General features: G+C 40.6%; 1 protein-coding gene and 1 long non-coding RNA gene across 2 annotated transcripts in view; one reads left to right on the top strand and one right to left on the bottom strand.

The window, feature by feature from the left end:
- LOC131346958 (uncharacterized) overlaps window positions 1-567 on the bottom strand; it is a 2,046-nt gene extending 1,479 nt beyond the window's left edge. The window contains exon 1 of the long non-coding RNA XR_009203678.1: window positions 353-567. This is a non-coding gene — a long non-coding RNA (uncharacterized LOC131346958). The remainder of the gene's footprint in view (window positions 1-352) is intronic.
- Window positions 568-6,591: 6,024 nt separating this feature from the next.
- Window positions 6,592-26,308, top strand: LOC131346872 (complement C3-like). The gene is made up of 41 exons (XM_058380598.1): window positions 6,592-6,760; window positions 7,671-7,866; window positions 8,212-8,380; window positions 8,560-8,636; window positions 8,817-8,905; window positions 9,092-9,174; window positions 9,258-9,345; window positions 9,425-9,527; window positions 9,830-9,950; window positions 10,052-10,167; window positions 10,404-10,550; window positions 10,899-11,096; window positions 11,266-11,457; window positions 15,148-15,309; window positions 15,518-15,647; window positions 16,580-16,651; window positions 16,842-17,033; window positions 17,380-17,497; window positions 17,583-17,674; window positions 17,811-17,950; window positions 18,172-18,378; window positions 18,596-18,659; window positions 18,817-18,903; window positions 19,486-19,689; window positions 20,259-20,334; window positions 20,418-20,577; window positions 20,700-20,795; window positions 20,912-21,062; window positions 21,139-21,302; window positions 21,515-21,673; window positions 23,089-23,148; window positions 23,241-23,331; window positions 23,469-23,517; window positions 23,662-23,752; window positions 23,865-23,954; window positions 24,042-24,147; window positions 24,232-24,327; window positions 24,442-24,522; window positions 24,693-24,776; window positions 25,716-25,851; window positions 25,992-26,308. The coding sequence occupies exons 1-41, from the start codon at window positions 6,693-6,695 to the stop codon at window positions 26,131-26,133; spliced, it is 4,947 nt and encodes a 1,648-aa protein (XP_058236581.1). The 5' UTR covers window positions 6,592-6,692; the 3' UTR covers window positions 26,134-26,308.
- The last annotated feature ends 29,191 nt before the right edge of the window (window positions 26,309-55,499 follow it).

Here is a 55,499-nt window from a genome sequence, read left to right as displayed (position 1 = left end):
GCTCTCAATGGAAGTGGATAAATTTGTATATTGACAAATAATCATTCAACTTTTTTGCAGGATTTTTTTAAATGTGCAGCTTAAATCAGAAATAGTAATATGCTAATTTGTTTCTTGTTTGTTTGTTTGTTTAATCAGTCATTAAAAACAAATTAGTAAAAACTCCCAATATGGTAACACATGGTGTTAGAACTATGTTGATCGTCCTGTTTGGTGGCGTGTTCGCGTCACTTTAAAGCCAAAAAGTTTAATAAAAACACAGAGAGAGAGAGAGAGAGAGAGAGAGAGAGAGAGAGCGCTAGGTGGGAAAATGCCTTGTTGGCGAAAATTACCCAGGTTTATTTTCTCTCACCTGAACTGTCGATTAGCAGGTTTTTATGTGTCCTGAAACTGAAAAAATGCCGGTTTCTTGTAGGTAAAACATCCGACTCGATTTGCACCAAGACGCTCAGCCGAAAGCGTCGATTTTCTTTTTGTTATTAAAGCCGGCGACCTTCGCGCTTACTTGTTCCTCATGCAACTGAGCAGCGTCCACCTGTCCGACAGTCACGTGGTTCAGTGCGCGCGCGCCATCACAGAGCACACACCTCTCTTTTCTCGTTCCCTCGTATTTTATTATTAAATCTAGCAATTCTATCCTACGGACTGAAATGACTCAGATTATCTCCCCCTCCATCATTTGTAATGCATTAAATTATGAAGAATGTTTCCTATCCGTACCTATACCGTCCGATTTATGGACTGTTTCCACGTGTTTATTGGTTTTTTCCCCCATACCTGCTTCTGACCGTTTTCTAGAAAACAAACTGATGTTTATTTTTTATTAATTTTGTAGTTTTTCTTCCTTAAGAGAAAAATAGCATGAACAGAAATCTGAAGCGTTCAGGGTTAAGGGTCTGAACTAGCTCTGTTTCTCGGTCTGTGTACGTCTTTCTCTCTCAAACACACACACATAAACATACACAAACATACACAAACATACGCATGACCTATAATGTTTTTTTTTGTTGTTGTTGTTGTTTTTGCATATTATTGAGCCATAATCTATTCTGAATATACATTTTTTTACCTGTCTTCTCCATACACTGCAAATTGTTTTGTACATATATATAGAGTGCATATATCCCTATTTATAATACCTACTGCACCTCCTGTACATAATATATACACTCCCCTGTATATATCTACATCCATAGCTGTATATATTTATTTTTAATTCATTGTAAATATACCACTTATGCCCTTCTGATTAGATGCTAACTAGATTCAAGATTCAAGAAGCTTTATTGTCATTTCAACCACATATAGCTGGTGCAGTACATAGTGAAATGAAACAACGTTTCTCCAGGACCTGGTGCTACATAAACATACAACAACAAAGTTCAACATAAAAACAACACCACAGAGCTAGGACAGAAGATTGTCTTAGCCACGTAAAGTGCACAGTGTGCAGCTAGGTGCAGACAGAGCATAGACAAGACAGTGCAAAAGACAATAAATACAAGAAAGACGACACAAAAGAACACAGGACACTTAGCACCGAAAAGAAAGAAAAGAACATGTGTAATGGAATGTAAGTGAAATAAGATAAGATAAAGTGAAATGATGTAAAAAAAAGTATTGTGCAAAAAAAAAATTGTGCAAAAATACACAGCAGCGGTTGAGGTAGTGCAGTAAGTAATGAACAATATAAATTATGTGTGTGCGTGTTCACATAGTCAAGAGAGAGTATGTTTGTATCTGTGTGTGAGAGAGACAAAGAGTTGATATACAGTTCAGTCCTGAGTGAGAGTGTGTGTGTGTGTGCATGTGTGTGAGTTCAGTCCTGGGTGTTGAGGTGCCTGATGGCTTGAGGAAAGAAACTGTTACACAGTCTGGTTGTGAGGCCCGAATGCTCCGGTACCTCTCTCCAGATGGCAGGAGGGTGGAGAGAGTGTGTGAGGGCTGTGTGGGGTGTGTAAGAGTGTGTGTGTGTGTGGGGGGGGTCATCCACAATGCCGTTAGCTTTGCAGATGCAGCGTGCGGTGTAAATGTCTGTGATAGAGGGGAGGGAGACTCCAATGATCTTCTCAGCTGTCCTCACTATCCGCTGAAGGGTCTTGCGATCCGAGACGGTGCAGTTCCCAAACCAGGCAGTGATGCAGCTGCTCAGGATGCTCTCGATGGTCCCTCTGTAGAACACAGTCAGGATGGGGGAAGGGAGATGGGCTTTCCTCAGCCTCCTCAGGAAGTAGAGGCGCTGCTGGGCTTTCTTGGTGATGGAGCTGGTGTTGAGTGACCAGGTGAAGTTCTCCGCCAGATGGACACCAAGGAATTTGGTGCTCTTGATGATCTCCACCGAGGATCCGTCGATGGACAGCAGAGAGTGGTCACTCTTTGCTCTCCTGAAGTCAACAACCATCTCTTTAGTCTTGTCAACGTTCAGGGAGAGGTTGTTGGCTCTGCACTAGGCTGTTAGATGTTGCACCTCCTCTCTGTATGCTGACTCGTCGTTCTTTCTGATGAGACCCACCACGGTCGTGTCATCAGCGAACTTGACGATGTGGTTGGATCTGTGCATTGCTGCACAGTCGTGAGTCAGCAGAGTGAACAGCAATGGACTGAGCACACAGCCCTGAGGAGCTCCAGTGCTCAGTGTGGTGGTGCTGGAGATACTGATCCGGACTGACTGAGGTCTCCCAGTCAGGAAATCCAGGATCCAGTTGCAGAGAGAGGTGTTCAGGCCCAGGAGACTCAGCTTCTCAATCAGCTGCTGAGGGATGATTGTGTTGAATGCTGAACTGAAATCTATGAACAGCATTCGAACGTAGGGGTCTTTACAGTCCAGGTGTGTGAGGGCCAGATGGAGGGTTGTGGTGATGGCGTCGTCCGTGGAGCAGTTAGGACGATACGCAAACTGCAAGGGGTCCAGCGAGGGTGGTAGCTGTAAGTTGATGTGCCTCATGACGAGCCTCTTGAAGCATTTCATCACGATTGGTGCGAGTGCGACGGGACGATAGTCATTGAGGCAGGAAACCGTAGAATTCTTTGGCACAGGGACGATGGTCATTGTCTTGAGGCACGTAGGGATGATGGAGCTGCTCAGCGAGATGTTGAAGATGTCAGTGAAGACATCTGCTAGCTGCTCTGCACACTCCCTGAGAACTCTGCCAGGAATGTTGTCTGGTCCAGCAGACTTCCGTGGGTTAACTCTGCATAGAGTTCTCCTCACGTCAGCCGTGGTGAGACAGAGCACCTGGTCATTAGGAGGAGGGATGGTCTTTGTTACGACCCCGAAGTAGGCCTAGGGGAGACTCAGGGTCAGCAACCGGTGGTTTATCAAGCTGATAGTGGGTGAAAGAGTCCAACCGGGTCTAAACAATGACACACAGTGTAAACTGGCTGAATGGAAAAAAAAAACAAGGTTTCGCGACACAACCTGTAGTGCTGAATTAGTTTACTGTGCTGTAATTTACAGCAATTTACTTTGTAATTTACTGTACACGTATTTATAATATTTACAAATTTCACAAACAAGCCAAACACGGGGCTGGACAACGGCGGTGCTGAAGAAAAGAAAACCAAGTAAAAGAAAAAATGATACTTCCCTAACGCTGCTTTATTTTTAATACATCCTGGACTACAAACAAAAGTGAAACCAAAAACCTGCCTATACTGCGCTTCCCTTACAAACTTAAATACAGGGGGTGGCCCCGCCCCTTTCCTAAAGTGTCTAGACAGTGTGACGTCCTACGTGTTGCACAGTGTATGAGCGCGCTCTTTCTTACCTGTCCGAGCCCCGTCAGCACAACACTACACAAACACACACAGCTGTACATACACCTCAATACACCAAGTGCTTAGATAGACAAACAAACCACGCGATTGCACACACAAGCAGAAACAAAACGCGCCCGATGCGGTGTCAGTGTCTCGCTTTTATAGCCTGACTCTTCTTCCGGTTAATCACCCGGGGCGGCGATAGCGCGACTCGGCTCCTCCCGTCAGCGGCAGGTATATGGCATGCGGCCAACTGCATCACGTTCCTCCCAATCGGTTACGCTGTAAACAAAGCCATCATAATAACCAAAATACGTGTCGTGGCACGTAACAGTCTTCCTCGCTGTTGTGTTGTTCTGTGCCTCAAACCGAGCGTAGAAGTCGTTCAGCGCATCTGGAAGGGAGGCGTCACTGTCACACGCAGGTGAAGTTGTCCTGTAGTTGGTGATCGCCTGGATGCCCTGCCACATGCGCCGGGAGTCTCTGCTGTTCTGGAAGTGGCCGTGGATTCTCTGGGCCTGTGCACGCTTCGCCTCTCTGATGGCTCGGGACAGTTGCTATTTTTAAGACCGCCCTGTCCCCTGATCTGAAGGCAGAGTCTCTCGACTTCAGGAGAGCACACACTTTTGCAGTCATCCACGGCTTCTGGTTGGAGTGTGTTGTGATGGTCTTGGAGACGGTCACGTCATCGATGCACTTCCCGATGTAGCCGGACACAGATGCCGTGTATTCCTCCAAGTCAATAGAGTCGCCGTTGGTTGCAGCCTCCCTAAACATGTCCCAGTCAGTGCACTCAAAACAAACTGCATTTCATTGGCTTTGTACTATGTATTTTGCACAATGACAATAAAGTTTATTCTATTCTAATATTGTTACTAATTTGAAATTGTTAATATTGTTATGGAATGGAACTTGAAAATCAGTGTACAAATGTTTCTGCAAGGTGAAAAGCTTGATAATATTAATAATCCAAAAAAGCCTTTCACTTGTTGGCCCAGACGCAATCAATAACAGAATCCTAGTGGGGAGTTCCAAAGGTTCAGAGGTTAAATTGACACAAGAAGATGCCAGCAATTCTGCTGATTTACGGGAACTGTGCTGGATTAACCCTTCACATGCTTCTGTGCAGCAAAGGCATGAAGATCCCTTAGACCCAGGAACGGGTTGGTACAATCCTCCCTAAAGTAATATCAAACAGGTGTTATTCTCCTGGATATGTGACTGGCCAAAGGCCTATGAGGTTTGAGTAAATGTTTTGGGTGAGAGGGGTGGGGTGGCCTGTATCACAGTCTAATCAAACAGATTTCAGAAAATAGTTAATAGAGAAATATGTTTATCAAAATGACATTAATAAATGATTTACAAACAGAAAAATGTATTAAAATCTGCTACTGCAGCTACCGAATGTGAAGGGCTGAACTGTTGCTTACACTGCATCACACACAGGAGCTCATGAGCTAGGGCCGCTATGATTGACAGGTGAGAGAAAATAGGCCACTCCCACCCAGAGAGCATGGACAATTTTGCTCGCATGACTTGGATGGCTGTGTCATTGTCAGATTTCAAACTCACAATCTCCTGCTGAAAGAATGAACTTCTGTGTTGCACCACTTGGGAGTCAGATATTCTATGTTTGATCTAGATTCTAAGCAAAAGAACCATGATCTCCTATGAAGTTAACAAATAAAACCTCTGCTGTTTGTCTCTGGTACTTTCATTATTTTTGTAGCCTCTTTGTATAAAGTTGGAAACAGCATGAATTTAAATCTAAGTAGATCAGGTTTGAAGGTCTGACTTAGTCAAAGAGTATACATGGTTTTGCCTGGATTTGTCTCTTTCTGGCTCTCTCTCTCTCCTTCTCTCTCTCTCTCTCTCTCTGTCTGTACACACACACACACTCTCTCTCTCTCATACACACACACAGCATGTAAATGAATTTTAAATTTGGCAGCAAGCTAAAATCAGTGTATAATGCGTCTGTCAGGTGGAAATATTCATCTTTCACACAGTTTTAAATAAAGATTTCCTGTTTCAAATGATCAAAGGTTAAATTGACACAACAAGATGCCTGCAGTTCAGCCAATTTACAGGAACTGTGCTGGATTAACCCTTCACATGCCTCTGTGCAGCAAAGCCATAGCAGAAAGATACTTCAGACCCAGGAACGGGTACAATCCTGCAGAAAATAATAGCAAACAAGAGTTAATATAGTGGATACGTGACTAGGCAAAGGCATATGAGGTTCCTGTTAATGTCTTGGGTGAGAGGGGTGGGGTGGCCTGTATCACAGTCTGATCAAACAGATTTCAGAAAAATGCAGTAAATAAATAACATAGTTAACATAGAAATTTATTTCTAGAAAAAACAGCGCTTTAATGCAAGTTTTACAAAAAGAAAAATATATTAATATTAAAAAACTGCATCGTAAAAGTTTTATGAACAGAAAGAAAAATCTTAGCGATTTTAACTGATTTTATCGATTTAGTAAAATTTCAAGAAAAATAAATATATATTCACCTTAAATGTATCTAAGAAAGATTTAGGCAATAAAGCCTGCAATCTGCAATAATTTATAAAGAGGAAACACTACATTAATAAATAATTTAGAAACAAATATATCCAGTATAAGATAAGGAAATAGACCATGTACTTTTAAATTCAAGAATTATAATTAGTTTGGTGAAATGTTCAGATTCGTGCAAATCTCTTTAAAAGTATAAATGTTCTTCACAGATCTTTTTACGTCAGCACATTTGCGTGTGTGTATGTGTGTGTGTTCTGTTGAATGGAAAACTAACTCCCCAATGTCAGTGTTTCATAATCACAGAGAGGGAGAGGTGTTCTGTAGCTGGTGTGTATAAGGTTGGTATAAAAGCTGTGATACTGCTTGATAACACACACATCCTCAGACTGAGCTCGGACCAGCAGGCAGGATGCATGTAGACCGGGTGTGGCTGACGGCTGTGCTTCTATCTTTTCCCTTGCTCACACTATGTGACCTGTGAGTATACATACACACACACACACACACACACACACAGACTAACATTAACTTAGCAGTGCACCGACTCTTATTGTTTCACACAGTTTTTCACATTTTGTTATTTCATATTATTCATACGTATGATTTTTCTCATTTTGTTTCATGTGTAGTACATGTGCTTTTATTTTTCACACCTGATCAAATTGTTTACATTGTTAAATGATCTCATGTCTTTACCTGACCGTAGACAATAACATTTTGTACATTTACATTCTTTTCACACAGATATTTGATACTTATCTTGAAAGTATTTTATTGATTATAGTTCAAGATAAAGTTATAAAAGCTGTAATTATAGCGCACAAGGAAAAATCCTGGTTTTGAGAAATTTAGCCTTACGTTTGGTTGGGTGTTTTTCCCATTTTTTTCTCCATTTTTTCCCTATTTTAGTCACCTGCCAAATCCCACCCACTATCTAACTGTCCACCCATATTATGTAACAGCTACCAAATGTGGAGGGCTGAACTATAGATTCTGCTGAATCACACACTTGGAGGAAAGCGCTGTCCATCCTCTTCTGTGCACATGAGCTCTTGAGCTAGTGTTGCTGTGAGTGACAGATGAGAGAGAGAATAGGCCCCTCCCACAATGAAAGCATGTCCAATTAAGCTCTACTGATGTCAGAACTCCAAATCTACTTATGAAATTGAAGAGCACTTTCCTGGTGCACCACTCAGATGTCAGACGTGTTTTAAAGTGATTTATGTGAAACATACACATAGGTTGATAATGAAGTAAATATATCTGTGTATAAAATGTCTTTTATCTTTACCTAATGTTTTGTAAAGTAATACATGGAATCACTCTAAATATCACATTCTAATATACTTTTACTCTACAGTAAAACTTTTCCTTAATGTCATAACAGCAATGTCATGGTGGCCCCGAACCTGCTGAGGGTGGGCACACCTGAGAAAGTGTTTGTAGAAGCTCAGGATTATAGTGGAAATCACTTCAATGTGAGGATCAGTGTGAAGAATCACCCAAAGAAAACTTCAGAACTGACAACTGCATCAGTCGACCTCACTGCTGCTAACAACTACCAGGGAATTGTAGACATAAAGGTGGGTTCTCCAAGTGTTTTTGTTTCGTTTTGTTTTGCTATTCATATTCTCCTGCTCCTGGAAATTAGTTTGTTTTGTTCACTTTTGTGCAATTAAAATAAAAAATTTACACATTCACCTTCATTTTGTGACGAGCAGTCCATGCGTCACATTAATAGCTACTGTTTTAAATTCTTTCTTGTGTCAAAACAACAAAAAATAAATAAAATAAAATTTTATATATATAAAAACATAAAAATGTTTCAGAAATTTAGTCTGAAACAGAATGCATTTTAGGTGGTGTGTAGTAGATTATTCATCTGTATATTTATTGAGAATTAAGTGTGTAATTTTCCTTTGGTTCAGATTCCTGACAATAAGGGCTTCTTTAATGATGACCCACTGGAGAAGCAGTATGTGTATCTGCAGGCTGAGTTTCCTTCTAAAGTGCTCGAGAAAGTGGTCCTAGTATCGTTTCAGTCTGGCTACATGTTCGTTCAGACAGACAAGAGCATCTACACACCGGGAACAACAGGTAAAACAGTAACATATATATTTCTTTAAATATATATCAATATCAACATCATAAAATATATAGTTTTCCTTTCTTTCTTTCTTTAATTAAGCTTTCATCAGAGTCAAAAGATTTTTTGGCCGAAATCATGTTCAGTGTGGGTGTTCTAATACAAGACGAATGAATCATCTTTGTCCCAGTTTTTTACAGAATCTTCCCAATGACTCCTGATCTGCAGCCTGTTGACACGAGTGTAGGAATCTATGTGGAAATCATAGTAAGTGCTCAAACAGCTCAGCTGGGGTTTTATCCACTCAATAGTTTCTAATTGTTTCTATTATTTCATCCTGAGGTACAAATACTGTATATTCTGATCTGCTTATCTCTCCATTATGTATTTTCTGTAAGATATTTGAATGATATCACAATTATTTTTTATTTTTATTTTTTCCCCAAGAATCCTCAAGGTATCACAATTAACAGGGACACAATCTTTCCTAAGGAAGGAACCATAAAAGGGTCATACAGCATCCCTGAAGTTGCAAAGTTAGTCCACTGCATTAATATTTCTGATATGAAGTGTTAGAAAACAGTCATTATACTGGATTATGTTTATATGTAATAATGTTTGCACTATTATATTATTATTATTATTATTATTATTATTATTATTATTATTATTATTATTATTATTATTATTATTATACTATATTATATCCTTTTTTTTAACAGATCTGGAATATGGACTATAGCTACACGGTACAAAAACACCCCACAGAAGAACTTCACTGCTGAATTTGAAGTTAAAGAATATGGTAAGATTTATAATTTGACTACAAAACCACCCTACTTTTGTTTTGTCTACGTGTGTGTTTACATGTTGCTTTTCACTTTGCAGTGTTACCGAGCTTTGAGGTAGCATTAAAACCATCCAAACCTTTTTTCTATGTGGATGATGAGGAACTCAGTGTTGATATAACTGCCAAGTAAGTAGAACATGACAAAGACAATAAATTACTCTAATCCAATTCTGTGCATCATCTAACATTTGGGAATTACATGAAGGTACCTGTTTGGAAAAGATGTGACTGGTGTTGCGTTTGTGGTGTTTGGCGTTAAGACTGATGACACTAAAACCACTCTGCCTGCCTCTTTAAAAAGAGTACAGGTAAGTTCCATAGCTTTCTAATATTTCAATTTAGAACATCTGTGAGAAAATAATCACTGATTCATTCAGTCACTTCTGTTTGGTTAATTTCTTGAATTCAGATTTAAACCCAAAGTAGGCCAGGCCTAAACCTTGTAAATTATTAATTTCTTCATATTACACAGAAAGAAAACCTACCTGTGCAACTTTTGATCCCAGGTCTGATTTACATCTATAGTCTCTACCAGAGAACCTGTGACTCTTGTGACAGAGACAATTGTATATTACTACTACTTATGTGTAGTATTTTATGTTGCATATAGATTCTTAATGGAGAGGGACAAGCCAAGCTCACTAAAGATATGATCCAGCGTTCCTTCCCTAATATTCAGAAGCTGGTCGGAAGCTCTTTGTACATTTCAGTCAGTGTTTTAACTGAGACTGGTAAGACCCCAGAAAGTGTGTGTGTATTCATTTTTATCGACATTCCCACATAACATAATGCAATCTGACTCCTTCGTTATTTATCATTAATATTATTTCAGGTAGTGAAATTGTTGAAGCAGAGAAGGGCGGCATTCAAATTGTAACATCACCCTACACCATCCAGTTCAAGAGAACCCCAAAATTCTTCCATCCTGGAATGTCTTTCGATGTCACGGTATGCATACCTTTATAGCTCCTTATAATCTTGACAAGACTGACAAGTGACTTAATAATTTGCTGGGGAACTTGATAATATGTTTAAAAAATTAGAGTTGATGTGTTACTGTTATTAAATGTAATAAATGTCCATGATATTATATATAGCATTTTATTAGATGTATCATTTAAATCTCATTAAAAACTATTTGAATTACACCAATTACAATTTATGTCTGATCTGGGTATGAAAAGGTTTATGTGACCAATCCGGACCAGTCACCTGCTGAAAACGTGGATGTGCTGATCAAACCTGGTGACGTTAAGGCTGTAACCAAGAGTAACGGCATGGCCAAGGCCACACTGAACACCCAGGAAGGAAATAATCCTCTACAAATCACTGTGAGTCATATACAGTAGGGTTTTAACTTGTATTTATGGAATAAAAAATAATTACACAGGAATAGTACTTATAAGCAAACATAAAAGTCCCAGCTCATAAAAAATCATAGGCCAAGCTGGTTGAACAGGTAAACCATCTTTTTCAGATGCTAAGTTATTTTCCAGGTTGCTTGTTAATTGACTAAGCTGATCAGTACATGTTTGCCTTACAGTAGCATTATTATTTGCTGGTGTTTTGGAAGCTGGTAGCTGGATCAAGATATCTTTTTCTGCAGTGGTGTATTTCAATAGCAGTAAAGCATTCTGTAAATTTCAGACCTAACTAAAATGGTTTTGCTATGTAACCAGGCAAGAACTGCAGCCCAAGGCATACCAGATGAAAGACAAGCTGAAAACAAGATGACTGCCCAACCTTACACCACCAAAGGAGGCTCTGGCAATTACCTACATTTAAGTGTTGATGCTGCAGAATTAAAAATCGGTGCTCAGTTGAACATCAATGTGAACTTCAAAAGCACTGTCTCCAATCAAGATTTAACTTATGTGGTTGGTATCTCTTACATATACATTTAAAGATCTTGGTGATATTGTAAAGTATTTTTACTGGCTTGTGTAATAATAATGCAAAACCTTTTCCTAACCTTAAAACCTACACTGAACTTTGGTAACTTTGTTTTTTATTATATAAATTAACTGGGGCTTCTCTTTGTGTCAGATCCTTAGTAAAGGACAGATTGTAAAAGGCTACAGGTTTAAAAGAAGAGGGAACTCGCTGGCAACTCTGTCTCTACCTGTCACCAAGGACCTGGTTCCTTCTTTTCGAGTGGTTGCGTATTATCACATAGGATCCTTAGAAGTTGTGTCTGACTCCATCTGGGTTGATGTGAAGGACACATGCATGGGAACGGTAGGCAATCTGATTTAAAAATATAAAAATATTATACTGAATAGTATTAAGTTCATCAGCATTGTAGGGAGTCTACATATGGAAACACACACATCTATCTATCTATCTATCTATCTATCTATCTATCTATCTATCTATCTATCTATCTATCTATCTATCTATCTATATATGTATATATATACAAATATATATATATATATATATATATATATATATATATATATATATATATATATATATATATATATATATATATATATATATAGATAGATAGATAGATATTATATCATGAAAGTAGGGCATTTAAGTAGAAGCATGCAATGATGATTTCCTTATCTCAAACAATTTATTGAAACAAAAGCCAACAACAGTGGTGGGTATACCACAACAAAAAATGTCAATGTCTCAATAATTTGTCATGTGCCCTTGACCATCAATTACAGCTTGACAACGACGTCTCATGCTGTTCACAAGTCGACTTATTGTCTGCTGAGGCATGGCATTCCACTCTTCTTGAAGGGCGGCCATCAGGTCATTGAGGTTCTGGGGTGCAGGGTTACGAGCCTCTACACGGCGACTCAGCTGATCCCATAGGTTTTCTATGGGCTTCAGGTCTGGAGAAAGTGCAGGCCACTCCATTTGAGGTACCCCAGCCTCCAGCAGCCATTCCCTAATGATGCGACCTCGTTGAGCTGGAGCATTGTCATCCATGAAGATGAAATTAGGCCTGTGTTGTTCATGCAGGGGCACAATGACTGTATTAATGATGTTATTCAGGTAGTATTGGCTTGTCACTGTACCATTCACAAGATGTAGGGCAGCTCTGTATTGAGACACACCTGCCCAGACTGTAACACCACCACAACAGTGGCTGATGCATAGCGCTCTCCTTGACATCTCCAACATAGTTGGCAGCCATCATTTCTGCTCACTGTGAATCGACTTTCATCAGAGAACAGCACTGAGGCCCACTGGTCCCTCGTCCAGCGTAAATGCTCCCTGGCCCAATGCCTGTGCCTGGTGGTAAACGGTTTTGAATGGTCTGACATGACACTTGGGTGCCTCTCACCTCCCTTAAATGTGCCTGGAGTTGAGTGGCAGTCATCATCCGGTTCCACAGGGCACTGTTCACAATGAAGCAGCCATCAATGTGGGATGTGGCCAAAGGATGTCCACTTCTATGCCATTCTGTGACTCTTCCAGTCTCTCTGTATCTCTGTCCCAACCTGCTGATGACACTCTGTGACACTCTAAGCTCACTGGCCACTTCCCTCTGAGAACATCTTGTTTGAAGCCTCGCAATGGCGAGGTACTGTTGATCAATTGCTAGGTGTCGTCTTGATCTCATGATGTTAATATGTGAACAGCATGATGAAGAGGACTGTTTAAATACCAATTCTAATTGAACCAGAAAATTTATTGGTGGATTCATGATCAAACACCAGTTGTGAATTTTGCCGTTAAGCACCTTGTTAGAGAACAGCAAGTTATGCAAAAAGTACTGAAACACTGAACAGTTGGACATGTGCATTGAAAAGTGTAGAGAAGGTCAAATTAAGTTCACCTGTAAAGGTGCATTTTAGGTGCATCCTGAAATTTCAAACGAAAGCCGAATATCCTTAACTTTTTGTGAGTAGTGTGTATATATATATATATATATATATATATATATATATATATACACACACATTATGCATATATATGCAAAGATGCATAATGAAGAGAAAGTAAACAGATTAACAGTGCAGTGGGAGCGTGGGCGTGATTCCCAGCAAGTCTGAAGTCTACAGCGTCCTCCTTTGTTTTCCTGGTGTTAAGTTACAGGTTATTGTCCCTACACCATGCAGCTAGGTGCTTAATCTCCTCAGTATAAGCCATCTCAGCTTTACTGATCAGGCCCATCACCGTGGTGTCATCTGCAAACTTGATTGCAAGTTGATTGGAGGCATACACAGGTATGTACTCGTAGGTAAGAGGGAGTGTAAGAGAAGAGACAATACACTTCCCTGGGGTTTGTCCAGGGTCCTGTTGCAGAGAGGAGTATTGATGCCAAGCTGTTTAATCTTCAAGATTAACTTGGTCAGGTTGACTGTGTTGAATCCTGGAATAGGTGTTGTCCAGGGGATGTCCAGGTGAGTCAGAACAGAATAAAGCATTGTGGAGATGGCATCCTCTGTTGACCTGTTGGGGCCATAAGCAAACCGGTGTGGATCCAGAGTGGGAGGCAGACAGGCTTTGAGGTTGGTGAGGACCAGTCTTTCAAAGCACTTAACTATGACAGGGGTGAGTGCAACAGGAAGAAAGTCACTGATTGACATTGCATTAGAGTGCTTGAAGACCTCCACTAGGCCCAGGCTCTAAACCCTCTGCCAGGGATGCCATCAGGGCCAACTGCTTTCCACACATTCATCCTGCTTAGAGTAGTATATACTTTAGAGGTGGAGAGTGTGAGTGTCTGCTCTTTTCAAAACAAGAATGGAAGCAATTGAGCTTGTCTGGGAGTGAGGCAGAGCTGGTTGGACGTTGGAGTGAAGCAAGAGATGTTGTCTACAAAAATGCACAAGACCCCACCTTTGTTTTTACCTGTGGCTGGTGTTTCTCTATCAGCCCTGAAGATAGTGTGCCCTTCTATCTCCAGCACACTGTTTCCGATGCCAAGTTTCAGAGAAAACCATTATGTTGCAGTTCGTTATCAGTCTCTGAATGAGTGTCCAAATTCTGAGATCGTTCACTTTATTCACAAGGGAGCACACATTGGTGTGAAAAACACTCTACATGCTGGTTGGTGTAGATTTAACCTTAGCTTAGCCCACAGCTCCCTGCATCTCCCCTGTCTTTGTTTTTTGGCCTCTCTGCTGGCATCAGAACAAAAGGCTTCGGTGGTAGCTGGTCAAACTCAAAAACATAAAAAAAAACATAGTTTGAAACAGAGTTTGTGTGCACGTAATTGATATTAAGTATCGACTGTCTGTCATATGTTAAAATAACCACTAATATGATAAATCTGGAGAAACGCTGAGCCTCGCAATGTATATGTGCCATCATCTTGGTGATGAGAATATCTAAATGGACAAATGTCTATAGCCATAATCAAGAAGAGTGAAGATTATCACTCTTCTACTCACTCACTACTAAGGCAGAGGTAGCTCAAGAGGTAGCTCAAGAGGTAGCTCAAGCACAAGGCCCATAACCTTCCTTGCTTTGGGGCAATGCATTATGTCTGACCCCAACTTCCAAAGCTGGGATGTGTGAAAGAAGAATTTCACTGTGCTCTAATGTATATGAGAAAAATAAAGGCTTTTTCCTGAATGGAATGTTCGACAATCACATTTGGGGGTGATATACAATTGCTAGGCAGTCTTGAATAATATTTGCACATGCAATAAAAGAATAACCTCAGTTTTTTCATTGCCAAAATTTGCACCACGTTCCAGTGAGTTTCCCAAACACACTTTGCTACATGAAATACTTTTAGACACCACTTTCCCAGGAATTTATGAACTCATTTTCCATTCGTCAGCACTTAACTAGCTGACTAGCTTGCCATAAGCTAGTACATTGTTTGCTACCATGTTTTGCCCTTTTCAGTTTCCAGGGCTATCAGAGCATTTGTGGGTCAGATATAGAATTTGTTCACTCATGACATATTTTTTGTTTCTCTTTATCCTTTCTTTATGTTATGTAATTTAGCTGAAAGTGGATGTAAAGGAGAGTTTAAATGTCAAGAGGGCATTTGAGCCTGGTGATGGCTTTCATTTAATAGTTACTGGAGATCCAAAAGCCAAGGTTGGTCTGGTAGCTGTGGATAAAGCTGTCTTCATCCTCAACAAGAACAGACTCACACAGAACAAGGTGAGTAATACCTGGCAAGGTTTTAAATTCTCTTATTCATGTTGTTTTATGTTTGGGTAATTCAGGAATTAGGTAAAGTGTTCAAAACAGCGTCCCCAGATTGGTAGTGAGACCCAGCTAGTCTAACTTTGCTATAGAAAATATATACTGAACATATTTACAGTAACAATATTTCTTTTTCTAATCTTTTTTTTTATTCTGTTAATAGATCTGGGACATTATTGAGAAGCATGACACTGGCTGTACAGCAGGCAGTGGTAAAGACAGTATGGGGGTTTTCTATGATGCAGGTCTATTGTTTGAGTCTGACAAATTAGGAGGAACCAATGAAAGAACAGGTAAAGCATATATTTAATTATAAATGAAACATTTATAGCATCATGCTATAATAGATAAGTAATACATCCCCAAGAGTTTCATTCTGCTAATACAACAGCAATTTCCCAACAATTAGAATTAATACTTAAGAATCACAATGCATATTTTTTAACCCATTTACAGTTAAACTTATCCCTATGTTAAACTGTTATAGCAGCTGTAAGCATGTTCTCTCACCAGCCTCTCTTTTACATAGTAAAGAATTTAGAATCACAAAACTTAATTACATCTTTACTTGTAAAGTCTGTTTTAAAGTGTTGACACAAGAGGCTCCTTCTATGTTAAACACCTCCTCAATGAAAAATTCACCATATCAGTAATTACATCATATGGCCAAAAGTTTGTGGATACTTGAACATCATGCCTATTTGTGGTTCTTTTGTTGAAAAAGAAGGAATCATGTAGTTCTTTAGAATGTCTTTGTGTGCAGTTGTATTATAATTTCCCTGAAATGGATCTAAGTAGCCAAAACCACAACCACCCTCTCTGGTATTAACTAGAATGCCAACTGCAGTCTTTTCATCAAACACAAGTGTCTGACCTCAGTCTTCACAAAGTTCTTGTGGCTGAATGGATAAATCCCCACAGCCATGTTCCGAAATCTAATGAAAACCCTTCCCAGAATAGTGAAGGTATTTAGAACAGCAAAAAAGGTTTAAATCTGGAATGGCATGTACAACAAGCACTTATAGTGTGATGATAAAGGTGTCCATAAATATTTGGCCATTTAATATTTGGTTTTCGCTGTTAAATGACAGGGATAGATTATGTGGACTATATCTGTTAACTTTTAATGTATTACATATGTACAACAAAAATATGGGCGAAAAACTACAGGTCTATACTTCAGCTACAAGCCATTTTATTTTAAGAATTTTCCTTCTTTTCATAGCTCCTGAGTGTCCAACCCCACTGAAGAGAAAACGGAGAGCAGAGACTCTACTCCAGGTTACCCAAACGCTGAGTAAGAAACTAAGACTTTTTATTCACCAATTTTGTTCAGTTGTCATTAATTTCAATCTTGCCACATATTTTCTGTAAATAAAAGGGAGTTAGAGAGGCAGGCAGGCATAGACAGATAGATTTATGGTGAAGGGGTTAAGGGTGGATCCTCAGAGCATCACTAATGATTACCATTTATAATTTTTCTCAAGTTTCTAAATACAAAAATGAACAGAAGAGATGCTGTGCAGACGGTCTGAGGCAGAACAGGCTGGGCTACACATGTGAACGGAGAGCTTCATTTATTTTGGATGGTGCAGAGTGTGTCCAGGCCTTCCTGGACTGTTGTAAGGAGGTCCAAAAACGCAAGGATGAGCAGAAAGACTTGTTGCATTTGGCTCGCAGTATGTACCCACTTTGTCATTTACTTTTATTACAGTTGTTAAAGGTTTCTAAAAAATAATAAAAAATAAAATAATTATTGGCTTTACAGCAAAAACTGTCCATGAATGCTTTGATTGGCCTAAATGATTAGGTTAAATGTGGTCATAACATAGTTGGCCAGTCCAGTACTTCAATACAGAGTAAATTTAGCCATAGCCATAGTTTATCCATAGTCTTTATCATACCTATGCCTGTTAGAAAATCTTATTTGATCAACTGCATGAAAAATAAAGGTGATGAATTGTTAAATCGATAAGTGAATATTTGCCTCTTCTCCAAGGCATGATTTAATATCAATTTGTTCAGGTGAAGATGATGATGACGATTTCGTAGGCTCTGAAGAAATTGTTACTCGAACACAGTTCCCTGAGAGTTGGCTGTGGGAGGACATAGAACTGCCAGACTGCCAAAGAAACACTCACTGGTAAATGCAATAATCTGAGATTCTTCTTTGCAAAGCATTCTGGAAGTAAATGGTATAACTGTTCTGTTTTTCCGTTTCACTGAAGCCATACAACAAGCCGCACGTTGGAAAAAAACTTTCTAAAAGACTCTATTACTACTTGGCAAATCCTAGCCATCAGTCTGTCTAAGACCCATGGTCAGTGTCACATCCTCTTTATAGATCTAAGATATCTTGATTTTATCAATGATCATATGTTAAAAATCTGAAATATATGCCTGCAAGGACTGGCATATGATGGCAAATATTAAAACACATTGCTTTTTCCATGTAGGCATCTGTGTGGCTGAGCCCTATGAAATAACAGTGGAAAAAGATTTCTTTGTGGATCTCAAGTTACCTTACTCAGCAGTCCGCAATGAACAACTAGAAGTCAAGGCTATTTTACATAACTTCTCCAATAGGAAACAGAAGGTATTTTAATTTTTTTCCACAGTTCAACATATTTTTTTCCTCAAAATATGTTTTAGTAAATTTAGCAGGTTTTTGCAGAATTTTCGGTTGCTGTCTCAAGGGTTCTCACTTCGATCCTGAGCTCAGATTAATGTCCAGTAGAATTTCTGTTTATGTTCTCCAACTGGATTTTATGCATTGCTCACATTGAAGACATTTGTCTCACTTCCTTTTCCCACCAGGTGCGTGTGGAGTTCTTAGAGACAGAGCATATTTGTAGCGTAGCCAGCAAGAAGAAGAAATACCGTTCCATAGTTAATGTTGAAGCTGATTCCACAATTTCCATCCCATATGTGATTATTCCCATGGAACTAGGGGAGTATCACATAGAGGTTCTGGCTGCTAGTTCATCACTTCATGATGGAGTACGGAAAACCCTGAAGGTGGTGGTGAGTATGAGTGATTTTCCAAGACATAATTAGTTAAAGCTCTTAACTGGAAATGGGCTGAATTTTAAAGGAATAGTTACATGTTGCTGAAGAAAACAGAAATGCATGAACTGTCTTACAGATGTGAGAAAAATGTATACAAAAATAATTATATGATACTATGATGCAATCAAATGCACTGCTTTGATAAACATAAGGTCTTTTTTCCCTTGCTCAGTCAGAAGGTGTGCTAACTGAACTCCCTGAACAAAATTTGGAATTAAATCCCTCTAAAGTGCCTGGTGAGATCTTCTAAATTTTATAATTAAGCAACAGCAAACACTTCATGTTATTGTGTTACGTATTTGTCAGCATTTATCCTGCACATACTGATTTTCCATTTTTGCATGCAAAAATAAGTTTTAATTTTTTTTGCTCTTTCTATGTGTTTTGGAATAGGTGGTGTACAATTTGTGCCGTTGAAGACTGAAATACCACCTGGGCAGGTTCCAAACACTCCTGCACAAACTTACATCACTGTGGCTGGTAAGAACAAACTCAAACACATAAATATAGGCCCATATGGACCAATTCAGGTTTGGGTCCATTTTCATTATCATCATCATATAGTCATACATAGTGGGATAGCTTCATCTCTTTAAGAGGACAAAGTTGTTACTAGCTTGGCAGTTATGGACTAGACCCTGCAGTACAATGTTTTTTTCAAGAAATAAGTAATATCTAAGAAGTTTTTACAGGGAGGTGTCTGAGCTATTTTATTTAGTTTGAAATGCATGGTAGACATGAAACCAGAAAAACTGTTCTCCATGACGTGCAAAAATGACAACTATACTGTGTGCTTTCGAGTCCCACTGCTTACTGCACTACACACAGTCCAAGGTGCAATCTTGCTGAAGGATGAAAAGTTTCAAAAAGCTTTTTTATATATGATGAAACCAAAGCTGAGAGTAGGTGGAAACACTCATAGTCCACCTCCCATATTATTTTGCAATTATATTGTCCTTTTTAGACAATCATTAGACAGTATAATACATAATAATGTCTGCCACAAAGAGGGTTGTCTGTTTATACATTTTAACAACAATCTTTCTATTCATATATTTGCAGGTCAGGAGGTGAGTCAGACAATTGAACAGGCCATCAGTGGAGATTTTATGGGGCGCTTGATTGTACAACCACATGGCTGTGGAGAGCAAAACATGATCTTCATGACATTGCCTCTAATTGCCACACACTACTTAGATACCACCAACCAGTGGGAAAGGGTTGGCCTGCAGAGACGTAGTGAGGCTATAAAGCACATCCAGACAGGTGAGAAAACTCTTTCCTTACACTATACAGCAAACATAAAGGTCTGCTTTGCAATATTTGCCAAATGAATATTGCATACTTCTTTTCTTTTTAATACAGAATTCTTTCTGGTATCTAAATAAGCCTAAAAAGACCATAGACCATAAGCTATAGAAAATTACATTAAATCATTCTTACTTTATTCTTGTCAGAGTCATGGTCAATCCTAAACCTGTGAGGCATTAACACCACCTGCTATGCCACAGCATCATGCTAGAAGATTGGGGTTTAGCTTTATTTTATTGGGCTGATAGTGTTTTTGGTGCTTAGAATGTACGTATGTACGAGAATGTCAGTATTGTCTGGATCCACAGTTTGGAGATATTAAATGTTACTGCCTTTAGTTTATATGTTTTTGAGGTGCTATTAATAAAATGGCTCACAGTTGTATTTTATTTTATTTTATTTTTTATTTTTTTGGAAGACATTAGATGGTTTGGTGCTTGTATCAGGGCATGTGTATGCGAAAGTCTTCCGTATTTGCACTGCTTTGACTAAGAATATTAACCTTCCTTCTCACATACTTTTAGGATATGAACGAGAACTTACATTCCGTAAACCTGATGGTTCTTATGCTGCATGGATTCATACACCTAGCAGCACATGGTAAGAGACCAATCAAATTTTGGATAATTCTTCCATTTTTCAATCCTAGGTGATATGCTGACTGCTTGTTTTCTGTGTTAAAGGTTGACTGCATACGTGGCCAAAGTCTTTGCTCTGGCCAGTGACCTCATTAGCATGAATGAAGAAATTGTTTGCAGCGCTCTCAAGTGGGTAAATCTGAATGCACAGATGCCAGATGGCTCATTTAAAGAAAATGCCCCAGTTAGTTCTGCATCGATGGTTGTAAGTAGAGCTTATAGTTGTTTTGTCTTAAATTAGTGCCATGTATAAAAACCCTCAGCAACCATTTTTGAGAAATCTTGTATACTTATGTATACTGTTAAGAATTTTCTGTGCTATTCCAGGGTGGTGTACGAGGGCAAGATGCTGATGCATCTCTGACAGCATTTGTCTTGATTGCCCTGCAAGAAGGAAACCATCTTTGTGCTAAATCAGTTGGAGTATGTCAACTTATATCACACCATATATCTGCATATCTAATAGTCCAAAACAATCAAGCACACTGACCAGTTTTTGTTGAATTCTGTCTATAATTCTACCTATTTTGGTCATTTAGAGTCTTCCAGAGTCTTCCAGGAAGGCCACTGAGTATTTGCAAAACAGACTTCCTTCTTTGACCAATCCATATGCAATTGCAATGTCTTCCTATGCCTTGGCCAATGCTGGCAGGTTTAACAAACAGCGCCTGCTGCAAGCTTCCTCTGGAGGTCAGTAAATCTTAATATCATATTAGTTCAGTCCTGAAGAAAGCACAATTTAATTTCATTCATATCTTATGCACAGATGGTGCTTACTGGAATGTTGCTGGAGGACATCACTTCTCCCTGGAGGCAACAGCGTATGCCTTGCTGGCTCTGGTAAAAGCCAAGGAGTTTGATGCAGCAGGAAAAGCTGTTCATTGGCTCAATAGGCAGAGCAGTCATTATGGCGGTCATGGCACCACCCAGGTAGATTGACAGGTTTTTCTGTTTTTCCTTCCAGTTGGAAACTTACTGAGTATGCTAAACAGATGGATTTTTTGTTTATCAAGAATTTATGTTACCAGCTGTTTATGAAGGACAATAAATTAGTTTTGTTTGATGGAATCACTTTAAGCAAACGATAGAGATTTTTAATCTGAGATTGTACTGAATCCTCTTTGCTTTTACATGTCAACTAGGCAACCATAATGGTGTTCCAAGCAGTGGCTGAGTATTATAAACAAGTAAGAGATCATCAGAATGCAGACCTTGATGTGGAAGTGAGCGTGAGTGGACGAAGTCGTCCCATCAAATGGAAATTCAGCAAGGACAGCGCACATCTTACACGCTCAGACAAGGTTATTTTCAGTTATAACAAAGCAAATTTACTGTTTATTATGCTAGTGTTTTATGGAGCAGATATTAAAGACAATTGTTTTGAGGAAAACAGAGAATTGAAGCTAGAGAGCATAGCAATTTGTTAAATATATATATATATATATATATATATATATACAGTGTATATATGTATTGCTTGCTACTACTAGTTTGTGCTATGTTCTCATCTGATATGGATAATACAGTGGATATTAGAAATCAACACACCCCTGGCAGGTTTTTGTGATGTAAAGGTGTCCAAAGCATTTGACATCATGGGACACTGTAAAAAAAATCAACAAGTATAGAAACTATGGCATAAGAATGGCATTACTAAGAATAGGATGTCCCTCCAAAACTAATTAGAAGCCTAGTAGAAATTTGTTTAGGGAAGCTGCCAAGGGGCCTACAGCAACAGTAAGCAACAGCAGCAATTTCTGCCGAGTGTTGGGTTGCTCCTACATGTGACAATTTCCTGAATTTTTCATATATCTTGGTTATGGGGTAGGGATGCAAGATGGAAAGCTTTTTTTTATATATCCAAAGAAAAATATTCAAGCTGTCATCTTGGCAAAAAGTCAAGTTTAAGCTGTCAAAAATATATCTAAATATATCTAATATATCTAAAAATAATAATGTGGGACAAAAGTTTTGTTTAAAATAAAACCACAGCACCTCAACAAAAGATCACAATCCTCAAAGTGAGGCAAGGAGGTGGCAGCATCATGCTTTGAGATTGCTTTTGTTCAGCTGAAACTGATGATATAATCAGGGAGGACAGAATAATTAATAGCTCCAAATACCAGTCAATTCTGGGACTAAACCTTAAGGTTGCTGCTTAACACCTATAAGGAATTTCAGCATGATGGCACCCAAATCTAATCTGGGGTGTCTGACAGGAGATAGATGGACAACTTATCTGTCAGAGTTCATATAAGGAAGAGTAACAAAAAATTGCTAACTTAGGATGTGCCAAACTGATCAAATCTAACAATGCTTAAACCAAGTATTAGTATAGGGATGTACACGCTTATGCAACCAGGTTATTGTGCATTATTTATTTTAAAATTTCTCCCCCAAAATGATTCTTATTGTTTTTAGTAAGTTGCAATTTCAAAAGGGATGTGTAGAATCCAATATATATATTTCACACTTTAGGCCACATTCTAAACAATGTCACCACACTAATTACACCAATTGTCTAAGTTGCCTCCCAGAGTCAGCAGTTACTCTCACACCTTTACAAAATCTTCTTCCACCTGTTTTGCGAAATAGCGTTTTGTACCAGAGAGGGCAAAATTTCGATACCTCTCACCCTGCAACTTTTTAGATCTCTGTCGTTTATTATGGTAAAATGAAGACTAATTAGAATGTTTCTGTATCTGGACTTTTACAGGTTCAGCTCAGGCAAGAGTTTAATGTTACAGCTAAAGGAACTGGTGCTGGAGTTCTCAAAGTGAGTTTCCATTTCAAGAAAATCCTTTGTTTTGTGTTTGTAGTTGATTTATTACAAAACAATAATTTGTCCCTAATTCCTCTCTTTCATAGGTAATGACACTTTATTATGCTAGACCCACAGAAAAGAAAAGTGACTGCAAAAAGTATGAGCTTTCAGTTGAAATGAGAAAAGAAGCAGAGGGTAAGTTTTACCTCATGTTTAAATCCCTGCATTCAACTCTATTTCCATTTGTGATGCCAAAATATATTGTAATCATTTCTGAAATATTTAAAATATCCATGCTATAATGTTTTGCTGCTCTATAATTTCTCTCTCAGTATCATACCCAGGTGCAGAAGAAAGTTATGAGGTCGGCATTGACATTCTGTAAGCAAAAGAGCATGTAGTTCTACACATTCATTAGTTGATTTCCATTATTATTTATATCATTTCACATTTTTTATTTAAATATTAAAACTTAATGCACTGTCCATTTAGAATGTGAAATTAACCTTTCTTCCATCATTTCAGATTTAAGGATCCAGAAAGAGATGCCACTATGACTATTTTGGATATCGGCATCCTAACAGGATTCGTGGTGGATGAAAATGATCTTGCAGATGTAAGCAGAAATCTGAAATATACTCAGATAATTCCGATCATTTCTGTACAATAAGCATGAGAAATCTTTTCATAGAAGGCAATGTCTGACTTTTTGACACTCATAATCTTAGCTAACCACTGGGGCAGACAAATACATACAGAAGTTTGAGATGGACAGACAGCTTTCAGAACGAGGCTCCCTCATCATGTATTTAGACAAGGTATATTGAAGGGGTGTTTTTTCAGTATTTGAATTATTACAAAACTGTAAAAGCTCCTCTGTTGAAGCTGATTTGCTCTCTTGTCAGGTATCACACAAATTGCCAGACAGGATTGTTTTCAGAGTGCACAAGATAAATAACGCCGCTTTGCTTCAACCTGCTGCTGTCAGTGTGTACGAGTACTACTCTCCAGGTAAATAATGTGCACACAAAGCCACACACAGGCATGCACAAACACACACATATACATTCAAGAAAACCTTTGTGTTCTTCTTAGGGGAACGCTGTGTTAAGTTCTTCCATCCTACAAAGAAAGATGGAACCCTGAACAGATTGTGCAGTGACCAGAAGGATCTGTGCCAGTGTGCTGAAGGTACACACATTTACAGCTGACAAAGATAATCAATATAAACTAAATTAATCAGATATAATAAAGATATATTTTGTCCAATTGTGTAAGAGAGAAATGGTCTATATTCCCTGACAGAAAACTGCAGTATACAGAAAAAAAGGAATATTGCTGAGGGAGATCGAGAGAACACAGCTTGTGAAGCCGGCATGGATTACGGTAAACATCGACAATTATTTAAACACCAGATTCAAAAATACATGCTATCTGCACACATTGCTCACTCAAGTCAAGCTTTAATATATAATAAGACAAGTATAATAGCAAATAAAATAATGTTTAAATAAATAATATAAATAACATAAATTAATAAATATTGTATTTTTCAGTTTATAAAGTGAAATTCATAAGAGTGGACCAGAGACCAAACACAGATTATTATGAAATGAAGATTGAAGATGTCCTGAAAGAAGGTAAGTTTTATTTATCTGTATGACAGTAGATCACAGTAATGTATCTGTAATGTAGAACAGTGCATCACTCACATCAAAAACTACACAATTAAAACCAAACTCAGGGTTATGCTTGTTTTTAGCAATACATAGTGTGATGTAGTGATAAAGAGAGACTGGTGTTGGAACACATATGAAATAACAGGAACTAACATATTTCATAGACATTTCACAAAATTGGGCATCATTCATCCATTGTTTAGAGAAGTTCTGCATAAATGTTTGTGGAACTCAAACAAAACAAAATTTCTGCCAAATTTACAAAAATGATGGAAATGCTGAATTTATTCTTAATGTCTATGTTATACCTATATACACCAGTCATGGTTGGATTTGATTCACAATACTTCATGATGATGCTTCATGATTTTGATTTAAATAATTAAAATCTTAAAATTTTATGAGCAAAATTTGAATGATGAAAAATGATGACTGAAAAAACTTTTTATTTCTGAATCATAAAAACAATGGCCATGTTGTCTGTATGAAAGTAAATAATTTAAAAAAGTATTATTATTATTATTATTATTATTATTATTATTATTATTATTATAAGACCCTGTGCAACTGGATCTTAGGCTTCCTGTCATCAGGTGGTCAGTACGTACCCAGAGTAAACCCACACAGGCACAGGAAGATCATGCAAACGCCACACAGAAAGGCCCCTGTCTTATCAAAGGCTACAAACTACATAATTAGAATTTATGGATATTTACATGCCATGAAAGTTGGAGTCCATAACACATTTTAATGTTATCTGGTCTGGAGATTCTATAAACGTTGCCAACGCTCATGACAGACACTGTGACAGTGTTTTATTTGACTCTCTATATCAATATCAATCTAACAAAGGATCCAGTGTTTCCATACAAATGCATGTGTTTGGGTTTTATTCTACAGGTACTGACCATGATGTACATGACAAAATGAGGACCTTCATGGGTCATGCTAATTGCAGAGAGTCTTTTGGATTTGTGGAAGGCAAGAGCTACCTCATCATGGGCCACAGTGTTGACCTACCAAGGATAGATGACAAGTATGTTTACCACAGTCATCATGGGCTGAATCTAAAGTAGTTAAAGAGGGAAAACAGAAATCTCTGTAGTTTTCAGATAAGTTTGTTAATAATGTTATCTGTGTGAATGAGCTCACATTTGTATCATTTGTTCTTGTCAGGCTGCAGTACATCTTGGGCGAGCAGACTTGGATTGAATACTGGCCCACGGACCAGGAAGGTCAAACTGCAGCATACAGATCGCAACACATCGGCATCACTGCACTGTCTCAAATGCTTAAAGACTTTGGATGCACTACATGAACATATATTTTGTTTTTTCTATACAACTTTCAAAACTTCTTTTCTATTACTGTGATGGTGAATTTATTGCCATTACACACCTAAGCAACTATTCATCATAACCTTTATCCTGTCCTCTCTCACGCTTTCTGTAATATCTAAAAGTAGAACACTGAATAAAATGTCTTTCTTTGAATCTGTTACATGTTCATCATTTGTTAAATCAGCTGTACAACCGATTGTACATTCTTCGTAGTTGGGCAATTTTTAATAGTGGCTTACATCAAACTAAAGCAGCTATAAGAACTAAAGGTTTGTAGATCTGGTCCCATTTGTAACTGTTACCACAATATGCTTTCTGTTTTAGCCACTATTTAAATGAAAGTCATGCCCATATTAGACCAATTTATCTGTCATCAGTTTCCATTTTAATTGCTTATTTAACAGTCCTGATTTGTGTTAACTATGACAATATGCAGTCTGGATCAGGATGAAGGGTATTAATTATCTTAATGTGGCGATACCAAATAGAGTCTGGGCTTAGATAACCCAATAACCTTTCTCCCTACACTTACATCTGAACCATGACTCAAGATAACAGACTACGCCACCACGGGGGCCTATTACTGGGGACTCACCCTCCACTTAAGTTCACCGGACACACAGGTTTAGTTACGGCTGAGTCATGTATCAGACCAGAGTTGACCACACAAGTTTTATTATAAATAGCAATTAAAAGCAGTACACATAAAACAACCAAACAATCACCAGTTTTACCTCTCCAGAATTGGATACTGGCCTCCCTAAGCCAGAGGACACCAAACTCATGTGCACCCCAACACCACAGCACATACACAACACCACCGTGAGCACTGCAGTTGTCAGATACACCCCCACCAACACGCAGAAAGGGCACACACTCTGTCTATCGCTGGCTGCCCCAAACTCTGAGGGAAAAATAGCACATTGCAAGTTTCAAACAATCACACGCACACACACACGCACACCATTCATTCTCAAACAAAAGAAAACAAGATTTACAATTATCAGCACGACCTATCATGAAGAGAAAGAAAGAAAAAAAAATAAGGAAAACAAAAAAACAATAGCAACCTCATGAATATTAATAAAAAAAAACCCAGAACACATTAAGCAGATACACTTATCAATAAGAAATAAATCAAATCAGGAACAGCACTGTTTAAGGAAAATACAAAGGAAAACAAGCAAAAGAAAATGAGGAAAGAGAAAACGAAACAGAAACTTAACCGACAACACGAAATGGTGACGTCATGTGTGTGAGCCAAACTCCACTACAGACACCACTTCCGGCTATGATTTAACGTTGTACCTTCAGCCATTCAACGTGGAGGATTATACAACAATAAACATCAATATTGGACTGCCCAGTTCTCCAACATTGCGAGCTAGAGTGGAAGAAAAGGATTACAAGGAACCCAAGGTGCAGACCCAGCAGCAACTCTCCAAGATTCTGCCGCACCGATGGCTTGGTCCAGTAGTTTAACCCCACCAGCCATGATCGCGGTGTCCGGATGATCGGTTACGACGATAAGGTAAATATTTTTACAAAATAGTCCGGCATCTTAATGGTCACACAAGCGACTGCAGAATCAACTCTCTCTGACGGTCATATGAACATGAAAGTCAAAAGCCTGCTGCACCGTTGCTTAGCCAACCATTAGCTGCATAGCTGATAATCGTCAGTTTAACCCACATGAGGATTCCCTCTAACGATGAATACAAGCTTCCAGTTCGGCTCCTCAGTCCACACTCACAGGCATTCACACGGAACTCCGGACATGAGGCAATGCTAGGTAGGGGTGCTTCCCAATGATGTCACTACTGCTCATTTTATATCCTCAGAACAAAAGCCCAATCAAGTCCCAGCCTGATCACTCTTAAAGTGACAGTACTGCTATATTAATATTAATTAACACACACACACACACACAGCTGTCAAAATGTCTGCGGTGCTCCTGCAAGTTCACATTATCAAAACAAAACCTCAGAAATCCTCTGTACAATTGACAGCACAAGCATTTAAATGACCTAACAAAAAGACAAGAACTTTAGCCAGCATAACAGAAATGAGTGCATGAATCAGTGATTATTATTATTTCCCCAAAGATGGTAGTATGGACAAAGATCTGTGGTTTGAAAAGATGATGAAGAAGAGACAAGAAACCTTGTGTTTAAAAATTTAAACACTTTTAACTCAGGTGGTGAGACAGAGACTGTGATGTGGGTGATGCTGATGATCTAGCTCATTCACAATATAAACATAAAATTCTTTAAAACTGTAACGGGGCAAGTCGAATCCGTACACCAGAGGGAGCCCTAGACTGAGTATTAACATCTGGGACTTATTTCAGGTTTTTAGGCTATTTAAACAGCTCGCTTTCCTTTGTTATTTGTTCTCATTAAGTACGTTCCAAGCCCTTGATTGTTAAGTCTGGATTGCTACAGTGTATGATCTCTGCCTGTTATAGTTCTACTATGAGTTTTCGGATTTTGATTTCGTTTGAAAGTATATTTGTTTTCACGGTTTCTGACTTTTCCACCTGCCTTATCGTTCTTGATTACTGCCTGCCGTTTCTGTTTAATAAAAGATCTGCATCATGGATTCTGCTGCATCTGCCTCGAGTGATATGTCACAGGACACTTCACCTCCCAAGAATCCAGCAGATCTTCGTGCCACCATCGTCCGCCTAGGACAGATGGTCCGCGCTTACCAGGATCAGGTGGCTGAGCTCCAAACCCCCCAATGCCCAGCTCCAACAGCAACCTCCTGCAGCCTCTCCCACGCCACCACCACGCAAAGAGGTACTCCGGTTCGCGCTGCCAGAGAAGCTCGATGGATCCGCCAACCACTGCCGAGGCTTTCTCCGCTAGTGCAACAACTTCGTGCAACAACCAGAAGTCTACGGAAGCGAAACCGTCAGGTGTGCATTCATGCTCTCTCTCTTAATGGGTAAAGCATTGGACTGGGCTTCAGCCATTTGGGACTCGGATCCCCAGGTTAGGATGTCTGTGGATTACTTCACTAATTTGATCAAGGAGGTCTTCGAGTACCCGGCGGAGGGTAAGGATATATTGGTTCAGCTGCTGGAATTACACCAAGGGTCGGATACTCCAGCTGATTTTGCGATTAAGTTCCGCACACTGGCGGCACAGTCGGGGTGGAATGAGCCCGCGCTCGTGGCAGTGTTTCATGAAGGGCTCAATCCAGAACTGAAAGCTGAGATGGCATGCCGTGAGACAGACGTTTCACTGTCTCAATACATCTCTACAGCCATCTGTCTAGACAATCTCCGCCGTCAGCACCGATCTCCACCCACCTCGCTTCGTTCCATGTCCTGCTGGATGACGGAATTCCCCATTTCCCGAGATGAGCCTGCTGAACCCATGCAACTGCGGAGGTCTCACGTCATGGAGGAAGAACGCGAGCAATGCACCCAACTGCAGCTGTGCTACTACTGTGGGAAACTGGGTCATCGGGTATTTCACTGCCCTGCTAAGCCAACCACATCCCAGGTAGAAGTTGTAAAAATGGCTTCTAAAGTTTCTTTTCCGGCTCTTTTCCTCCACAATGACTCTTGCTTTTCTGCCATAGCATTAATTGACTCTGGGTCTGCGGTTAACCTGATGGACATCAGCATGGTGCAAGAAAACAACATCCCCACCATTCCATGCACGCCACCACTATGGGTGACCACCATCAATGACCAGCCAATCGGGGAGGGCCTTCTAACTCATCACACACCTCTGCTGGACATACAGATTGGATTATTCCACTGTGAGAAGTTTCTTCATCATTTCCTCACCATCCAATCCGGTTTTCCTGTGCCTCCCCTGGCTCCAGCTTCATGATCCTGACATTTTTTGGAAGGAGGAGGAATTGAGAAGGTGGTCTACTTTCTGCAGAGAGAGCTGTTTTCATGGTCACAGAACCCGCTCATGCTTCGCCACATCCATTGAAAGCCCGGAATCATCTCTCCAAGTTAATCTGCCCAGAGAATATCAAGTTTCAAGAGGTTTTCAGCAAAGAAAAGGCGACTCAGTTACCCCTACATCAACCATGGGACTGTACTACTGATCTTCTTCCTAACACAACACCACCTAAGAGCCGCATTTACCCCGTCACTCCCCAAAAAAAGTGCCATGGAGTAGAATATCAAAGAAGCCCTTGCAGCCGGATTTATCAACCCGTCTACATTGCCAGCCACAGCGGGGATTTTCTTCGTAGAAAAGAAGGATGGGGGCCTCCAGCCATGCATTGACTTTAGGGGACTGAATGCTATTACCGTTCCTTACACATATCCTCTTCCATTGGTTCCTGCCACTCTCGAACAGTTACAGGGGTCGAGGAACTTCATGAAGCTGGACTTACATAGTGCATATAACCTCATCCGCATCAGAGAGGGCGATGAATGGAAAACTGCTTTTCACACGACACATGGACATTATGAATACCATGTGATGCCATAAGGACTCACTAACGCTCCTACAGTCTTCCAATCTCTGATCAGTGAAGTTTTTCGTGACATGCTGAACAAGTTCGTCATCACTTACATTGATGATATTCAGATCTACTCATCCAATCTCCAGGAACATATATCACATGTCCGTACCATTCTTCAACGCCTAACTGCACACCATCTGTATGTCAAGCTGGAAAAGTGTGAATTCCATCACCCCTCCATCACCTTTCTAGGCTGTGTCATCTCACATCGAGGAGTAGAAATGGACCAAAACAAAGTTTCTGCTATCAGATCCTGGCCTGAACCCACTACAATCAAGGAATTACAACGTTTCTTAGGATTCACGAACTTTTATCGACGCTTTATCAGAAATTACAGTTCTATAGCCAGCCCACTGACATCACTGCCGAAGGGCATGCCCAAGAGAGTAAAGTGGACAGAGCAAGCTAAAATGGCATTTCAGAGACTTAAAAAGAGTTTGTCTTCTGCTCCAATCCTCTGCTATCCTAATCCCGAGCTACTGTTTATATTGGAAGTGGATGCCTCAAACTGTGGCATTGGGACCATGCTTTCCCAGCGACAACCAGACACTGGAAAACTTCATCCGTGCGCCTTTTTTCCCATAAACTCACACCTGCGAAGTGGGGAATCGGGAATTGCTGTCAATAAAGGCTGCACTGGAGGAATGGCAACATTGGTTAGAAGGGTGCCACCACCCGTTCCTAGTTCTCACTGACCACAGAAACCTGGCGTACCTCTGAGACGCAAAATGTCTAAACCCTCATCAAGCCAGATGGGCTCTCTTCTTCACTAAGTTTAAGTTTTCGGTCTCCTACCAACCAGGTTCAAAAAATGGGAAAGCAGATGCCTTGTCCCGGATCCACGATACCATTGACCCACCACAGTGCCCAGAACCGATCCTTCCATCCGGTGTACAGATCCCCTGTATAGTGGAACTTAATGGCGGAGATTGAACAGACCCACTCTACTAAAGCTCCTCCCGCAACCTGTCCACCAGAGAAGGTGTATGTTCCCACTAGTCTGCAACAGAGAGTACTGCAGTGGACACACGACATTGATGGACATCGATGGCTCCCTCGCCTATCAGGTACACTTGATTCTCAACTCCCGTCGTCAAAGGGGCCGTCTCCAGTTCCTGGTGGATTTGGAAGGATATGGCCCGGAGGAACGCTGCTGGGTCAGTGCCCAAGACGAAGAAGAAAAGATGATGAAGAAGAGACAAGAAACCTTGTGTTTAAAAGTTTAAACACTTTTAACTCAGGTGGTGAGACAGAGACTGTGATGTGGGTGATGCTGATGATCTAGCTCATTCTCAATATAAACATAAAATTCTTTAAAACTGTAACGGGGCAAGTAGAATCCGTACATCAGAGGGAGCCCTCGCCTGAGTATTAACATCTGGGATTTATTTCCGGTTTTTAGGCTATTTAAACAGCTGGCTTTCCTTTGTTCTTTGCAAAGCCTCCTTTCTCATTGAGTACATGCCAAGCCCTTGATTGTTAAGTCTGGATTGCTACTGTGTATGATCTCTGCCTGTTATAGTTCTACTATGAGTTTTCGGATTTCGGTTTCGTTTGAAAGTATATTTGTTTTCACGGTTTCTGACTTTTCCGCCTGCCTTATCATTCTTGATTATTGCCATTTCTGTTTAATAAAAGATCTGCATCATGGATTCTGCTGCATCTGCCTCGAGTGATTGATTGTAAAGAAAGAGATTAAAAGGCTTATATTGGAAAAACTGGTGGAGTTGCATCTGTTAGGTCCTTCAGTTGACCCTGAAGTTGTTGTTGGCTTAAGTACTCCTGTTGAGGCTGTTGAACGGGAGTCTACATTGCACCTCCCCAAGACTAAGGCAACTTTACCTAGGTTAGAACCATTTTCTCCACAGACCTCTGGGTCCCGAGAGGGTGCCCGTGTAAAGGTGCGCGTAAGGCGCTTGGAACTGGAAAAGGAGGAGCGTGCGGAGCAAAGGGGGGCTGAATATGAATTAAAGCTCGCGATCCGTCGTATGGAGCTGGATTTGGAGAGGGAAATTCGGTTCAGGGAATTAGATCTGAGGGTAAAGGAGTTTACTCCCATGTCTTCTACCCAGCCGAGTCTGCCTTCTCTCTCCGTTCCTAAGCCTGAGCCTCCAGCTCCCCCTCCAGTTGTACCCGTTCCAGAAGGAGTTGTGGATTCGAGCCCTTCTTTTGCCATTACAAAACACATTGCACTCGTGCCGCCTTTTAGAGAGACTGAAATTGACACATACTTTAGTGTGTTTGAGAGAATTGCTAATTCTCTAAAGTGGCCAAAAGAGTTGTGGACATTATTACTCCAATGTAAGCTGGTTGGAAAAGCTCAGGAGGTCTGTTCTTCACTGTCTGTACCCGATAGTATGGATTATGACATGGTAAAAGCTGAAATTCTTCGAGCATATGAGCTTGTACCTGAAGCTTATCGTCAGAGGTTTCGGAACTTCAGAAAGACACAGACACAAACTTATGTGGAGTTTGCTAGGGAGAAAGCTCTCCTTTTTGATAAGTGGACTACAGCAAGTAAGGTTAACAGTCAGGAGACAATGAGGGAACTAATGCTTCTAGAGGATTTTAAAAATTGTCTGCCTGAACGGGTTTCAGTTTATTTGTATGAGTGCAAGGTTAACACTCTGTCCCAAGCTGCTGTGTTGGCTGATGAATTTATCCTAACACACAAAACATTGTTCTTATCTAAACCTAAGCAACCAATTCCAGGTGAACAGAAGCCAAAACCAGAACAGCCAGGACCAGTGAGTTCCCCTGGTCGCAACAGGACAAGATCATTAAATGTTGATTGTTTTTATTGTCACAGGCCTGGTCATGTGGCTGCTGATTGTTTTGCCTTGAAACGAAAGCAGGAGAGACAGGAAAAGAGTTCTGGTCTTGATGTCAAACAACCAAAAGGTGTGGGGTTTGTGAAAACCATTTCTCAACAGTCTGTGGTAAGTGCAGATGAATGCTACAAACCATTTCTTTCTCGTGGTAGTGTGTCTATTTTAGAAGGTAAGGAACAAGAGATTGTAATTCTACGTGACACTGGAGCAGCTCAGTCTTTTATTCATGAAGGCTTACTTGCCCTATCAGAACACACATTTACTGGATCTTATGCTCTTTGCCAGGGCTTAGAGATGGGGTATGTTTGTGTTCCCTTGCATTATGTGTCTTTGAAATCTGGTGTTGTGACTGGTACTGTTAAAGTTGGAGTTCGGCCGGTTTTACCAGTTACTGGTGTAGATTTTATTCTAGGTAATGACCTAGCCGGTGGGAAAGTTGTTCCAGTAGTGGAAGTGTCTGAGGTTTGTGCTGATTGCCAATCTGATGATCTGGCAGAGAAACTTCCAGAGGTTTTTTCTTCATGTGTGGTAACACGGTCCCAAGCAAAATATTCTGGTGATGTTTTGGATCTTTCTGACTCATTTTTCACACAAGAAAAGTCTGGGGAATTAGTTCAGCCAGATGTTAAAACCCAGCTGCTTACAGGCCCCTTGTCTAGTAAAAGTGTTACTAGAAATGAATTAATTTCGGAACAACATTGTGATGAAAGTTTACACTCCTTCTTTACTGCAATACCTGACATTAATGATGTGGACAAGAAACAAGTGGCTTTCTTTCTAGATGACGGTTTGTTGATGCGCAAGTGGACTTCTAGAGTAGATGAAACTAAAGATGCTGTTTTTCAGATTGTGGTTCCTTTAAAGTATCGACACTTGGTTTTGAGTGTAGCCCATGATCATCCCTGGTCTGGACATTTGGGGGTTACCAAGACATACAACCGAGTGTTGAAACATTTTTTCTGGCCACGGCTACGCCAAGACGTAGTTAAGTATTGTGCTTTATGTGAGACATGTCAGAAGGTAGGAAAACCAAACCAGGTGATTCCTCCTGCTCCCTTGCACCCTATTCCTGTGATGGGAGAACCTTTCGAAAAGGTGTTGGTTGACTGTGTAGGTCCTTTGCCCAAAACAAAAGCAGGAAATCAGTTTTTACTCACTATTATGTGTACTGCTACAAGATTTCCAGAGGCAATTCCACTACGCCGAATTACAGCACAGACTGTAGTTAAAGCACTTACAAAGTTCTTTACTACATTTGGCCTTCCAAGGGTAGTGCAGACAGACAGAGGAACTAACTTTACGTCCACTTTGTTTTCACAGATCATTCAAATGCTAGGGGTACAACATCAAATGTCAAGTCCGTACCATCCAGAGTCACAAGGCGCATTAGAACGATTTCATCAGTCCTTAAAATCTATGTTGAGGAAGTTTTGCATGGACAGTGGAAAAGACTGGGACGAGGGTGTGCCGTTGGTTTTGTTTGCTGCTCGAGGGGCAGTTCAGGAATCTTTGGGGTTCAGTCCAGTGGAACTAGTTTTTGGACATTCTGTAAGAGGCCCATTGAAGGTATTAAAAGAGACATTCATGTCTAATAAAGTAGAGCCATGCAAGAATGTTTTGGATTATACCAGTGCTTTTCGTGAACGGTGGCACAGAGCTTGTCAGCTAGCAAAGAAAATGCTAGATAAGTCGCAGGCTAAGATGAAGCGGTGTTTTGACCAAAGATCAGTATCCCGTGAATTTAAAACGGGTGACAAAGTGCTGGTTCTTTTACCCATTCTTGGGTCTGCACTGTCTTCAAAGTTTCTAGGGCCATATATAATCAAGGAGAAGTTAAGTCAAACTGATTATGTCATTGATACGCCAGATCGGAAACGTAAGAGTCGAGTGTGTCATATAAATATGTTGAAGCCATTTCTAGATCGGGAAATGCCTGTGGAGGGTCTTCCGGTTCCTGAACTTGTGCAAGGTGGACAGAAAGCTGCTGTAGCAGTAGTGCCTATTGCTGCGTCTTGGGAGTCTGATGAGCACTTAGTCAAGCAGTCTTCAACCCAGTTGGGGGCTAGACTCATGAACTCCCAGATTTTAAAAACTCTTCAGTCTGATAGTCTCTTGCTGGTTGCTCATTTACCTGACCTTCAGCGTAGGGATATTGTGGCTTTAATTAAGGAGTTTCCCCTCCATATTTAGTGACGTGCCCACACAGACATCTGTCTTACAACATGACATTAAAGTGATAAAAGAATACAATTTGGAGATGAGACACAAAAAGGGTGTTGAAAATAAAATAGCTGATGCTCTTTCTAGAGTGTAAAATATCCTAGTAGGATAATTTTTTTTGAGGAGGGGCGTGTTACGTGCCACGGCACGTATTTCGGTTATTTTTATTTTCGGTTATTCGGTTATTATGATGGCTTTGTTTACAGCGTAACCGATTGGGAGGAACGTGATGCAGTTGGCCGCATGCCATCTACCTGCCGCTGACGGGAGGAGCCGAGTCGCGCTATCGCCGCCCCGGGTGATTAACCGGAAGAAGAGTCAGGCTATAAAAGCGAGACACTGACACCGCATCGGGCGCGGCGTTTTGTTTCTGCTTGTGTGTGCAATCGCGTGGTTTGTTTGTCTATCTAAGCACTTGGTGTATTGAGGTGTATGTACAGCTGTGTGTGTTTGTGTAGTGTTGTGCTGACGGGGCTCGGACAGGTAAGAAAGAGCGCGCTCATACACTGTGCAACACGTAGGACGTCACACTGTCTAGACACTTTAGGAAAGGGGCGGGGCCACCCCCTGTATTTAAGTTTGTAAGGGAAGCGCAGTATAGGCAGGTTTTTGGTTTCACTTTTGTTTGTAGTCCAGGATGTATTAAAAATAAAGCAGCGTTAGGGAAGTATCATTTTTTTCTTTTACTTGGTTTTCTTTTCTTCAGCACCGCCGTTGTCCAGCCCCGTGTTTGGCTTGTTTGTGAAATTTGTAAATATTGTAAATACGTGTTTTCTGTTGTACAGCACAGTAAACTGATTAAGCACTACAGGTTGTGTCGCGAAACCTTGTTTTTTTTTATTCAGCCAGTCTACACTGTGTCATTGTTTAGACCCGGTTTGGACTCTTTCACCCACTATCGGCTTGATAAACCACCGGTTGCTGACCCTGAGTCTCCCCTAGGCCTACTTCGGGGTCGTAACAGTGATATATCACAAAAACTGTCACTAACCTCTTTACTAATGCTAGATTGGGCTATAAATGTAAAGGAAAGTGGTGCATGTTTCAAGGTACTAGCGAGCTAACTCTGTCATGACCATTAACATTCGCTGTATCAGATGTGCAGTGGCTTCAGAGCTGGAGCTGGTAGCTGCACTTGTTATCCAAATCTGTCAACAAAAAAAGTTATAATTAGTATAACATTCATATTTCTTTTTATACACATTTAAATCTCCATAGATGGCTAAGCTAGCTGGCTTAAGTTACAGGGCAAGTGTGAGTTTTTTATCTCGGCAGCAAGTATTGCTAACATTAGCAAAACCTGATATCACCTTACCCTCACTCCTCACTACAAATGTTTACCATTTTAAGTGATTAACAGATAAGGATTGACAGTTTGTGGACCTCACAACATATTTCACCAACTTTGTTGATATTTCCCTTTTTCTCTTCAAAAGTAGGCTAATTTTTGGGGTGCATGAACAGCTATTTTTTTTAAGCTTTATGCAACTATTTAAGTGAATTATTCCACTTTTAAATATTAGCCATCGTGTTGACTGATGACATCAAACAGATCTTAAAGGGCTACACATCCTTTTTCATTAAAAAAACATCACCAACTTCAGCATAATTATAACCGTTATCATGTGTCCAGACCTAAACCCTATGGTGGGTGAGCGCAAGGTCTCTGACATCCACCAGGTCTGTGATGTCATCATGGAGGAGTGGAAGAGGACTCCAGTGGCAACCTGTAAAGCTCTGGTGAACTCCATGCCCAAGAGGATTAAGGCAGTGCTGAAAAATAATGGTGGCCACACAAAATATTGACACTTTGGGCCCAATTTGGACATTTCCACTTGGGGGTGCACTCACTTTTGTTGCCAACAGTTTAGACATTAATGGCTGTGTGTTGAGCTATATTGAAGGGACAGCAAATTTAGTTATACAGGCTGTACACTCACTACTTTACATTGTAGCAGAGTGTCATTTCTTCAGTGTTGTCACATGAAAAAATATAATAAAATATTTACAAAAATGTGAGGGGTGTACTCACTTTTGTGAGATACTGTATATCTGTGTATACAATGTCTTACCTTTTCCTACTTTTCTTAAAACTTTACTTACTTTACCTAATTCTTACCTACTTTCTCATTTTAATCTACTTTTACTCTACAGCTAGTAAACATAAATTTACATTATTACAAACAAAAAATTGAAAAGAACTTTTTCCTTAATGTCATAACAGCAATGTCATGGTGGCTCCGAACATGCTGTGGGTGGGCACATCTGAGAAAGTGTTTGTGGAAGCTCAGGATTATAGTGGAAATAACATCCCAGTGAGGATCAGTGTGAAGAATCACCCAATGAAAACTTCAGAACTGACATCTGAATCAGTCATCCTTGCTGCTGCTAACAACTACCAGGGAATTGTAGACATAAACGTGGGTTCTCTGAGATTACCAAATGAACATTATCCATGCATGTCTGGGCCTTTAACATATTTTTAAATAAGGGATTCCCTATATCAGTATTTACTTTTCCACTTTAAGGAGCAGAAAATTAAATATAGTGTAACACACTGTACAATACGAACTGAGCTATATTTTGAACAGGGGTTCCCAAAGAGGTTCTTTTTGCTCCCCCTTTCAGTGCAAATTATTAATAATAATTATTACTTTAATGATGCAATTTGTGATTTCCTTCACAATGTGATTACAATAATAATAGTAAATAAAACTTAATTTTCCTTTGATTCAGATTCCTGACAATATGGACTTCTTTAGTGATGACCCACTGGAGAAGCAGTATGTGTATCTGCAGGCTGAGTTTCCTTCCAAAGTGCTCGAGAAAGTGGTCCTAGTATCGTTTCAGTCTGGCTACATGTTCATTCAGACAGACAAGAGCATCTACACACCTGGAACAACAGGAAAAACAGTCAACATATATATTTCTTCAAAATAAATAGATCAATACATAATTTCATGAAATAATGTTCAGTCTGGGTATCCTAATGTAAAGCAAATTAATCATCTTTGTCCCAGTTATTTACAGAATATTCTCACTGACTCCTGATCTGCAGCCTGTTGACAAGAGTGGAGGAGTCATAGTGGAAATCATAGTAAGTGCTCAAACAGCTGAGCTGGGGGTTCTTTATGCACTCAACAATTTCTAACAGTTTCTCTTATTTCATCCTAAGCTGAAACAATGTATATTCTGCTTTTTCTGATCCACTTAATTCATTGTTTATTTGCTGAAAGACATAAGAATATCACTATTTTTTTTTTTCTTTTTCCCCAAGAATCCTCAAGGAATTAACGTAAATATCAAGGACTCAGTCTCACCTGAAGAAGGGACCATAACAGGGTCATACAGCATCCCTGATGTTGCCAAGTTAGTCCACTGCATTAGTGCTTTTTATTATGAATTATGTTTGCACTAATTATCACTTGTTGTACTTGGAGAGAACATTAACATTTTTTTTATTATTTGAAATGCTCTCTCCTTTATACAGACCTGGAATATGGACTATAGTAACACAGTACAAAAACACCCCACAGAAGAACTTCACTGTTGAATCTGAAGTAAATATGGTAAGATTTATAATTTGACTACAAAACCACCCTACTTTTGGTTTGTCTACATGTGTGTTTACATGTTGCTTTTCACTTTGCAGTGCTACTGAGCTTTGAGGTAGCATTAAAACCATCCAAAGCTTTTTTCTATGTGGATGATGAGGATCTCAGTGTTGATATAACTGCCACGTAAGTAGAACATGAAAATTATATTTAAGTTATATAATAATTTTGCAAGTACAGTTCCAGTGAGGGCCTAAAATAAGTGTGGGACACAACACTTAGTTACTGCTTTAGTAAAATTCTAACTTACAGTTACTAGTTGGATTTGGTTGAATTTAGTTGAATTTTCTAAGTTGATTTTGGAGAAACAGACTGTAGAAAGATTTAATTCCAAAATGACATTTAGACATTAACATAAACTCCACTGTAAAAGTCCCATAGATAGATAGATAGATAGATAGATAGATAGATAGATAGATAGATAGATAGATAGATACTTTATTCATCCCAAAGGGAAATTCACAAAGCTATTACTGTAAGGTCTGGGACCCCCGCCCTATGCGGGGCTCGACCCCAGACGCCCGTGGTGTGTGTGCGCGCACGCCAGCACACGGTGTAATGAGACCCATGCGCAGGATTCAGCGAAGCACTGCTTTTATTACATTTAAGACGCAACATAGGGAAACAAACGTAACACTAGACATGGCGTGGTTAACTAAACAAAACAAAACCTAGACCTTAGCTTGGACATGGAACCTAGCAAACAAAACCCCAACAGAAACCACGGTACAGATAACAATCATGGACAAGGACACAAACACAAGGATCCCTATTTATAGGGGTAGACATTAGGGCTAATGGGATACAGGTGACACAATCAGGATAGGAACAATAGGAAGGGCGTAACAAAAGACACACAAAGAAGCAGGCTTCCAAGGTTCACCTGCTAGCGCCCTCTCTGGGCCTGGCAGGAAACTGTCCAGCTGTTCCTGACAATTACTTTAGAAATGTTAAGGTATTATTACAAGCACAGTAATATAAACCTGTAAATTGCAGCTGTACAGCTGTCAGAGTCACTGTTATAGAAAATAAATCATTAGTCCTGCTTATGCTTATTGTTTGAACCAGTCCACCAAAAAATAAGCAAATTGGATTCAACAACGTATAAGCTGCCTTAATGCATGTTAAAAAGGCTTAAATTCTATTGTAAATAATAATATTTAAATATTAATATTTTTTAACTGGGCCAACTCAGTTTATGATCTAACTTTTGTGAATTATATGAAGTTGTGAATGCTATTGCGTTTGTGGTATTTGGCATTAAGACTGATGACAAACACTCTGCCAGCCTCTATAAGCAGAGTACAGTAAGTTCCACAGCTTCCTAATATTCACATTATACCATCTTAGAGAAAATAATCACTGATTCATTCATTCACTTCTGTTTGGTTAATTTCTTGTATTCAGATTTAAACCCAAAGTAGGCAGGGCCTATTCTTCTTTTGGCTTTTCTCTTCAGGGGTGGCCACAGCAAATCATCTTTCTCCAACTATCCCTTTCTTCTGCACCCTCAACACTTGCACCCTCTAGCTTCATATCCTCATTTGTTACATCCATATACCTCCTCTTTGGCGTTCCTCTTTGCCTCCTGCCTGACAGCTCCATGTCCAATCTTCTCCTACCAATATACTCACTCTCCCTCCTCTGGACATGTCCAAACCATCTTAATCTGTCCTCCCTAACTTTGTCCCCCAAACATCCAACATGAACTGTCCCTCTGATGTACTCGCTCCTAATCCTGTCCAACCATGTCACTCCCAAAGAAAACCTCAACATCTTCAGCTCTGCTACCTCCAGCTCTGACTCCTGTCTCTTCCTCAGTGACACTGTCTCTAAACCATACAGCATGGCTGGTCTCACCACTGTCCTGTACACCTTCCCCTTGATTCTCGCTGATATTTTTCTATCACACAGAACTCCCGACACCTTTCTCCACCCATTCCAACCTGCCTGCACTCACTTCTTTACCTCTTTACTTTATGCCCCTATAGTTGCTGCATGTCACCCTTATTCTTAAAGATCGGCACTAATACACTTCTCCATTCCACACTTCCAGACCTCCACTGGGATGTCATCAGGACCAACTGCCTTTCCACTTTTCATCCTCTTCAAAGCCTTCCTGACTTCATTTTCTAATCTTATCTACTTTCTGTTCCACAGAGTTCACCCCTTCTACTCTTTTTTCCCTCTTATTTTCCTCATTCATCAGCTCTTCAAAGTTCTCCTTCCATCTCCTCTGTACACTCTCCTCACTTGTGAGCACCTTTCCATCTCTATCCTTAATAACTCTAACTTGCTGCACATCCTTCCCATCTCGATCCCTCTGCCTAGCTAACCTGTACAAGTCCTTCTCTCCTTCTCTAGTGTCTAACCTAGTGTACAACTCATCATACGCCTTCTGCTTGGCCTCAGACACCTCCCACTTCACTCTGTGCTGTAACTCCTTGTATTCGTGTCTATTCTCTTCAGTCCTGTCCATGTCCCAGTTCTTCTTGGCTAACCTCTTCCTCTGAATACTATCCTGAACTTCCTCATTCCACCACCAAATCTCATTATCTTCCTTCCTCCTTCCAGATGACACACCCAGCACCTTTCTTCCTGTCTCCCTGATTGCTTCTGTTGTAGTTTCCCATTCATCTGGCAGCACTTCCTGACCTCCCAGATCCTGCCTCAACATCTGTCTAAATTCCTCACAACATTCCTCCTTTGTCAGCTTCCACCACTTGGTTTTCTTCTCTACCTTTGACCTCTTCTTCTTACAGACCATCAAAGTCATCCTACACACCACCATCCTATGCTGTCTGGCTACACTCTCTCCCACTACCACTTTACAGTCACTAATCTCTTTCAGATTGCCTCTTCTACATAGGATGTAGTCTACCTGTGTGCTCCTACCTCCACTCTTGTAAGTCACTCTATGGTCCTCCCTCTTCTGAAAATAAGTGTTAACCACAGCCATGTCCATCCTCTTAGCAAAGTCTACTACCCTCCATCCTTCAAGGTTTCTTTCCTTAACTACAAACTTGCCCATCACCTCCTCATCACCTGTGTTCCCCTCACTAACATGTCCATCAAAATCTGCTCCAATCACCACTCTCTCACCCCTGGGAATACTCTCTACCTCTACTTCTTCTTTCGGCTTTACCCTTCAGGGGTCGCCATAGCGAATCATCTCTCTCCACCTATCCCTATCTTCTGCATCCTCAACACCCACTAGCTTCATATTCTCATTTATTACATCCATATCCCTCCTCTTTGGCCTTCCTCTTTTCCTCCTGCCTGGCAGCTCCATGTCCAACATTCTACTACCAATATACTCACTCTCCCTCCTCTGGACATGTCCAAACCATCTTAACCCGTCCTCTCTAACTTTGTCCCCCAAGTGTCCAACATGAGCTGTCCCTCTGATGGACTCGTTCCTAATCCTGTCCAACCGTGTCACTCCCAAAGAAAACCTCAACATCTTCAGCTCTGCTACCTCCAGCTCTGACTCCTGTCTCTGTGTCAGTGCCACTGCCTCTAAACCATACAGCATGGCCGGTCTCACCACTGTCCTGTACACCTTCCCCTTGATTCTCGCTGAAATTTTTCTATCACACAGAACTCCCGACACCTTTCTCCACCCATTCCAACCTGACGGCACTCGCTTCTTCACCTCTTTCCCACACTCTCCATTACTCTGGACTGTTGACCCCCAGTACTTAAACTCCTGTACCTTCTTCACCTTTTCACCCTGTAATCTTACTGTTCCACTTCCCTCCCTGTCATTCACACATGTACTCAGTCTTACTACGACTGACTTTCATTCCTCTTCTCTCCAGCGCAAACCTCCACCTCTCCAGGTTTTCCTCCACCTGCTCCCTGCTCTCACTACAGATCACAATGTCATCTGCAAACATCATTGTCCAAGGAAACTCCTGTCTGACCTCCTCTGACAACTGGTCCATCACCATAGCAAACAGGAAGGGGCTCAGAGCCGATCCCTGATGCAGTCCCACCTCCACTTTGAACTCCTCTGTCTGACCTACAGCACACCTCACCACTGTCCTGCTCCTCTCATACATGTCCTGCACCACTCTGACATACTTCTCTGCTACTCCTGACTTCCTCATACAGTACCACAGCTCTTCTCTTGGCACCCTGTCATACACGTTCTCCAAGTCTACAAACACACAGTGCAACTCTCTCTGACCATCCCTATACTTCTCCATCAACATTCTCAGAGCGAAAATTGCACCTGTTGTGCTCTTTCTGGGCATGAAGCCATACTGCTGCTCACAAATTTCCACTACTTTCCTTAACCTAGCTTCCACTACTCTTTCCCATTGCTTCATTGTATGGCTCATCAAATTAATCCCCTTATAGTTGCTGCACCTCTGCACATCACGCTTATTCTTAAAGATCGGCACTAATACACTTCTCCATTCCCCAGGAATCTTCTCACTCTCTAACACCCTGTTAAACACTCTCTACCACCTCATCTAATTCACTCCAGAATCTTTCTTTCTCTTCTAATTCACAAACTACTTGTGGGGCATAACCACTAACAGCATTCAACATCACCCCTTCAATCTCTTACTTCAGACTCATCACCCTGTGTGACCCTCATCACCCTGTGTGACACTCTCTTCACCTCCAGAACATTCCTCATGAACTCCTCCTTCAGGACCACACCTACCCCATTCCTCTTAATATCAACCATCATATAACAGCTTGAATCCTGCTCCTATACTACAAGCCTTGCTACCCTTGCACCTGGTCTCCTGTACACACAGTATATCCACCTTCCTTCTCTCCATCATATCAGCCAGCTCTCTACCTTTCCCTGTCATAGTACCAACATTCTCAGTCCTAGATTAAAGTAGGCAGGGCCTAAACCTTGTAAATTATTCATTTATTTTCAAAATCAAGGATTTTGATGTGAATTCTTTCTCTGACAGGTTGTCTGCCTCAGTTCCATCACTCCAGTTCATAATTAGTCTTAACATGATATGTCTGTGGGACTGTTTTTAATCCAACCTTTGCCAAAAAAAAAAAAAAAACTATTATCCAAGAAATAAATAAAATGGTAATGTAACTTAGATTACTGTGACATACATGCTCTGTTTTGGTCCTGTGAGCTTCATATCTGACATATATATTCATATAGCTTCATATATGACATAAAACTCCTAGTTGTGCAACCTTTGTGTCCAACAGTATCCTGGGTCTGAAGTACACTTCAAGTCTCTGGAAAACAAAGAAAAATGTTTTAATTTATGTATTACAAATAAGGCTACAACATTTTATACAACATTTTGGTTACCAGTTTCAAGTTTAAGTTTGTCATGTGTGCAAAATTTCAAGGACAATTGCACATTACAACAAGTATTTCAATGTAATATTTTATGTTGCATATAGATCATTAATGGGAAGGGATGTGCCAAGCTCACTAAAGAAATTGGCAACCGCCAAACCCAGACTCGTCCATCAGATTGCCAGATGGAGAAGCGCAATTCATCACTCCAGAGAACGCGTCTCCACTGCTTTAGAGTCCAGTGGCGGCGTGCTTTACACCACTGCATCCGACGCTTTGCATTGCACTTGCTGATGTATGGCTTGGATGCAGCTGCTCGGCCATGGAAACCCATTCCATGATGCTCTCTGCGCACTGTTCTTGAGCTAATCTCAAGGCCACATGAAGTTTGGAGGTCTGTAGCGATTGACTCTGCAGAAAGTTGGTGACCTCTTTGCACTATGCGCCTCAGCATCCGCTGACCCTGCTCCGTCAGTTTACATGGCCAACCACTTTGTGGCTGAGTTGCTGTCTTTCCCAAACACTTCCACGTTCTTATAATACAGCTGACAGTTGACTGTGGAATATTTAGGAGCGAGGAAATTTCACGACTGGATTTGTTGCACAGGTGGCATCCTATCACAGTTCCACGCTGGAATTCACTGAGCTCCTGAGAGCGACCCATTCTTTCACAAATGTTTGTAAAAACAGTCTGCATGCCTAGGTGCTTGATTTTGTACACCTGTGGCCATGGAAGTGATTGGAACACCTGATTCTGATTATTTGGATGGGTGAGCGAATACTTTTGGCAATATAGTGTATATTAATCTACACTGCCACATTATATAATGCAACCTGACTCCTTTGTCATTTATCATTAATATTATTTCAGGTAGTGAAATTGTTGAAGCAGAGAAGGGTGGCATTCAAATTGTGACATCACCCTACACCATCCAGTTCAAGAGAACCCCAAAATTCTTCCATCCTGGAATGTCTTTCAATGTCACGGTATGCATGCCTTTATAGTTCCTTACCAACTTACTCACAAATGATTTAATAATTTGCTGTAGCACTAGATAATAAGTATAAATAATTAGAATTGGTGTGTTACTATTATTAAATTCATCCTCTGCAAATAATTCAAAATGCAGGTCAGCTGCATGACTTGTTTTTAACCTGTCTAAGTTCTCACACACCACCCCACTGCTTTGCTTGCTCCACTGGCTTCCAGTAGCCGCACGCATCAGATTCAAAACACTCACTTGCCTACAAAGCCAAGAATGGACCAGCACACTCTTACCTCAAAGCTCTTATTACTTTTCGCACTGCACATCGCCCCCTCAGATCTACTAGCATTGCTCGACTGGTATGTCAATCTCTCAGGTTACATAGGTATACATTAAGACTTTTCTGTTCTGGTAGTGGATTGAACTTCCCCTAGATGTCTGAACAGCTAAGTCACTAGCTGTCTTCATATAATGGGTGAAGATCCACCTCTTTCAGAAGCACTTAAACTATCTCTTATTTTCCCTGTTTGTTTTATTTATTTATTTTTAATAAAAAGTGCTATATTCCTTCCCAACAGAGGTTTTAGGCTGATCATATTCTAAGTCTGTGACCTAGTGAACCAGTGTTTATGTATTCATTGTTAGAGACTTGAAAGCACTTTTTTTCATCACTCTGGATAAGGGCATCTGCCAAATGCTGTAAATGTAAATTTGATAAATGTCCATGATCAAAATTTCTGTACTTTTGTGATATGTAGCATTTCAATCTTATTAACAACAATTTGAATTACACCAATTACAATGTATATCTGATCTGGATTTAAAAAGGTTTATGTGACCAATCCTGACCATTCACCTGCTGAAAATGTGGAGGTGCTGGTCAAACCTGGTGATGTCAGTGCATGAACCAAAAGTAACGGCATGGCCAAGGTCACATTGAACCCCAAGGGTGGAGATACTACTCCACAAATAATTGTGAGTCATATACAGTAGGGTTTTGACCAATGGGAAAATTTCATGACTGCATATCAACTTGTGTTTATGCTATAAAAAAATCACAGGAATAGAAATAGGGCAAACTAAGTTCCATCTTTCTCAATAATTGACTAAGCTGTTGACATGTTTGCATTAAAGTAGAGTTATTTGGCTGGTGTTTTGGAAACTGGTAGCTGGATGATACATTTTTCTGCAGTGGTGAATTTTCAAAAGCAATAAAGCATACTGGAAATTTTAGACCTAACTAAAATGGTTCTGCTAAGTACACAGGCAAGAACCTTAGCCCAAGGCATAAAAGATGAAAGACAAGCTGAAAACAAGATGACTGCCCAACCTTACACCACTAAAGGAGGCTCTGGCAATTACCTGCATTTAAGTGTAGATGCTGCAGAATTGAAAATTGATGATCAGATTAACATCAGTGTACTCTTTAAAACTACTGTCTCTTAACTTATCTGGTAATACACAGTGGCCTGTGTATTACACTAATAATAATGCTAAGCCTGTGGTGACTAAAAAATTCTTTCTTTTATTAGCTAAAATATCTGGGGTTTCTTTTTGTGTCAGATCCTTAGTAAAAGGACAGATTGTTCAAGGAAACAGGTTTAAAAGAAGTGGGAACTCGTTGGTGACTCTGCCTCTAACAGCCACCAAAGACCTGGTTCCCTCATTTCGAGTGGTTGTGTATTACCACATAGGATCCTGGTACTATCTGGGTCGACGTCAAGGACACATGCATGGGAACGATAGGCAATCTGATTCCTTCTTAAAGTTAATTAAAATATTATACTGTATAGGATTCTATTCTTGAAAGTTCAGGACTACATCAGGATTTTAGGGAGAAAACACACAATATATTGTAGCCCACCATCTGCAAGGGCTGAGCACAAAACACATGGGGGTGAGGGTTAGTGCACAGAAAAGGACATTTTATTAACAAATAGTGAAGGCAAAGTGCATGAACGAGGAAGAAAAATTTTAAAGGGTGTGGGACCATCAGCAATGGGGAATGCAGTGGGTAGCATCTTCAACATGGCTTCACAGGCTGTCTGGAAGAGAAACAAATCACAGAACTTCCATATCAGTCAAGCTGTTAGCCAGTGTAGCTATTAAAATGCTCTGCTTCTGTTTCAGCTCCCTCCTCTACTCACAGCACTATCTGTGGTGATGATAAGACTACCTTCTACAAGAAAAAGCTTGAAAATTCTGCACAGGTTTCTAAGAAGTTTCACAACATCTTGTTACAGGGATAGAAGGACTCTGTACTAGAGGAGTACCGAGGGGAGTACCAAGCCTGGCCGGTTATCCAGACAGATGGAGGAGGATGATAGAAGGGTGTAATCAGGGAATCAGGTGGAATAAGGGGCAGAATTAAGTGAAAAGGAACACAAACGTAGGAAACTACCTGAAGCCGGGCGCAAACCAGGGACATTTGGCACCGCATTGGATTTTCCAATGCACTATTGACCCATGTGATGTATACGGAGAAGAGTGAACAAAGTTGGCTAGAAACACATCGGGATGCACACAGATACCACGAGGCGATGGGAAGAGCCCTGCTTGCCACAAGCAAGCCCCTGGTGGCTCAAGCAATACCCTTGCCAAATCGGGATCAAAGCTCTTTTATAATAAATGGCGAGGAGCTGATCCTTAGTCCACCATGGCATTAAATAACTTTCTCAATACTCTTTATAGACACAGCCTTTCAATAAGTAATTCTATACCAAATCACTTCTCAAAGACATATGGTCTTTGATACCTGGCACAGACTCTATGTCCACATGCCAACTAACGAAAACCAAGGGTTTATATAGTGGTATGCGCAGCCCTGTGCTGGGCTCAGCACTATAAAGAGGCATGCCAGTAGCCCTAACTGCTGAAGACTTTGCCTCCTTTTATTAGAAGAATGAGAAAATCTGCCAGCCCTTCACTACTGCCCTGACTATAGCTACATTACACAGCCAGGATTCCCCTACTTCTTCACTGTCACATTTCTCAACCCTTGCAAAAGTCATCCTCTCCTGCAATCCTACCACCTGCCCACTGGATCCAACCCCTTCCACTATGCTCCAGACCATCTCCCAATACCACCTTCGGTTTATCACTAAAATCATCACTGGATCCCTTACATCTGGTCATGTACCAGCTACTTTCAAGAGAGCAAGGGTTATTCCCTTCCTGAAGAAACCTGCCCAGGACATTTCACAGAGACTGCCCTTTTATGGGTCACTGAGAAACCACATGCTGGTAGATCAGACAAGCCATCATCTGTCCTCATCCTCCTTGACCTTTTGTCAGCGTTTTTGAAAGTCAGCCACAAGACTCTGTTGTCCACTCTCAGGAGTCTTGAAATCTGTAGAACAGCATGGGAATGGTGTGCTTCCTACCTAGAAAGTTGCTCATATCAGGTAAAATGGAGGGGATAGATATCTGCTCCTTGCTGACTCTCCACTTGTATCCCACAAGGCTCAGTACTTGCTCCTTTTCTTTTCTCCCTCTATACTCACTCTCTTGGGAAAGTTATATCCTTAAATTGGTTCTCTTACCACTGCTATGCTGATGACACTCAAATTATCTTCTTCCTTACTCCCTCAGATACCACAGTTTCTGCTAGGATCTCAGCATATCTGGCATTTTACTATGGATAATGGAACACCAGGTAAAGCTCAATCAATCTTGGGGTTACCATGGACAATCAACTGTCCTTTTCCTCACACACAGCTAATATGACACTCATGTTGGTTTCTTCTTTACAACAGTAGATGATTTCGGCCATTTTTATCAACACAGGTCATTCAGGTCCTTGTTCAGTCTCTTGTAATTTCATGACTGGACTACTACACTCTCTGCTGGCAGGTCTGCCTCAGAAGACAATATGACCTCTGTAGAGGATCCAAAATGCAGCTGCATGACTTGTTTCACCTGCTTAAATTTTTCCATATCAATTGATTGCTGCACTCCCTCCAATGGCTTCCAGTAGCTGCATCCCTCAGCTGACATGCAAAATCAAAAATAGACCAGCACCCTCTTACTTCAAAGCTCTTATCATTCCTTGCACTGCAACATGCTCCCTCGGATCTTCTAGCACTGCTAGATCATCTAGCACTGGTCCCACCATCTATCATTGTACAAGGTAGTTACTTCTCAAGACTTTTCTCTGTTTTGGCACCTAGGAGGTGGAATAAACCTCCCCTAGATGTCCAAATAGCTGAGACACTCACTGTCTTTAAACAATGGTTAAAGACCTACCTCTTCCTGAAAAACTAGTGCTTAATTTTTTTTTTTTTTTCTTTTCAGTTTTTTTATAATGGGTTGACAGAGCTGTGAGGAGCATGATGGAAATCCAGTTTTGAGGCAAATAAACACAAGAAGTGACAACTGGAGTAAGAACAAAAAAGACATTTAAAAGCAATTTCTGCTGCAACGTCTCCACGAGCTTGAGAGGCCCCACTGAAAAGGTACACAATATTTTATAATATTGCCAAAACAGTTGTCACATACATGAAAGGAAATATCTCTTGTAATTAGTTCACAAAAGTCTCATTGTTTGGCCATAGTTGCCCACAGTCGGCAGTCACATGTGTCTACACCTTATGAGCTTGCCTTATCTTGTGATTTGGACAGTTTCTCAGTCATGAACACAGAGCTCTTTATTCTCTAAAATAACAAAGTACAATCATAATGTTAAACTTAAAAATGTCAACTTAAAAATCTCAAAGCTGCTATTCTCAGTCCTACACTCTAACATTTCCTCTTCTCTCTCTGTAGAGGGGAGACCCTCTACAGCACATCTTTAACCTGTGCCTGGAGCAAGAGAGGGTACCTCCTCGATGGAAAACATCCTGCATCATCCCAGGCTCAAAGAAACCACACCCTGGAGAGCTGAATAACTTCAGGCCAGTCACCCTGACGTCTCACATGAAGACCATGGAGTGGGTGCTGCTACACCACATTAGGCCACAGGTCCACCACACCCTCAACCCTCTGCAGTTTGCATACCAGGAGAAGGTGGGAGTGGAGGATGCCATTACCTACATGCTTCACAGATCCCTCTCACACCTGGACAGTGGCAGCGGGGCTGTGAGAATAACATTTTGGGACTTCTCCAGTGCATTCAACACCATCCAGCCACTGCTCCTCAGAGATAAATTAACAGAGATGGGAGTAAGCTCACACCTGGTCGCGTGGATCACAGGCTATCTGACAGGCAGACCTCAGTACATGCTATGGGGGGATCACAGGTCTGACACTGTGGTCAGCAGTACAGGAGCACCACAATGGACTGTGCTCTCTCCGGTCCTATTCACACTGCACACGTCAGACTTTCAGTATAACTTAGAGTTCTGCTACTTGCAAAAAGACGACACTGCTATCTATCTATCTATCTGTCTATCTATCTATCTATCTATCTATCTATCTATCTATCTATCTATCTATCTATCTATCTATCTATCTATCTATCTATCTATCTATCTATCTATCTATCTATCTATCTATCTATCAAAGGACGGGAAATTGCTGACAATCGTATGCCTGCTAGATGGCCCCAGTGACACCAACTCGAAATCTGATTGGTTAATGTAACAATTTCATTGCCACTTATTTTAGGCTATGGGTTCCTGCACTATTGATTCCGAAGACCTTAAGGCAGATTTCTTTCACCCTGACAACACAATATATGATTGGATAAATACTCTTACCATAAATATACACTACTGGAAGCAGAGCAACCAAGAGAAAAGCTATGAAATGTAAAGAATAGACTACTGGGAATAATTTAATACACATTCATGGAAAAAATATATTAAATATATTAAAATGCCTGACAGTCCACCACTGCTATTACATTAATTTCTGCCTAGGTAGATTTTATACCATTGTGGATTTTCTTCTTTAATTTTGTTACTCCTCATATCAGTGTTTTCCAATCATCACAAAATTTGGGACACATCATCTTCAGGAAGCGTCACAATATTTAGCAAAACAATTCAGAATTTTTCAAATGGTTTGCCCAATGAATCTGACAGCAAAGGTACCAAACAGGTAGTGAGGCCTGATGTCCTGATTCTAAGCAATCTCCTGGTCAAAGGGCAACTATGTCTGCGAAGGCTGGTGTTTCAATTTCTTCCAGCATTCTCTCTTTGCATGCAGGTGTTTGTTTCTGGCATCCTCATCCTATTGAATGCTGTGGTTGACAGCGAAACACCAAGTGGAGCGGTTGTTTGCACTGTTTTCCCACATGTTGATAAGAATTTTAGACAGCTTCAAGTCTTATTTGCAAATGTCCTTCTTGCACAGTAAAGGTCTACCTATTGGTCTTGAATCGTCTCTCAGCTCACCATACAGTAGGACCTTGGAAATGTGGTCCAAGCCATTGAAGGTGCGTTTTGCTAAGGATGGAGACGAAACATATTGTGCATATTGGCACATTTCAGTACCGCTGTGTTGGGTATTATATCCTGCCACTGTATGCACAAAGTGCACTGCAGGTAAAAGCTGTTGAGTCTCCTCCTATGCCTTGAGGTAGGTGGTCTAATTCTGCTGTTGTAGAGGAGTGTGCTAAGTATGCAAGCCTGGCTGACCATCAGTTTGGTTCTTTGGGTGAGGTTTTAGTTGTTCCATACTGTCTGATTCAGTCTGGCCATGGCTGCTGTCACCTTGGGGATCATGTAATTCATTTCGCTCTTAATGGAAAGTAAGCTGGAGATGCTGGACTGAAAGTCGGTAAAGATTCCAGCTTGTACCTATAAATGGTGTCACTGCTAGAGTGGACTGCTTCTTGAGTCGTGACTTTCGTCGTCTTCAGACTGATGGTCAAACCAAACTCCAGGCATTGGAGAGGCAATTTACAAGCTGCTGTAATCTGTCTTCCATGTGTGATGTCATGGCAGCATCACCAGTAAAGAGCAGCTCCTGAATGAGTACTTCTGTGATGATAGTCTTAGAACAGATATGATGAACAGTTTGCTATCATCCATGGAGTGGATGTAGACTGCTTCACTGCAGTCCTTGAAGGCATCTTGGAGGAAAAGATGCCGAAGAGTGTGATGATATTTTGAGTTGCATACAGGTTGATGTATACAGGTAATGCTCTACCAAACACTGTAGCTGCTTTCTCAGGTCTGTGATGACATCATCCATCCTCAACTTGAAGGGGGTATTCTTTGTGGACACCATGTCTGTTGCCTTCTTAATGCCTTCATACATCCTTCTCACCAATGTCAGCAGATGCCTGGATTGTGTTGCAAAGGTTTATCCAGTGGGTATTGCCACAGAAGCGAGCAGTCTGCTGGGCTTTTTTTGTTCTGATGTGCACTTGGGCTAGGTGATGTCTTGTAAGCCAGGAGGGCTTTTCTTTTCAACTCAATCACAGTGTGTTATTCCCTTCCAATAGGCCTCGATACCATTTTGCAATTATTAGCTCATTCTTGTGGGCAGTGGTGGCTCAAGTGGTGCCAAGCTTCCACCCTTGAACACAGTCCTTAACCCTCACTGCTCCAGGAGTGCTGTATTGTGGCTGACCCTGTGCTCTGACCCCAACTTTCAAAGTTGGGAAGATATGTACTGTAATGTATCTGTGACAAATAAAGGGAAATAGTAGGTGGTCTAGACTTAGGACTCAGTGTTGGTACTGTTGTGTTGTTACCATATGGTACTGTAATATCATTGGCAGGAGCCTCTTGCTACTCACACTGAAAAACTCTAGCTCCTAATCTAGCGTTGAAGTCACCTTCTGTGTTGGGAATTCTGAATAACACTTTATCTAAGGTATTGTAGAATCGGCCTTTATCCTCTGGGGTAGAGCAATGGGTTGGGGTATATACAGTACACTAAAGATTTTGACTGGGCTAGAGGATGTTGATAAAGGGAGAGAATCCTCTAAGTGCCTGAAAAGGAAGATTCAATGAAGGCAGCAAGAGCATCCTGTCAAAAACAGGTCAGCATCAAGACCAGGACACATGGTCTTGCTTGTGAATTACAGAGCTAGAGGAGCATGTCACTGACTGGGGGCTGCCCAGCATAGGCTTAGCAAGTTGCCCCATTTTCTGCCTCTTACAATCAGCAAGGTTGTGTCTATTTTAGTGCTACTGATTTTACAAGAGAGAACAAGTATGGCAAGCAGCACACCAATGACTCCAGTGGGCCATTTGCATCATTAAATCCAAAGCAGATCCCCACAGAGGACAAAACCCCCATGACCAACACAGTGACATAGTCTGGCTCACCATCTGTTACCCGCATCAGCCACACCCATGCAAAAAAATAACACCAGATACAGTGGGCCCAGTAAGATATGGAACAAACTAAGTAGGTGCCTAGTGGGCTTGGATCTATCTGGCTCAAGGGGAGAACAAAACCGATGCAAGAGCGGAGGGTAAGTCTAACACTGACACTTATCCAGGTTCCTGTTCCACCAGGCCAACAACAAGGGCACCTCTGGGTGGGAACAGAAGGAGGATGACCATCTGAAGCACTGCTGGGGCCAGGTGCTACAATTAAAAGAAGAGAATCAGCAAGAGATACCAACTTAAAAAGCAGAGGGCTCCTTTGTTACCACACGAAGCTATAGGGCCAAGTGTGTGTGTGTGTCTGTGTATATACTATACTGGCCTTATTAGACTTCTCTGGCACCCAATTATCCAGTAAGTTAAACAGTGACTCAAAGAAACTTTGCTGGAGACATCAAGTCGTTTCTGAAGTTTTATGAATCAAGTGAAACTGTAAAAAATATACATAAAAACAACTACTCAATATTAAATTGAAAAATTATCATTTGACAAAGTACTTAACTAAGAAAATATACGTCATAACAATTATATCAAAATAACTCTCATATGTATCACACAATATATTTAACATTGTGTACTCACAGACATTGCGTGTAACAGATGCAAAGAAGAAAGTTATTTTAGATTGTGCCTAGCACAGAACAGCTACAACATTCTGCTGACTCATGTACTAATTGAATTTCATGTTTCCTGCACTTACAGGGTGTCTGAGATTGCCTTTCAAATTTAAAGTCCTCACTTACATAGATATGTACAAAATAATAAATTAAATAAAAAATCAAAATCAGTTCAGTCCTGCACATATACACTGATCAGCGAAAACATTATGACCACTGACAGGTGAAGTGAATAACACTAATTATCTCATCATGGCACCTGTTAGTGGGTGGGAGATTTTAGGCAGCAAGTGAACATTTTGTCCTCAAAGTTGATGTGTTAGAAGCAGGAAAAAGGGACAAGAGTAAGGATTTTGACAAGGGCCAGATTGTGAGGGCTAGATGACTGGATCAGAGCATCTCCAAAATTGCAGCTCTTGTGGGGGTTTCCCGGTCTGCAGTGGTCAGTATCTATCAAAAGTGGTCCAAGGAAGGAACAGTGATGAACTGGCATCAGAGTGTGGTCCAATCCAACAGACGAGCTACTGTTGTTCAAATTGCTAAAAAAAGTTAATGCTGGTTCTGATAGAAAGGTGTCAGAATACACAGTGCATTGCAGTTTGTTGCGTATAGGGTTGCATAGCCACAGACCAGTCAGGGTACCTATGCTGACCCCTGTGCACCACTGAAAGCGCTAAATAGGCACGTGAGCATCAGAACTGGAACTGAGAAATGGAAGAAGGTGGCCTGGACTGATGAATCATGTTTTCTTTCACATCACGTGGATGGCCGGGTGCGTGTGCATTGCTTACCTGGGGAACACATGGCACCAGGATGCACTTTTTTCAGTGCTTTTTGTTTAGGGATTTATTTTCTACATTCTAGAACAATACTGGAGATTTCAAAACTATGCAGTAACACACATGGACTTAAGTAATCCATATGTAATGACAAAAAACAACAATCAGTTGTTATTTTAAGACACGAAGGTCAGGTGTTCTGGAATAGTTCTTGCA

This window comes from Hemibagrus wyckioides, linkage group LG26, assembly GCF_019097595.1.
Source record: "Hemibagrus wyckioides isolate EC202008001 linkage group LG26, SWU_Hwy_1.0, whole genome shotgun sequence".
NCBI classification, from domain to species: domain Eukaryota; kingdom Metazoa; phylum Chordata; class Actinopteri; order Siluriformes; family Bagridae; genus Hemibagrus; species Hemibagrus wyckioides.
Note: the sequence above shows the minus strand (reverse complement) of the source record. Positions and strands in the feature narration are given on the sequence as shown.

Coding starts and splice junctions, on each gene's coding strand:
- LOC131346872 (XM_058380598.1), top strand. CDS start 6,693: ATGCATGTAGACCGGGTGTGGCTGACGGCTGTGCTTCTATCTTTTCCC. Junction 8,381..8,559: donor CTACACACCGGGAACAACAG/GTAAAACAGTAA, acceptor TCTTTGTCCCAG/TTTTTTACAGAATCTTCCCA. Junction 11,097..11,265: donor ATCAAGATTTAACTTATGTG/GTTGGTATCTCT, acceptor TCTTTGTGTCAG/ATCCTTAGTAAAGGACAGAT.